At 44.2% G+C, this 72,089-nt stretch overlaps 1 protein-coding gene across 1 annotated transcript; it reads right to left on the bottom strand.

Moving 5' to 3' along the window:
* Window positions 1-42,029: 42,029 nt before the first annotated feature.
* On the bottom strand, window positions 42,030-71,788 carry pigt (phosphatidylinositol glycan anchor biosynthesis, class T). The gene is made up of 12 exons (XM_080205152.1): window positions 71,521-71,788; window positions 69,830-70,007; window positions 66,592-66,719; window positions 65,889-65,989; window positions 64,855-64,941; window positions 59,683-59,770; window positions 57,961-58,058; window positions 55,288-55,456; window positions 52,472-52,672; window positions 48,123-48,288; window positions 44,741-44,824; window positions 42,030-43,890 (listed from the first exon to the last, which is right to left on the bottom strand). Exons 1-12 carry the CDS (start codon window positions 71,753-71,755, stop codon window positions 43,641-43,643), a joined length of 1,785 nt encoding a protein of 594 aa, XP_080061278.1. The 5' UTR covers window positions 71,756-71,788; the 3' UTR covers window positions 42,030-43,640.
* Window positions 71,789-72,089: the final 301 nt, after the last annotated feature.

The following is a 72,089-nucleotide window of genomic DNA, read 5'->3' as shown; positions in this document are numbered from 1 at the left end:
TGAGGTGCACTAGCACATTCAAGAGCAATGGGAAATAGGTACTGGCCTTGCTAATGACACCCACATCCTGTGAAGGCCTTAAGATATATCCTATTAGCCAATAGTGAGCTTTGCACAGAGTGATTTATTACCTATGGTGTGCATGAACTCGTGCATCACCGCACTTCCTTTGCCCCACCACTAGTGGCCACAGTTTGACCAGAGACTCTGGAATCCTGTCCCAAACCTTGGCAGCTCCCTCCCCTGTTGTGAAGTCTCTCAGGACAGTGTTCTACATCAACAAGGTTAGACAAGCTAAGTTGTTGAAAGTCATCTTACCATTTTTGCACTGCTGACACTGTTCAGGTAGCTACGCAGCTTCAGCGTTTCAGCAAACAGGGTCTTACACACCTCTCGATATTTAGCTGCAGCTACTGAAGGATTCTGCAGTTGATCTTCGCACATCTGAAATCACAACAGGGGAAAGAGTTAACTCGAGGCAGAGAAGCTTCAAAGTCACCAATTCAATTTCTCACTGCCAAACTCCCGGAAGAGTTTAACACTTTAGATTAGAACCTGGTTACATACTATTGCAGAAAGAGCTTTGCCATCAGTTGCCCAAAAATAGGTGCCTTTGCTAACTACAAATTAAAACAGAATGTTGAGACTCACCACTTGGTGCCACAGAACACCCAACAGGTCCCCAAGACAGCCATTAGGTGAAAGATTTAGAGTCCTACCTATTCTGCAACACAGTAAAAAGTCTGACAACACCAGGTTTTAGTCCAACCGATTTATTTGATAATAGACTCACTAGCTTTCGGGGTTAGTCCCTTCGTCAGGTGAATGGAGAGTTCTGGCCTCAGACAGAGCATATAAAGCACAGACAGTTTAGAGATTACTGATTAGAATGCGAATCCTTACACCTAACCTGCTGTTCAAGTCCTAAAGTGGCCGACAATGTGAGTGGAAGGAGCACTGATCACAGGTTACAGAGATGTGTATTGTCTCCAGACAGTACAGTGAGTGAGGTTTTGCAAACCCAGGCAAGTCACAGGGGTTACAGATAGTGCAACATGAACCCAAGATCCCTGTTGAGACTGTCCTCACGTGTGCGGAACTTGGCTATCAGTCTCTGCGCAGCCATGTGTCATGAAGGCTGCCTTGGAGAATGCTTACCCGAAGGTCAGAGGCTGAATGCCCGTGATCACTGAAGTGTTCGCCAACAGGAAGGGAACAGTCTTGCCTGGTGATCGTCGAGCGATGTTCATTCATCCATTGTCGTAGCATCTGAATGAACGGATGAATGAACATCGCTCGACAGTCACCAGGCAAGACTGTTCCCTTCCTGTTGGCGAACACTTCAGTGGTCACAGGCATTCCGCCTCTGACCTTCGGGTAAGCATTCTCCAAGGTGGCCTTCATGACACACGACAGCGCAGAGTCGCTGAACAGAGACTGATAGCCAAGTTCCGCACACGAGGACGGTCTCAACAGGGATTTTGGGTTCATGTCGCACTATCTGTAACCCCTGTGACTTGCCTGGGTTTGCAAAACCTCACTTACTGTACTGTCTGGAGACAATACACATCTCTTTAACCTGTGATCAGTGCTCCTTCCACTCACATTGTCAGCTACTTCAGGTCTTGAACAGCAGGTTAGGTGTAAGGATTCGCATTCTAATCAGTAATCTCTAAACTGTCTGTGCTTTATATGCTCTGAGGCCAGAACTCTCCATTCACCTGATGAAGGGACTAACCCCGAAAGTTTGAGAGCCTATTATCAAATAAATCGGTTGGACTAAAACCTGGTGTTGTCAGACTTTTTACTGTGTTTACGCCAGTCCAATGCTGGCATTCCCACATCATATTCTGCAACATCCATGGGTATGGGGGAAGCAGGCAGGAGGGCCCCCTTTGTGGGGTCTTGTACAAGTGCACTTTAGGCTCTCCAATCAGCAGGTTAAAAACACTAGCCAGTGCTCTAAACCACAGGCCAACAGGTATCAGGTTTGATCTTTACCCAGGGATAGACCATTCATTCCTCAAACTGTTTCACCATACACAACCAGGAACAGGAGTAGACCATTTGGCACCTCGGGCCTGCTCTGCTATTCAAGATCATGGCTGACTGGTTTGTATTGGAATGCCAGAGTTAGATCAAAGCTCATCTGAATCTTAACCATTTACCATCTTAGTTCTTTAACCCTCAACCCCCTTGCCTAATGTAAAACTGATCAAAAGGGTTTTGAAAGCGTCAACTCAACTAGGTTGTTCATCCATCAACGAGGACCTTGACAACATTAGTCATTGAGGCTGGTTACGATGTGTCCGAAGATGGCTGATCAAGCCAATTTGGGCACAGAATATCTTGGCACATATTGGACAGACTTGTGTAGACACTAACTGTTGCGCTGGTGGCTCTGGACTTGCACAGCTCACACTTAAGTTGTGCTTCAGAAATGCACCTTGCTTCATAAGCTTGGCAGCCCTTGTGGGCGAGGCAGCAGCAGGCAGGGCGGTTTTGTGCCAGTGTTTCCCAGGCAGTCGTGTCTATGTCAAGCGACTTCAGGGAGGCCTCAAGTGTGTCTGAAACGTTTCTTCTGCCCTCCATTGGAAGGTCTTCCAGCAGACAGTTCCCCAAAAAGGAGCTGCTTGGGTATGCGCTCATCTGACATACGGATGACATGACCTACCCACCGGGTCTGCCCTCTCATCAATGTGTGGACTGATGGTAGACTTGGTCTAGAGAGAACTTCAGTGTCTGGTACTTTGTCTGGCCATCGGATGCGTAATATTCTGAGAAGACAAGTCATGTGGAAATGATTGTCTTGCATGCCTTCGATACACAGTCCACGTTTCACAGGCATACAGGAGGGTAGTGAGTACCACGGTGCTGTAGACCTTCAGTTTTGTTGCTGGGCTGATACCTCGATGCTCCCATACAGTGGAGAGAAGTCTACCAAAAGTAGAACTTGCTTTTGCTATTCTGCAGTTAACTTCTGCATCAATAGGCACTGCTTGGGAGAGCATGCTGCTAAGTGAACTAGTCCACTGCCTGTAGTTTCTGCCCTTTGTTTGTGATTATGGGTTCTGTGTACGGTGCATGAGGAGCAGGACTTCGGTCTTTTTAATGTTTATGGTGAGTCCAAAGTTGTCACAAGCCGTGGAAAATTTGTCCATACTGACTTGCATCTCTGGCTCTGAGCCAGTAAGAAGTCTCAAATCCAGATTAAAGTCCAACAGGTTTATTTGATAGTAAACACACAAGCTTTTGGAACATTGTTCCTTTGTCAGGAAAGTGGAAAGTTCTGTTCAGAGCATATAAAAGGCGCACACAGTTTACAGAATACTGATTAGAATGCGAGTCTTTACAGCTAATCTGCTATTCAGGTCTTAAAAGGTGCAGCCAATGTGAGTGGAGATAGTATCGAGCATAAGTTAGAGATGTGGATTATCTCCAGACAGGACAGTTAGTGAGATGTTACAAGTTCAGGCAAGTCATGGAGTTTACAGATAGCGTGACATGAACCCAAGATCCTGGTTGAGGCCGTCCTCATGTGCAGAACTTGGCTATCAGTCTCTGCTCAGCGACTCTGCGCTGTCATGTGATGGGCATTGGGCCTCTGATCTTTGGGTAAGCATTCTCCAACGTGGCCTTTACGACCACCTTGAAAAGGGGTGGGGGGGAGGTGGGGCAGCCGAACTTTGACATTATCCTCCATAGGCCTCGTCAGCTTAGGTGTCAAAGGCTTTTGCGAGGTCAAAAAGGTTGTGTAGAGCTCACGATTCTCCTCCTGAAGTTGGCATGCAGCAAAAATCATGTCAATAGTCCCGCAACCTTTGCAAAAGCTACATTGTGGCTCTGGAAGCAGGCCCAGCTCCAGATGAGTGACCAGACAATTTAGCAGGACTCATGCGAGGGTTCTTCCTGTGATGGAGAGTAGCAAGATTCCTCAGTGGTTGTCAATTGCCCTTCCTCTTATAGAGGTGTATGATGGAAGCATCTTTAAGTTCCTGAAGAATGGATCCTTTCTTCCAAAAAGGACTAGAACAACTCGGTGAGCTTCTTGATAAGTGCGGGACCAGCAGCTTTGTAGATCTCTGCGGGTATGGCATCTGTCCCTGGGGTTTTGCCACTGGATAGCTGGCTGACAGCTTTTGTGACTTTGACTACCACCAGTGGGTCATCCATGGCACTGTTGATATCGACCTGAAAAATCCTGTCTATTGCCTCGTTATTAATAGATGACAGCCAGCTGAGGACGGCTTCAAAGTGTTCAGCCCATCTCTGCAGGATCTGAGCCCTCTCTGTAATGAGGGTTGTACCATCTGTACTCAGGAGGGGGATCTCCCAAGAGATTGAGATCCATAGATAGAGTGTGTTGAGGGCTTCATAGAACCATTTCAAGTCGTTTCTGTCAGCATATCCCTGTATTTTATCTGCCTTGGTGCTCAGCCAGGCATCCTGCATTTTACGCAGTTTATCCTGGGCTGCCCTGCGAGCACTGGTAAAAGCATTTTCCTTGGCCGCTGATGGATCATTCTGACAGGCCCAATGAAGATGGTGCTTTTAAACAAGTAGAGTCTGTATCTCCTCATCAAACCAATCATGCTGCTTGCAGGTAGAGGGCCCTGAAGCGTTCCCAGTTGTCCTCAGCGCTGCCTGCGAGGTGTAGGTCAGTAAGCACAATTTCTAAGTCTTCGGCCAGTGCTGAAGCTATGCTGGGGTTCTTTAGCTTGACCGCATTGATTCTTTTCATAATCTTGCTTCCTTGTGGTCGCCTCTTGGGTCTGATGCGGAGCCTCATTTTGGACACAGTGAGCCTGTGATCTGTCCAGCAGTCAGCACCACACATGGCTGTAGTTATTCTGACATTCTGCCTGTCTTTTCTCCTGACAATGACAGTCGATAAGATGCCAATGCTTAGAGCAGAGGTGCATCCAGGAGGTCTTGTTACGGGTAGGCAGACGGAAGGTTGTGTTGGTGATGAGGGCGTCGTGTGCTGCGCAGGTCTTCGGTAAGAGTAGGACATTACTGTTACACTTGCTCAATCCATGCCTCCCAATGACTCCCTGCCAGATTGCAGAGTCACACCCTACTCTTGCATTGAAATCACCAAGCAAGATCCGTCATCAAGGAAGAAATAGCGAGGCATCTTGAGAGGAATTGCTTGATAGAGCAGACGCAGCACAGTTTCGTTAAGGGGAAGTCATGTCTGACGAATTTATTGGAGTTCTATGAGGATGTGTCTAGGGCGGTGAATAGAGGAGAGCCGGTGGATGTGGTGTTTCTTGATTTTCAGAAGGTGTTTGACAAGGTACCTCATAGGAGGTTATTGCAGAAGGTCAGGGGACATGGAGTTGGGGGTAGGGTGTTAGCATGAATAGAGGATTGGTTGTCAAATAGGAGGCAGAGAGTGGGGGTCAATGGGTGCTATTCGGATTGGCGGATGGTGACTAGTGGAGTGCCCCAGGGGTCGGTGCTGGGGCCTCAGCTATTTACCATTTATATAGATGATCTGGAGGAGGGAACCGAATGTAGGGTGTCAAAATTTGCTGATGACACCAAGATTGGTGGAACGGCAAATTGTGCGGAGGGTGTGGAGAGTCTACAGAAGGATCTAGATAGGCTGGGTGAATGGGCCAGGAAATGGCAAATGGAATTTAATGTTGGCAAGTGCGAGGTGGTCCACTTTGATAGGAATAATGGTAGCAAGGATTATTACTTACGTGGCGAAAAACTGCAGCAGGCGACGGTGCAGAGGGACCTTGGGGTCCTTGTGCATGAGTCGCAAAAACCCAGCTTGCAGGTGCAGCAGGTGGTCAGAAAGGCGAATGGGATGCTGGCCTTCATCGCGAGGGGGATTGAATATAAAAGTAGGGAGGTCTTGCTGCAGCTGTATAGGGCATTGGTGAGGCCGCAGCTGGAGTACTGTGTGCAGTTTTGGTCGCCGCACTTACGCAAGGATATTTTGGCCTTGGAGGGAGTGCAGAGGAGGTTTACTAGGCTGATGCTGGAGTTGAGGGGGTTGAGCTACGAGAGGCTGAATAAACTAGGCTTGTACTCGTTAGAGTTTAGAAGAATGAGGGGAGATCTCATTGAGACATATAAGATGATGAATGGGATGGATAGGATAGAGGTGGAGAGACTCTTCCCACTCAAAGGACAGTAGGACTAGGGGGCACAGCCTCAAGATAAAGGGGGGGCGGTTTAGAACGGAGTTGAGGAGGAACTTCTTCACTCAAAGGGTGGTGAATCTCTGGAATTCTCTGCCCGTTGAAGTGGTAGAGGCTGCCTCGCTAAATATTTTTAAGACGCGGGTTGATGGATTTTTGATAAGAGAGGGGATTAAGGGTTATGGGGAGAGGGTGGGAATGTGGAACTGAGCCACGACAGATCAGCCATGATCTTATTGAATGGGTTCTCATGTTCTGGTTGGTACTGCTCACTGCTGATAGGGCATCTAGTTCTTCATAGAACTTGTTTTTCATCTCGCTTGGGTTGTTCATTGTGGGGGCATAGGCTCTGATCAGGGTGACTTGACTTATGTTCTGTAGCCGGTTGTTCACACCCTTAAGTAGATTATCAAGTTTCCGAACAAGGTGATTCCTGATGGTGAATCCAACTCCAGCATCACGACACTCATCGCTGCCGCGACCGCTCCAGAAAAAAGTGTATCCACCTCCAGTTTCAGTCAACTGACTTATGTTGGCAAGACAAGTTTCACTCAAGGCTGCAATGTCAATGTTGCAAGCTCTCTGGCAACTAAGGCTGTTCTTCTCTCTGGTCTGTCTGCTGTAAGGTTGTCCAAAATCATGTGCATGTTCCAAGTGCCAATGGTGAGCGATGTCACCTTGTGTTTTATTTTGTTTGTTCGACCGCAAGATGGGATTCCACCAGCTGCAGTAATTTGGCCAAGGTGTAGTGCAGCAGGCAATGTTTAGGGCACCTTTTCTAGCTCCTTCATTTTATGGAGATGAGTAGTGCATTCCTGAAGAGGACTGCTCAGTCACCCAGGTAGACACTGAGTTTCACTGCCACTGCGGTCAGTGGAAAACAACCATTAGACCTGAGCCACCTGTGTGCAAGTCCATGACTACAGCTCACGGTGTATCCACACTTGCTGCTTCGCTGCTCGCCCATCACCACAGGACATCAAAAGTTGAACAGGACACTGATGGTGTCAAGACTAGCGCTGATTTGGATTAAAGTGAGGGAGAGTTGAGCCTCTCTTCCCGATTCCCATTTAGATCTAGGGGCAAGAGTCAGGAAAGCCAGAGATGGGACTAGGTGCAGTGGATGACCAGGACATCTCTATCTTGTCCTGCTCTTTACATTCCACGATGCTTACAGAGACCACCTTTTTGACCATTGGACCTTCAATTGGTCTCTTCCAAATCAATCAATCTGCTAGAGTCTGTCTTCACATGCTGGGATAGACATCTATCTCACTGAGGGTTGAGATCCATTGGCTACCCTCACCTGGTTTAGCTGACTTGAAGCCATTGCCCAGGGTGTGGCCGCTGTCACATGCAAACAGCTACAGGGAGTCACAGGTGAGGACAAACCGCCCTGGAAGGACATGACATGTTACCCCAGAGGTACTACCCCTCCCTGACACCCCATACATGCCATCAACTCAATTAGCCTCAATTCATACAGGGTGAGGGGTTGGTGAAAGTATTCTGGTTACATCCCATGAGAGGCACATACCACCACCCATTGACCAGTAACATTGTGACCCAAGGCTGTGGTTGGTAGAAACCCACTTAGATTAGCCAATCTCCAAGACACTGGCTGGGCACAATGCACTTGATCTCACTTACAGTTCCAGGTCAATCTCTTGAGCCTTCCTGCAAAGGAGCAGGAGAGACAGAGACACACTGGGCAAAAGCAGGACTGGCTTCAGCCCTGACACTTCCAAGTATCAAATAGAAAGGGACTGGAGACAAGGACAGGGGCAATGCCATTAATTTATTTTCAAAAGCAAAATACTGCCAATGGTGGAAATGCTCCCAACCTGCTAACAGAGAAACTGAACTAACTTTTCAAAGTTAGAAAGGGAATAGATTTTGAGTGGGGGTGGGGGGGGAACTAGTGAGAAATGTAACAAAAGCAGGTGGTCAATAATAGGGTAAAAGGCAAGTAACAAAAGAGATGGAGGTGAAAGGCCAAAGAGAAAGCAACAAGTTTTTAAAAAAACAAGGACACTTAACAGCTGGGTCAAGGGTAGAGGAGGCAATGGCCTAGTAGTATTATTGCAAGATTATTAATCCAGAAACTCAGCCAATGTTCTGGCAACCCAGGTTTGAATCCTGCCACAGCAGATGGAATTTGTATTCAATAAAAAAAATCTAGAATTCAGAATATCTGCTTCACTAACACCCTTTAGGGAAGGAAATCTGCTTATATGTGACTCCAGAGTCACAGCAATGCTATTGACTCTCCAAAACGGCCTAGAAAACCATTTAGTTCAAAGACAACTAGGGATAGGCAATAAATCCTGAGCAGCCAGCAATGCTCATGTCCCATGAGTGATTTTTTAAAAAGCTGACAATTGTTCTGATGACAATTTACATTTCAGGTCAGTGACATTCATCCAATCCAGCTGATGACCAAGACAGATCCAATCTCGTTCACCCCGCGCCCCACTGCCAGTGAGATTGGAGAATTGGGAGCTCAGCCAAAATTCCATCCACTCCAGAGGCACTGGAGAACCCCAGCTGCAGGTGAGGTCAGAGGTTTCCAGCAAGAATTGTTTTTTTTTTAAACCTGAGAATGTATTGATTTGTTCAGTTTCGCTGCTCTCACCCCACATGACCCATTGTCCCCAGCAATGCCTTATTTATATATGTGCACTATATAATTGATAAGTCATGACAGGTGACCTCTTTTCCCCATAAGGCACCTGACCGGCAGAGTATTTCCAGCATTTGCAACAAACTTATTGATTTTGGACCCAATGATTAGATCAACGAGATTGGCATTCACTAAAAATATATTCCATCCTTTGCACAGATGAAGGTTGATAATATCATTATGAATCTCAGTATGGATATTTCCCTGTCTCTGGGCTGAAAGCTTGACCAACTTTTTCAGTGAAGCCAATAGCTTAGTTACAACCCCCACTTGACACAGCAAGTTACCATAATTATTTCACGAATAGTGCCTGGAGGTTGATCATCTCTTCTCAGCACCATGTGCTGTATCAGCTCTTCCAAAGGCAGGCTGAGAACTCGTTCTTCATCCTCACTTAGACTCCAATCCAGGGCCTTGTAAATTAGCACTCCGAGAGAGTCAACAACCTGAAGCAAACCACAGCAGTTAAGTATTAAACAAGGCCCATCCCAGAAGTTAACGTTTTAAAAGAAAGATACGACCATCAGGGAATCATTGCGGGAATAGCCAGATCAAGGGACTCCTCAGAACTTAATTAACAAATCTCAGTTATTACAGCACAGGAGGCCATTCAGCCCATCATGCCTGCACCAGCTCTGAATGAGCATTTCACTTAGTGCCATTCATCTGCCTTCTCCCATATCCCTGCACATACTTCCTTTTTCAGAGAAGACTAATTTCCTTTTGAAACATCAGTTGAATCCACCTTCCTATTCAGTCAATTCCCATTAGGTGAATGTTGGTTCATAGAATCCCTACAGTGCAGGAGGCTGCCATTCAGCCCATTAAGCTTGCATTGACCACAATCCCACCCAGCTCCTATTCTGTAACCCCACCTATCTTGTCAATTCCCTGACAATTTAGGGGCAATTTAGCCTGGCCAATTGACCTAACCAGCACATTTTGGACTGTGGGAGGAAACTCAGGCAGACATGGGGAGAACATGCAAACTCCACACAGACAGTAACCCAAGGCTGGAACTGAACTAGGGTCCATGGCACTAAGGCAGCAGTACTACTGGTTTTTAAATGGGATCAGTGCATAGAAGCATTTAATGTAATAACTGAGAATCATGAAAATACTTCAAAATTTCTGCAAGTTTCTCAACTCCTTGCGAGAGCAGGCCATTAGATCTTATAACGGCAGTGGTTAGACATTACCAGCCAAGAAAAAAAAATAGCTGGCGACCAAATGAAAATTTTTAAATTGGAATTTTTAAATTCCAATTCAGTATTGGTTGAGGAGAAGCCTCAAGAGAGTGTGTTTACTGGGCCCTCTAACATTGGACCCAACTGTGGTTGTGAATATAGGATATGTAGGCACTCAGCCAAGAATATCAATATTTTAGTGAAATTGTCCAAAAATTACTTGTTAGTCCAACTTAGCAGCACAAACTGTTTGAGCATGCACTGTTTCAGAATTACTAACCAGTGGAAAATCTCCTTGGCCATATTTTCACATTTTACCTCAGAGGAAATGAGAAAGAGCTAATAAAAAGGCTCAACATTTCAGGCCAGTTTAGTGTTTGCTTCAATCCCAAGACCTTTTGCATAACGATGGGATAATTTTAATTATTGTGCAGTGCGTACACACTTAGATTTGTAGGTGTGTGCATTCTGTATGGTGTCAAGCTAGCTTTTTATTTGACTTATTGTCACATATTGGCATAGGTGAAAAGTATTGTTTCTTGCACACGATACAGACTAAACATACTGTTCATAGAGTATATAAGGGAGAAGGAAAGGAGGGGTTGCAGAATGTAGTGTTACAGTCCCCTTTTTACATGATGGGTGTAGCGAAAGAGCAACTAAATACAAAGTAGGTCCTTTCAAAACTCTGGTAGCAGCAGGGAAGAAGCTGTTGAGTCATTGGTATGCAACCTCAAACTTTTGAATCTTTTTCCTGACGGAAGGTGATAGAAGAATGCCCATGTTGCATGGGGTCCTTGATTATGCTGGCTGCCTTTCCAAGGCAGTGGGAAGTGTAGACAGTGTCAATGGATGGGAGGCTGGTTTGAGTGATGCACTGGTCTGTGTTCATAATCCTTTGTAGTTTCTTGTGGTCTTAAATCAGGAATCATACCAAGCTGAGATACATCCGGAAAGGATGCATCACAACTTCCTATGGTGCCACAGCAAAAGTTGGAGAGAGTCGTAGCAGACATGCTGAATTTCTTTAGCCTCTTGAGACAGTAGAGGCATTGGTGTGGAGGGACCAGGATAGGCTGTTGGTGACCTGGACACCTAGAAACTTGAAGCTCTCAACCATTTCCACTTCATCCCCATTGACTAATGCAACCTGACTCTGGAGTCAGGCATGAATATTTTGGAAGGGGACTGCAGAGTGTGTTGCAAGCATTGTGTAAATGATTTATAATCAGACAGCATTGCAACATCTCTCAATTGATCAGTATGGGGAAAAGCCTCAAGTTACAAATTTGTTGATGAGATAACAGAAGGTTGGTCAAGGTAGTGATGTAGGTATTGTTTTTCTGTATGAAGAGAGATTAAATAGACTGGGTCTGTACTCAGTTTAGAAGGATGAGGGGGATCTTATAGAGACGTATAAGATAATGAAAGGGATGGACAGGGTAGAGGTAGAGATTCTTCCCGATCAGAAAGGATAGCAGGACTAGAGGGCACAGCCTCAAGTGGGGGGGAGGGGGGGGGGGCAGTTTAAAACTGAGTTGGAGAAACTTCTTCACTCAAAGGGTGGTGAATCTCTGGAATTCTCTGCCCGTTGAAGCGGTGGAGGCTACCTCGCTAAGTATATTTAAGTCACGGGTAGATAGGTTTTTGATAGACAAGGGAATTAAGGGTTATGGGGAGAAAGCAGGAAAGTAGAACTGAGCCACTTCAGATCAGCCATGATCTTATTGAATGGCGGGGCAGGCTCGAAGGGCTAGATGGCGTACTCCTGCTCCTATTTCTTATGTTCTGCTTTTTCAGAAGGTGCTTGGCAAAGTGGCACACAGGAGGCTGAAGCTGGAAAAGCATGGAATTAAAAGAGGAATGGGCAGTTTGAACAGAAAATGATCTCTGACAGGAGTAGATGGTGATAGTTGGATGTTCCTCAGACTAGCAGATGGTTTGCAGTGGGGCTCTCCAAGGGTCAATTCTGCCTTCCAATTTTTATAAATGGCTTCAGCTGGGGTGTAAGGAGGAGTGTCATTTGCTGCAAAACTTGACTAAGTAGTGATGAGTAGTTGTAGGCTTCAGCAGCAGGGTAGGCTGGGTAGAAATACAGCCTACGGTGTTTAACACAGGGAAGCAAGCATGAGGTGATACACTTTGGTAGAGCTAACATGGAAAGATAGTTTCCTATAAATAGGATGGGAAGTGCAGATGAAATCAAGAGACCTTGGTGCTCATATACAAAAAAGTCCTTAAAAAAGGGAGAAAGTAAGCTGATGAAATGAATGCAAAAACCTCCTAAACCACAGGCTAGGCCTCAGATGGAGCACCAAGCTCAATTCTGGGCACCATACTTCAAGGCTGACAGAATAGGTGGATATAAAACAATGAAAGTTAAGATAAAGAAATGCAAAGTGATAGGAGAACAAGAGATGCAAAATTAGGGGAGGGCATAATAATATAGTTACTGGACTAGTAAATCAGAGGACCACAGTAAAGTTCTGGGGACATATGCTTGGTGGGATTCAAACCTATGGTATAATTTGAATGCATACTCAATCAACTGGTGCACAGTTAATCAGCACATCTGTGGGAGGAAACCTGAGCACCTGAAGAAATGGCAAAACAGAATCCTTACAGAGTAGAAAAGGGCCATTCAGCCCATGGAGCATCAACAACAATCCCATCTAGGCCTTATTCCCATTAGCCCACATAATTACCCTGCCAATCCTCCTGACATTAAGGGGCAATTTAGGATGGTGAATGCACCCAGAAGAAACCCACAGACACAGGGAGAATGAGAAAACTCTACACAGACTGTCATCAAGGCCAGAATTGAACCTGGGTCCCTGGAGCTGAGGCAGCAATGCTACCAGCTGTGCCACCGTGACATCCACAGGAACCAGGTCCTCAAAAACCACTATGGAAACAATTGATATCATTCTGGCATTAACACTCTCCAAGGTACAGCTGCACAGTCATGCATTAAAATTGTTTTGAAAGTTTTATACCAATTGGCATCAAAGTTTGTGAAAGCGGAAAAATGTTGTCCTACATGTTAAGCAAAATGACTTGGCTAATTGTGCAAAAGTGGTAAGCTAATGAGAGGAGAATTGACAACAATCTGGAGAGATACATTAAGTGGTGATTGCAGACAGTGTCTGAGTGTATAACCTGACCGCACATTTGGAGTTTCCCACATTTCCAAAAGTGAGCGCCCTTAAAATAGCACAAATACGTCAAGCAAGTTTTAGTCCAGCAGAACGATCCAACAGCTCAACACCCATCATTCTCCAGCTCTGGGATCTGGGTACATGGCCAGACAAACACAATGACTGTCACAATCACTAGCAACTGCTAAAGAGTTGCAAGGATGGAGATGATCATTCCCAATTCAGTTCTTAGTGACTGCAAGCCCCCAGCAGAAAATGGGCCCCACTTCAGCAAATCGGAGAAGGCTGGAAGAGCTATACTAAATTAAAGGTACATGGATCAGATATAGCCAACCTTCTGACTTATGTCAGGAAAAGTCCTTCCGTTCTACACCAATCTAGCTAATTGGAGTGTTCAGGAGAGACCGTGGTGTCATTTGTGTGATGATTCTTCTGAATTTCACCAGGATGCTGCCTGGGATGGAGCATTTAAATTAGAGGTCGGATAAGGCTCAAGTTGTTTTCATTGGAGCAGAGAAGGCTGAGGGGGTGACCTGATTGAGGTGTACAAGATTGAGAGATATGGACAGAGTGGAGAAGGAGCAGCTGTTCACTTTAGTTGAAGGGTCAGTCACAAGGAGACATACATTCAAGGTGAGGGGCAGGAGGTTAAGGGGAGGATGGGGGGGTGGGGAATGTGAGGAAAAATCTTTTTTTAAACCCAGGGGGTAGTGATGGTTGGAATGTGCTGCCTGGAGGCTGACAGAGAAAGGTTGCCTCACATCCTTTAAAAAAAGTACCTGGGTGAGCACTTGGCATATTACAATGTTCAGGGCTTTGGGCCAAGTGCTGGTACATGGAATTAGATGGGAGTTCAGGTTTTTCTAATGTGTCGGTGCAGACTTGATGGGCTGAAAAGCCACTTCAGGGCTATGTGATTTTATGGAAATGTTGCCACATGCTAGGTTACTTAACCAATTAGTGAAGTTTTATTCAAAAGGTGTTGCTTGCTTACTCACAGTCCAGGATGGAAGAGGAAAAAACCCACAAACTTTTGATTGTATGAGGAAAAAATACCACCAGAGTTAACTGTGTGGTCAAGGTCATCACCTTTCACTAGGAAAATCAGGCAGAGGTTAGTCTCCAAAACATTATTAAATCCAGAGTTCCCACCCAAGAGAATGCGGCTTATTCAGTAATATGGAGAGTTCACAGATACATTCCTGTTCTCACCATTGGTCAGTACACTCGCTACAGTTAAGACAATGGCTCATTCCAGCTTCCCCTGGAACTAAAAGGATTTAAGAGGCAGTTTCATTACCTGCTCTTCTGTGCATGTCTTCACCAGGTTACCTGAAAATTAAAAGACATCTTTAGCAGCAAGAGAGAGGCATTGTTTAAATTTCAGAATAACGTGCAGGTTAAGGACCCCACTTCACCATTCACCCCCTAACCACCTCCACACACTTTACCCCTCACTTGGGTAAATAATGCCAGTGTCTGCCTTGTTCTTGTACCCTTCAACCCCATTCCCCTCATCCACCCATCCAATTTCAACCACCTTTTCCCTCAACTTGCAAGAAAGGATCAGGGCAGTACAGTGGCACAGTGGTTAGCACTGCTGCCTCACAGCACCAGGGACCTGGGTTTGATTCCTGGCTTGATTGCTGTCTGTATGGAGTCTGCACATTCTCCCCATGTCTGCCTGGATTTCCTCCAGGTGCTCTAGTTCCCTGCTACAGGCTGAAAGACAAGTCGGTGAGGTGCATTGGCTAAGTTCTCCCTCTGTGTACCTGAACAGGCACCAGAGTGTGGCAACTTGGGGATTTTCACAATATCTTCATTGCTGTGTTAATACAAGTCTACATGTAACACTAATAAATAAACTTTAAACAAACTCTCAGCATCCACTAGCCCTTGAGAATCATGTTACACTCTTTTCATTCTAAGTTCCTAGCTGCAGGAAAGGCTAATTTTACAGATTCAATTCACTTTATCATGGTAACTTCGTACCTGAAAACACAAAATAGCAGGGAGGTAGAATATTCTATGCAGTCTTGGGCAACTGATTATAGGGAGCGTATAAAGGAGTGGTATAGATTCACTAGGGAGTTTTCATGAAAAGTTTTTTTTTAAAAATGCATTCAAGGACGTGAATGTTGCTGGCTGGGCCAGCATTTATTGCTCATCCCCAATTACTTTTCAACTGAAGGGCTTGCTAGGCCATTTTAGAGGGCAGCTAAGTCAACCACATTGCTGTTGATCTGGAGTCACATGTAGACCAAACCAGGCAAGGACAGCAGATTTCCTCCCCTAAAGGACATTAGTCAACCAAATGGGTTTTCAGACAATCAATGTTCTATGATCAATATTAGACTTTTATATCCAGGTTCTTATTGGATTTAAATTCCATTTTATCAAAGAATGCAGCACAGGAACAGACTCTTTGGCCCACTAAGTCTGTGCCGACACAGATACCTCTAAATCTAATATTTTCTTGCCCCTACCTGGTCCATATTTCTCTATTCACACATCATTTAGATGCCTCTTGAACGTTGTTATAGAATCTGCTTCCATCATCGCTTCTGGCAGCGTGTTCCAGGTATTCACCACTCTGGGGGAAAAAATTCACCCCTCATTTTCACCCTATTCCCCAGGTAATTGGCCCTTTGACCCTGGGATAAAAGCTAACAATCCATCCTATCCAAGTTGGTCATAATCTTGTAAACCTCTATCTGGCACCCCCTCATTCTCCAACACTCCAATGAAAACAATCCAAATTTGTTCAACCTTTCTTTATATAGTTCATATCCTCCAAACCAGGCAACATCCTGATAAATCTCTTTTGCACCCTTTCCAATGTATCCATATCCTTCCAGTAGTGTGGCAGCCAGTATTGTACACAATACTCCAAATGCAGCCACCCAAGCCATACAGCTGCAACATGAGTTTCCAATTACTACATTCAACATCACAAGCAATGAAGGCCAGCATGCCTGGGGTGGGGTTGGGGGATAGGAATGCAATCTAAAAAGTAAATTAATCAAAATTACAAGCAGTTAGAAAATAAATTGCCTAGTTTTGAGGATAAAATAAACCCCAGAAATATGATCAAATGCCCAATTTGTCAAGCACAGTGCTAGATCGATGTGAAGAGATGTTCTCCAGGTCATGTAACATGGACCCCATTCAGAGTTACATACAATCCACAGCACAAAACAGGCCATTGTGACACTGTCAATGTCTAACCTCAATCTTTCTTCAGTCACAAACACCCTGATTTTCCAAAAGAAGCTTTCACATGTCACATTATAGTTAAAATATTGGAGAGAATCTCCTTAATTCCTGTTCGACCTCCAAGCAGCTGTACCAGATCCCTTTAGGTCCCTAAAGGTCATGAGGAACATAAAATTATGAACTAATGTTAACATTTTGTTAGGTGGCAGAATTAGTCATGCAGATGGGAGCAGGGAGGATCATGGTGTAGTGGACTATAAATCCCAGAGGCCAGGCTAATGTTCTGGGGACCTGGGTTCAAATCCCACCAACCGTTATGGTGGAATTGAAATTTATAGAATCCCTACAGTGCAGAAGGAGGCCATTCAGCCCATTGAGTCTTCACCAATTTTCCAAAAGAGCATCTTACCTAGGCTCTATCCACATAACCCCATGTATTTACCCAGCTAATCCACTACCCTAAACATCTTGAGACACTAAGGGGTACTTTAGCATGGCCAATCCACCTAACTTGCACATCTTTGGAGTATGGAGGAAACCAGAGCACCTGAAGGAAACCCATGCAGACACAAGGAGAATGTGCAAACTCCAAACAACAGTAACCCGAGGCCAGAATTGAACCCAGGTCCCTGGTGCTGTGAGGCAGCAGTGCTAACTACTACATCACTGCATTCAATGATTACTTCTGGAATTTGACTTATTGTCACATGTACTAGTATACAGGTAATTTCTTATCTGTCTCTCTGCTCCTTCACTCGTCTGCTCCAGCAAACAATGGAAGGCTTCACCGTGTGAGCACCTGATAATTAAAGCCTGCTGACCCACAACTCTTTCTTACATGGCGAAAAACTGCAGCAGGCGACAGTGCAGAGGGACCTCGGGGGTCCTTGTGCATGAGTCGCAAAAACCCAGCTTGCAGGTGCAGCAGGTGGTCAGGAAGGCGAATGGGATGCTGGCCTTCATAGCGAGGGGGATTGAATATAAAAGTAGGGAGGTCTTGCTGCAGCTGTATAGGGCATTGGTGAGGCCGCAGCTGGAGTACTGTGTGCAGTTTTGGGCACCGCACTTATGCAAGGATATTTTGGTCTTGGAGGGAGTGCAGAGGAGGTTTACTAGGCTGATACCGGAGTTGAGGGGGTTGAGCTATGAGGAGAGGCTGAATAAACTAGGCTTGTACTCGTTAGAGTTTAGAAGAATGAGGGGAGATCTCATTGAGACGTATAAGATGATGAATGGGATGGATAGGATAGAGGTGGAGAGACTCTTCCCACTCAAAGGACAGTAGGACTAGGGGGCATAGCCTCAAGATAAAGGGGGGGGGAGGTTTAGAACAGGGTTGAGGAGGAACTTCTTCACGCAAAGGGTGGTGAATCTCTGGAATTCTCTGCCCGTTGAGGTGGTGGAGGCTGCCTCGCTAAATATTTTTAGGACGCGGGTTGATGGGTTTTTGATAGGAGAGGGGATTAAGGGTTATGGGGAGAGGGCAGGAATGTGGAACTGAGCCACGACAGATCAGCCATGATCTTATTGAATGGCGGGGCAGGCTCGAAGGGCTAGATGGCCTACTCCTGCTCCTATTTCTTATGTTCTTATGTTCTTATACAGTGAAAAGTATTGTTTCTTGTGTCCTATGCAGCAAACAATACCATATATAGAGAAGGAAAGGCGTGTGCAGAATATAGTGTTACATTCATAGCTAGGGTGCAGAGAAAGATCAACTGAATGCAAGGTAGATCCATTCAGAAGTTTGCTGGCAGCAGGGAAGAAGCTGTTTGAGTCGGTCAGTATGTGTCCTCAGACTTTGCATCTTTTTCCCGACTAGTGGTAGGGAGTTGGTCTCTAATAGAAGGCTAGTCTCAGTAATGGTGACCATGACAAACATCAATTGCTGTAAGAATCCATGGTATCCTTAGGAAATATCTGTCTTTACTTGTTCTTATATATGACTCCAGATTCTTAGCTGCCCTCACAAGCCATATTCAGTTCAAGGGCAATTAGGGATGGGCAACAAACGCTGGCCTTGCCAGTGACACCCCCTATCCCCACACACCCAATTTGCTGGATTATGTGGGTAAGATACAGAGAAGGTATTGATTGTAGGGAAACTTGGGGACATCCTGATCTATAAGTGTCCAATGGGAGAAATGAGGAACTGCAGATGAACAGATATTAAGGGGGACAAGCATTGAAATCACTGAAGTTAGTGGACTGATACGAGGAGGTCAGTGTCTTAAGATGGCTAGAATATGTGTTACAGCTGGACAGAACCCATCTGGGATTCCACTTTCAGTTCTGGGCACAGAACCGCAGGTAGAATTTTCACTATGATAAGCTGCTGCAGAGAATTATTAAAGTACCAAGACCAAAGAAGATTGAATTATAAGGACATGTTTCATAATTAAAGTCTGTAACCCCTTGAATATGGAAGATTAAAGATAATTTACTTAAAGTATTAAAGGATTTGACAGGGCAGAAGGAAACCATTTCCTTAAGTCAGAGAAAGAACCAGAGGGCAGAGTGGACAGTGTTTTTACGGAGTGTGTGGCATTGGATAAAGTACCACGTAATATAATTGCTAACAAATTTATAACCCACAAGGATTGAAGATCAGTGAAAGCACAAGCACAAAATTGCCCAAGAGACAAAAGAGAGGGAGATATACAGTTTTGTTCCTCGTGGGTCAGTATGAGGAAGTCTTTTTTTAATAATTGGGCTTAGATATATAATTTCAAATTGGTAAGAGATACAAAACTGGGAAATATACAAACTGAGAATGACAGGACTGCAGGAGAACATACAGATTGGAGAAAGTAAAGACTTACAGTTGATGAAGTTTACAGAATTGAGAATAATTGAATCCCTACATACAGGAGGCTATTTGGCCCATCAAGTCTGCGCAGTCTATTACACAGGTTTACCCATAGCCACACTAACCTAAGGGGCAATTTATCATGGTCAATCCATCTAACCTGCACACCTTTGGACTTGGGAGGAAACAAAACCCACTCAGACATGGGGAGAATGTGCAAACGCCACACAAAGTCACCCAAGACCAAAGTTGAACCCAGGGCCCTGGTGCTGAGAGGCAGCAGTGTTACTGTGCCACACTGTTTATATCTTGTCTGTCTCCACTTTTCTGCCAACATGTATCACAAAGTATCATTTTGAAAAAATGTTCAGGGGTAGTGGCATAGGAGCGTATGAACACAGATCATTGAATGTGAAAGAACAAGTCAAGGAAGCTGTCAAAAGTAGTACATTGGATCCTTGTTTTATTGATAAGAGACACAGCAACAAAAAAAAAGGCAAGGAAGTTGTGTGGCTAGACTTCAGATAGAGCATTGCATTTGATTCTTCACTCCACTTTGGGAACCATGCCAAGGTAATGGAGAGGGGACAAAATAGATTTTAGTGGTACCAGGATGAGGAATTTTAGTTATGTGGAGGGTGGTGAAGTTGAGCTTAGAGAAAAATTTATAGAGAGTTCAAAATCAGGAAGGATTTTGATAAAGTAAATAAGAGGAGAATGATCCCAGGGGAAGAAGGGTTAGTAACTAGAGATTTAAGGCAACTGACAACAAGAACCAGAGTTGACACGAGTAAACTTAAAAATATAAAAATGGCAAATTGCAATCTGGAATGCAACACCTGAAAACAGAAGGAATGCAGATACCATAGGAAATTACAAAAAGGGATTGGGTAAATACGTAAAGAGGAAAAAATATTGCAGGACAACGTGCAAAGAGGAGGGGAGTGAATATAGTTAAATGGTCCCTCAGAAATCCCAAAGGCACAATGTGCTGAATGACTTCCTTCTGTGATAGCAGATAACTATATTCTAGAATCAGGGTTTAAAAGGAGGCAATGGCCTAGTGGTATTATTGCTAGACTATTAATCCAGAAACTCAGCTAATGTTCTGGGGACCAGAATTCAAATCCTGCTGCGACAGATGGAATTTGAATTCAATAAAAAAATAACTGGAATTAAGAATTTACTGATGAACATGAAACCATTGTCAGAAAAACTCATCATCTGATTCACTTTAGGGAAAGAAATCAGTTGTCCTTACCTGGTCTGGCCTACATGTGACCCGAATCACAGATATGCAGTTGACTCTAAACTACCCCTCGGGCAACTAAGGATGGACAATAAATGCTGGCTAGCCAGCAACACTAATGTCCCACAAATGTGGAATAAAAATGCCAGAACCATTCAAGGGAGATATGACAAAGCAATTTTTCCCTGCAAGGGGTAATGGAAATCAGAAACTTACCCTTCCAAATAGTAGTGACAGTCTAGATCAATGAAAACTTTCAAAACGGAGGTCAATAGATTTTTTTTGGCGCAGTGTTAAGATTATGGAATTAAGGCTGGTAAATAGAGTAACAATAAAGATCGGCCATGATTCAATTGAATGCAGAATAAACTCGAGGGGCTGAATAGCCTCAAGACCTTCACATACACCTGCACCAGAATCTGGGAACCCTGTGGTGAGTAACTCACCTCCTGACTCCCCAGAGCTTGACCACCATCTTCAAGGACACAAGTCAGGAGCATGATGAAATACTCTCCACTTGCTTGGATTGATGCACTTCCAACACCCAAGAAACTCAACACCATCCAGAAAAAAAGCAACCCACATGATTGCTATCCTTTCCACAAGGAATGTTCAGTAGCAGCAGTGTGTACTATGTACAAGACACACTGCAGAAAGGATCCTTAGGTTACACCTTCCAAACACACAACCACTTCTATCTCAAAGGACAAGGATAGCAGAAACCTGGGAATACCACCACCTGCAAGTTCCCCTTCAAGTCACTCACCTTCCCTACTTGGAAACATATCACTGGGGTCAAAAATCCCTCCCTAACAGCACTATGGTTCTTCCTACACCACCTGGACTGCAAAACTTCAGGAAAGCAGCCCACCACCACCTTCTCAAATGGCAGTTAGGATTAGGCAATGCCGGCTTTGACAGAAAAGTCCACATCCCAGAAACAATAATATCTCTAGTTCAGTTTGGGATTGGGGGCATGTCAAATAACCCTCTTCCCACCTGCCAGGAATGGGAATTGTGGTGGGCAGGGCATTTAATTTGGCAGGGGCAAAAATCCTAGTCCCAGAATGCAGGATAGGCAAATTTTCTTCCCCCAACTTTCAAAGTCAATCAACTTTCCTGATAAACAATGTCAGGAACCACATTACATGACTTAGGCTAAAGGCCATTCACCAGAATTAAAATTCCCAGTGGCAAGAATGGAGAGAGTTCAGTTTTATGACTGACGTGATGTGTTAGGTGTACACATCATGTCAGTGATGTGCATATGGTGAGATTCACTGACTGACAGTTGTAGAGGTGGTGTTGCTTTTGCCTTCTTTTGGGCCTTACATAGCACCCAATGTGAAGTTGACATCAGAAATTTCACCAAGACAGGACAGGGGAGGAAGCCTAAGCTAAGAAAGAATTAGTTCCAGTGTAGTGCATCTGGCATTGGAGGGGGAGTTGGGGGAAACAACTTTTTCCTGGGGGTTAGGGGGTAATGACACATGGTGTCATGGGGTGGGGGAGGTGGGTTTAAGAGAGACAGTGCCCAGGAAAAGGCAGGGGGAGGGGGGTTGAGGATGAGGGGGAAGAGACATGAACGATGTCCTTGGTTAGGGGTGGCATGGGGGGGAACTCAGGGTACTATAGGAGGAAACAGTCAGAATCAGAGGTGGGGGTGAGGTGCAGTAGGATGGCAGGCACAGGGTAAGGGTTTGATAGGTGAAGGTCTCGGTGTCTGGGGGAGGGTCAATCATGGTGGGGACTAGGCAGGCAGCTACGACAACAGCAGGGGGGCAGCATCACCATGGACATGGGAACAATAGTAGGTGACAACTTGAAGGGAGGGAAGCCATGTGGAGGTGGATTGTAATAAGGTCAAACTGAGGAGTTCAAGGTTATGAAGGAAGGGGAATCATGATTTTTGGATGGGGAAAGTTGGCCATGGGTCACAGATACAGGATAGAAGATGGAGAGAGTCTGGAACATACCACCATTTTACCAATCTGACCTTCACCATGCAGTCAGTCTGAGATCCCCTGAAATGAATGTAAAGTTTTATCAGGAGGATGGAGTTCAAAGTCAACACAAGGAGGCCCAAACTAAAAGGACAGCCTAATAATTCAGGCAACTGGATGCCAACCACGTGCAGCTGTGTTCTCCCCTTGGAGGTGAAGCCCACAAGGCAGCCGATTTGATCCTGACAGATTGCTTCGCAAAGTGTGGAGTTAACATTCACTCTGTATCATTTATCATCTGCTGCAGCCTGAGGCAGAGCTGACGGGAGGGAGGGGGGGATCCTCCAAGGGGCACAGCCAACTCCATCTTCCTGGGTGAATGGTCCTAGCTGACAAGGGATCATGTATTTATTCTTTCTAGGCTGCCAAGGCATTGATCTAGAATCCCAAGACAGTTGAGCAGAGCAGAATAGGGAGGTTTCTTGCAGTCACCATCCAGGTCAAAGAGCACTGTCCCCACATGCAGTCATTAACAGGAGGATCAGCCATCTCTGATCCTCCAGGATGTCCTTCACTTGGAAGGATTGGATTGAAATGCCACATCTAGACAAAGTCCAGCGAAAGGATTAACACAAACCTGCTGGCATTGAGATGAAGGGACATCAATAAAGGATATGCTGAATTAATACATTTATAAAATGGTCCACAAACCAGACGGCATGAAAATGCTACCAGCGTGAGGGAGATCACCCCCCAGGAGAGATGCAAATACAGGGAAACTACTTGTGCCTGCAATAGGAGGGGACACATCAAGTACAAAAGGAAGACTAAAGAAAGCTTTCTGGGGCAAATTTTAAAAATCCAACTCCAGTAAAACATTGAAACTAATTCTGAGAACAATTCCACTGTATACAGATTCATCACAGAATCCCTACAGCACAAGAGGTAGCCATTCACCCCATCAAGTCTGCACCAACCATAATCCCAACCAGGCCCTATTCCTGTAGCCACACACATTCACCCTGCTAACTCCCCTGACACCAAGGGGCAATTTAGCATAGCAAATCAACCTAATCTTTGGACTGTAGGACAAAGCCAGAGCACCCAGAGGAAACCCACGCAGGCAATGGGAGAACATGCAAACACCACACAGTGACCAAGGCTGGAATTGAACCTGGGTCCTTGGTGCTGTGAGGTTGGATAGTATTAAGGTGGATAAGATTACCCCAGTTACGACCGTGTTGATTTTAAATGGTCAGCTACTCAAGAGAGGTGCATGAGTGACTCTATTATAGCTGTATGAGGAAAAAAATGATTTAGAGGGGGATTCAGTCCCTAATATTACAATGGCCAAGCTAACAACATGGCTGGCACAGTGGCTAGCACTGCTGCCTCACAGCACCATGTTTCCTGTGTAGAGGATCAGTTTTTCTTAGAAGCTCCCCATTTCAACTGTTATTCATATAACATTTGGTCAGCTCTCTGGACCTTGGCATCCAGATTTGTAACTTTTTCATTTGCTTCTCTCTCAAGGTTTTCAACGGCTTGAACCAAAACTTCATTCTGATCACTAAGATCATTTCACACAGGACTGAAGAATTCTTAACTTCAGGGTGCTTTTACTTTCATCGTTATTTTCTAGCTGTCTCAATTTTTCCACGTACAAGCCTCAAAGTGTTTCATGTTTTGTCTGACTAATGTTGGTGCTGGAAACGCTGGTTCCTTTCCTCCCACTTCCAGCAGCTCCAAGTCCCGCTACCACTACCGACTTCCCCAAGACGGATGGTTCGAGGTGGCAGACAGCAATCTTACTCATTCCCAGTCAGGACAACGGGTCCCATTCTCTAATATCCATTGATTCAATTCCATCACACACCAGGCCTTTGTGGCTCGGCATCCTGACAATAATTTGGTCATCCAGCTGCCCCCTATATTTTTTTTTAAAATTGCCCCTTGTCAGAAGGATTAGCATGGGTTATAGGGCCTGTGAGGTTGTCGTCAGTGCAGGCTCGATGGGCCGAATGGCCTCCTTCTGCACTGTAGGCTTTCTATGAAGCATATTGGGGAAGCATTAAGAATCTGAGGAACACCACCACCTATAAACTATTGACATGGCTCAGCTCAACTGCCTGTAATAGTAATAGAGAGCCAAGTTTGATGTGTGGAGATTGGCTTCACCAAATTAAATTAAATTGGCTAGAAAGCTTCAAGATCAATAATGGAATCGTCCATGATGTTTAATATCAAGAGGTGTTCCAGGATAAGTTAGGCAAGATACAGGTCTTAAGGCAAAAATTTACATTGATCCTGAGGCAACAGCCAAGTTTTACGGAGCCTGGCCCGTACCCGATGTCTTACATGAGAAGGTTGTGGCTGGAAGAGTTATGCAACATAAAGCCTGCACAGTTTTCAGAGTAGGTGGATCCCATCATACCAGAGACACCACAGGAAATTGCTCTTGCCTTAAACTTTCTCAATGTACTGTCTATGGCAGCACACTAGGTTTTGGATCTAGAAGACTCCATATAATCTAGAAGTTAAGCATATGGTTCTCAGTGGCCAACATGACGATGACAGGTCTGAGCAGTTCAGGCCCTTCCAGATAAGATGTGTCACGTTGTGAGAACAGTGCATTATTATGGGGCACGAAAGTGGTCATTCCCACTCCCACTAGAAAATTATTGCAAGAGTTAAATTACACCCACCCTGGGATGATAAAGATGAAGATGCTCGCTCACTCTTATTTGGGATAGATATCAACATTGATAATTTAGTCAATGCAATTAATACCAAATTCCAGCAAAAATTGTCACCCGCAGCCCTAATGCAGCCTTAGGAGTGGCCAGTTCAATCATGGGTGTGATTACATGTTGAGTTTGTAGATCCATTCATGGGCTCCATATTGTTTTTGTAATTGTATAGGGTGTTGGTGAGACCACATCTGGAATATAGTATCCACTTTTGGTCTCCTTATTGAGGAGGATGTGGTGGCATTGGAGACAGTTCAGATCTGGTCCACCAGATTGGTTCCAGGGATGAAAGGGTTGACTTATGAGGAGATTTTAAACTTAGGCTTATACTCACTGGAGTTTAGAAGGATGAGAGGGGATCTGATTGGAGTATACAAAATATTAAAAGGGATTGGTAAAGTAAACGTAGATCAAATATTTCCCCTTGTGGAGCAATCTAGAACAAGAGGTCATAGATACAGGTTGAGGTGGTAGATTTAAAACAGAGATGTGGAAGAATTACTTCTCGCAGAGGATGGTGAATTTGTGAATTCAACAGAACCAGCTGCAGCCAGTGACTCAAAGCCCCGACTCCCCCAAAGCCACTCCACCACCTCAAAGGCACAAGCCAGTAATATGATGAACACTCACCATTTGCTCAGGTAAATACAACAGCAGTAAACTCAGACTCCAAACCATACAAAACAAAGCAATATTTCCTCAGCTAACAACCTAAATGTCCCCGTATTCTCTATAGCCACACAAGGAGGCTTCTTCTGAAAACCTCCCAAACCCACTACTTCTAGCACCTAGAGGAGCAAACACAGCCAGGCAATGGCAACAGCACTACTTAAAAGCTCCCCTCTGTCGTATAAGGCTCTAACTTGACATACATCACTGCTCTCTCTGCCAAGGATCAGATGGGATAAACCTGCATCTCACCACCACCTTCTCAGTACCAAATAACAGGGAACAAATCAGAATCCCTACTGTACAGAAGAGGCCATTCAGTCCATCGAGCCTGTAGACAACAATCTCATCCAGGCCCTATCCTGTAATCCCACATATTTACCCTGCTAGTCCCCCTGACACTAAGGGGCATGGCCGATCCACCTAACTGGCAGACTAAGGAATAAATTACCAGCTTACCTAACTCATACATCTTTGGAATGCAAGGAAACCAGAGCACCCAGAGGAAACAGACACAGGGAGAACGTGCAGACACCACACAGATCAGTGACCTGAGACCAGAATTGAACAAGGGTCACTGGCGCTGTGAAACAGCAATGTTAATTACTGTGCCATGATAGCCATACCTGCACCTACCCATCCTGAATGTGGACTAGCAGCATACTAACCCAGAACATTCCATTACACTGCACAACCTTTTCTCTTAACACAAAAGAAAAAAGGGAGTTAAGCAAGCTGAAAGATAAGGGCTGTGTTATACTAATTGGGCAGGCAATTTTCAATCCCTCCTCCTAAGTTACCATTGTTGGGTGAAACACACACAACTGTCCCATCTTCGTACAGGCTCAGGTCAACCACAGTTCGAAACGGAGGTTGTTTCCAGTTGATTAACCAGCTGTTCCAGTTACTGGCCAGGATTCGCTGCTGCTCAATGTTCCGGCAGGCCTGGTAACACAGAGCCCACGCCTGTTCCTCACTCACAGGCTGCCCATGCTCCGCCAGCAGCTCCCGGAGGGATATCTGCAAGGGAGCAGCCACTGCCATTTGTAATCCAAAGCCTTGAGGGGAACCCTTCCAAACTAGGCTATATGCTAGCCAACTCTCTTTTATAGAAAACCAGCGGTGAGCAGCTGTGAGAACTTTGCACAAAACAAGCACAAATGAGCTGAGGTCAGAGAATCAACCTGAGCTAATTAATGAGCAATCATTTAACACATTACTACTTAAAGAACTCCCTGCTCACTCCAGTATTGCTGCTGTTTGTGCATTCAGTATTGGCAATGAACCTTCCACTTCTATCAGCCACCTTTACCTCTCTCTGTTTGTCTCTTTCTCACACTCTTGTTCTCTCTGTTTCACTCATTCTTGTTATCTCTCTCTCCCTGTCTTTCTCTTTCTTTCACTCTTGTTATCTCTTTCTCTCCCACTTGCTCTCTTTCATTCTTGTTATCTCCTTCTCTCCCACTTGCTCTCTCTTTCATTCTTGTTGTCTCTTTCTCTCTCCCACTCTCATTTTTTCCCTCTCTCACTCTTGTTCTCTCTGTCTCTCACACTCTTGTTCTCTCTCATTCATTCTTGTTACATCTCTCTCTCTTGTTTTTTCTCTCTCTCACTCATTCTCGCTATCTCCTTCCCTCCCACACTCTCTCTCAAACTCTTGTTATCTCCCTCTCTCTCATTCACTCTATTCATCATCCTGATAACCTCCCTTCATCACTCACCTAATGAAGGAACAGTGCCCTGGAAACTTGTGATACCAAATAAACATGTTGGATTTTAATTTGTTATTTGTGAGATTTCTTACTGTGATAACCTCCCAGCAAAAAGGGAAGAGTGGTGTCAGCCACAGTATTTGAAACAGATAATGCTGATTTAACTCAGGCAGCAACTGTGGAGAGAGAAACTGAGTTAACATTCTGATCAGTATTACACATGCTTGAGAATTGGAGGCTAAGGATATTCAATGTACAAGTAAATGTGAAAATGAAATAATTAATTTGAGAATCAATGCTATCTTAGTACTAAATACACAAGAACCTAAGGGTTGGTCAGTATAAGAACACCCTTTCTCTTTTTCAAATAATGCCAGGGGGTCTTCTATGTCCATGCAGGGGAAGTGATGGCATAGTGGTATTATCGTTATCTATTAAACTCAGCTAATGTTCTGGGGACCTGGGTTCGAATCCTGCCATGGCAGATGGTGGAATTTGAATTCAATAAAAAAATCTGGAATTAAGAATTTACTGATGACCTTGAAAACCATTGTCGATTGTCAGGGAGAAACCCATCAGATTCACTAATGTCCTTTAGGGAAGCAAATCTGCTGTCCTTACTTGCTCTGGCCTACATGTGACTCCCAGAACCACAGCAATGTGATTGATTCTCAACTGCCCTCTGAAATGGCTTAGAAAGCCACTCAGTTCAAGGGCAACTAGGGATGGGCGCTAAATGCTAGCCATCTCCCACAAATGAGTAAAAAAAGGGTAAGACCATGCTTTGGAGGACACATGAACAGGATTCAGGCACTCCTTGTCTGCATTTGGCAGCACAGCAACACCTGGTACATTGTGAATTGAATTTATATAGCTTATTTCATGCCCTCAGGACACCCACAGCACTTCATTGCATTAAATTGTGAATCATAGAAAACTCACAGTACAGAAGGAGGCCATTTGCCCATCAAGTCCATACCAAAAACAATACCACCCAGGCCAAATCGTTGTAACCCCAAGTACTTACCCCACTAATCCCCCTAACCTACGCATCCCAGGATACTAAGGGGCAATTTATCATGGCCAATCCAACTAACCTGCACATCTTTGGAAACTGGAGTACCTGGAGGAAACCCACACAGACATAGGGAAAACTCCACACAGACAGTGACCCGAGGGTCAGGATTGAACTGTGCACTGTGCTTCCTACACATGTGCAGCTGCCATTGCAATGGTGCAGGAGATGCAGTGTTAGAGCAGCTGCATACTTCACCCTGAAAGTATCAAAATGAGCAGCAGGATAGCTAACCCCATGACAGATAAAGTGGGGAAGATGCCAGTGAGGAAGCAGTGGCAGCAACAATAACTGTTCCCATTGCCTTCCAATGAATGTGACAGCTCCAACATTACATAATGGAATAAACCAAAGAACCATGCGACATCTGATGTGAATATTTCTCGCTCAGTTAATTTACCACCTTCTTAAGTAAGATTAAATAAAATAATCTTTAGCCAGTATGTGGCTGGAGATGATAACACTGGATTAAGAGTCTCATTCCCCACTAACTGAGCTCATTGGGCTGTGGGGGAACTTTGTCCAATTCTCATTATCTGAAACTTTCCAATCTTCGCCCCCTACCCACCCAATCTGTGCAAGAAAGCTTTGGGCCAGATCGCTTGGGAAGAGTTCTTTATGTTTTGTTCCATTGTGAAATGTTGCATTTGGCACATTCATTGTTATAATTGTTGATGGTTGGAAAAACCCATCTGATTCACTAAATTCCCTTTAGGGAAGGAAATCTGCCATCCTTACTTGGTCTGGCCTACATGTGACTTCTGAGCAATATGGTAGACTTTCAAATGCCCTCTGAAATGGAAGGTAGCCAGGGAAAGACAGTGAATGCTGGCCCAGCCAACAATGCTCACACCCCATACATGAATAAAATAAAAAATAATGCTGCCACTCTACTACTTTCTTACTGACACTTCCTCCTTTTACACTGTTATTGACTGACTATCCTGGTCCGCAATTTGAGGTATTGATAATGATGTTTGTCCTTCGAGTTTGGAAAAGGTGATGGATGAGTCATCCGACTCATCAACACAGAGATGGACACCGAGCCACAGCCTGGATGCAGTGCTGGAAAGAGTTGAGTGTTTTCTTTCATTCATTCGTGGGACATGGGCATCGCTGGCTGGCCAGTATTTATTGCCCATCCCTGGTTGCCCGAGGGCAATTGAGAGTCAACCACATTGCTGTGGCTCTGGAGTCACATGTAGGCCAGACGGGGTAAGGACGGCAGATTTCCTTCCTAAAGGCGAATAGAGAACCAGGTGGGTTTTTCCAACAATTGACAACAGTTTTGTGGTCATCAGCAGATTTGTAATTCCAGATATAATTGGAAATGGTACACTGTGATATGGACACAGTTGCTGCTCCATGACTTGGTTCATGGGCAGCAAAAGACATTGACAACAATCCTTTTTGAAAGTGACTCAGGACTCTCCAGTGACTTCCTTCTCTTGCTGATTCTTCCAGCTCATGCATCTTGATGCCCCACCACTTCCAATTTCCTACAGCCATGTGCATCCGACCTTGGTTTCTTTTGCCAGGCTCTTGCTGTCCATGCAGCTGCTGTCTCAGACTGTGATGGTCCTCCATTCTAATTCCATACCCTGCACAGGACAGTTGGGCTTTCAGGAGGGTTTGGTCTAAGATTTTGACGTTTGTAATCCAGTCTCGCCAATGGATGACAAGGATGGAGAAAAGAGTGCACATGTGAAATAGTTCTGCATACTTTATGTGTTTGCCAGTCCAGGTGTCTTTCTTTTATTGTCACTGGACTAGTAATTCAGAGCAAGAACTGACTACGTGGGTTCAAATCCCGCGATGGGAGATGGTGAGATTTGAATTCAATTTAAAAAATCTGGAATTAAATGTCTAACGGTTATTATGTAACTATTGTCAATTGTTGTAAAAACCCATCTGGTTCACTAATGTACTTTAGAGTAGGAAATCTGCCATCCTTACCTGGTCTGGCCTACATGTAACTCCAGATCTACAGCAATGTGGTTGACTCTCAACTGCCCACTCAAATGGAGGGCAGTTAGGAACAGCCAATAAAGGCTGGCCCCACCTGCAATGTAGAATCCCGTAAAATGATTTTTTTAAAAATTCATGGAATGTGGGTGTTGCAGGCTGGATGTTACAGCATTTATTGTCCACCCCTATTTACCCTTGAGAAGGTGGTGGTGAGTTGTTGAACATCTGTATGGTGTAGGTACACTTGCAATGCTGTTAGTGAGGGAGTTCTAGGTTTTTGACCCAATGACAATGAAGGAACAGTAATCTATTTCCGAGTCAGGGTGGTGATTGACTTGGAGAGGAACTTTCAGGTTGTAATATTCCCATCTGAGTGTTACCCTTGTCCTTCCAGGTTGTAGAGGTTGTGGGTTTGGAAGGCACTGCCTAAGAAAAGTTGGTGAGTTGCTGCAGTGCGTCTTGTAGATGGTACACACAGCGGTCACTGTGTTTCAGTATTGGAGCGAGTGGACGTTTGTGGTTGGGGTGCCCATCAAGAGGAGCTGCTTTGTCCTGAATGATGTTGAGCTCTTGAGAGTTGTTAGAGTTGCAGCCATACAGGCAAGTGGGGAGTATTCCATCACATTCATGACCTTATAGATGTGGACATGGTTTGTGGAGGGTCAGGAGTTGAGTTACCGCGGGATTCCCAGCCTCTGATCTGCTTTGGTACCACAGTATTTATATGGCTGGGTCCAGTTCAGTTTTCTGGTAACCCCAGGAATCTCAAGGGATGATGGTTAGATCCTCTCTTGTGTAGATGATCATTGCCTGGTACTTGTGTGGGATGGGAGGGGAAACGTCCCATGCAAACGTTTTTGGCAAGTGCGGCTGGAAAACCACATCCAATGTGTCAGCTTAGATTTTGTGTTCATGTGGAGCAGGACTTGAACCAATTAGAATGTGAGAAAGCAAGTGTCGGCCATAACATCCCTTGAGTCTGCTCTAGTATTCAGTAACATCATGACTGACCCTCAATCTCATCTTCATTTCTGCCTTTGATTTTCCCCCATTTGCTCCCCTCATACCCCAACCTTCCACCCTCCCCCCACTCTCCACCACACTTCCAAAAACTCAGCCATCTGAACCATGAATCTATTCAATCCACTGAACATTTACAGTCCTCTGGGGTAGATTGGGGCTTCACAATCCCCTGAGCCCTAAATGATCAAACCCTTTTCTTGATATTACGTCCATGCCCTCGGAGACAATCTCCCAGAGACTACCCTGCCAAACCCTCTCAGAACCTTAATTATTTCAATGAGAAGTCTCATCCTTCTAAACTCCAGAGCATAAAGGTCCATTCAACTCAACCCCCATGATCTGATTTGACTTGATTTATTATTGTCACATGTATTAACATACAGTGAAAAGTATTGTTTCTTGCATGGTCCACAGAGAAGGAAATGAGAGAGTGCAGAATATAGTGTTACAGTCAAAACTAGGGTTTAAAGAACGATCAATTTAGTGCGAGGTAGGTCCATTCAAAACTCTGATGGCAGCAGGGAAGAAGCTGTTCTTGAATCGGCTGGTATGTGACCTCAGATTTTTGTATCTTTTTCCTGATGGAAGAAGGTGGAAGAGAGAATGTCCATTGATCATGGGGTCCTTAATTATGCTGGCTACTTGGCCGAGGCAATGACAAGTGTAGACAAAGTCAACGGACAGGAGGCTTGTTTGCGTGATGGATTGGGCTAAATTCAAATTTTTGTAGTTTCTTGTGGTCTTGGGCAGAGCAGGAGCCATACCAAGCTGTGATACAACCAAAGAGAATGCTTTCTATGGTGCATCTGTAAAAGTTCGTGAGAGTCCTAGCAGACATGCCAAATTTCCTTAATCTTCTGAGAAAGTATAGGCATTGGTGGGCTTTCTTAATTATAGTGTCATCATAGAGTCATAGTGTCATAGAGGTTTATAGCATGGAAACAGGCCCTCTGGCCCCATCTGTCCTTGCCACCGCCCTTTTTTTTTAAACCGCCAAGCTATTCCCAATTGCCCGCATTTGGCCAATATCCCTCTAGACCCATCTTACCCATGTAACTGTCTCAACGCTTTTTAAAAGACAAAATTGTACCCACCTCTACTACTACCTCTGGCAGCTTGTCCAGACACTCATCACCCTCTGTGTGAAAGAAGTGCCCCTCTGACACTTCTGTATCTTTAAACCTGTGCCCTCTAATTTTAGATTCCTCTACCTTTGGGAAAAGATATTGACCTGTGGCCCTCATTATTTTATAGACCTCCGTAAGATCACCTTTCAGTCTTCTACACTCCAGAGAAAGAAGTCCCAGTCTATCCAGCTCTCCTTATAACACAAGCCATCAGGTCCCAATAGTATCCTTAGCAAACATTTTCTGCACTCTTTCTAGTTTAATAATATCCTTTCTGTAATAGGGTGACCAGAACTGTACACAGTATTCCAAGTGTGGCCTTACCAATGTCTTACACAACTTCAACAAGATGTCCCAACTCCTGTATTCAATGTTCTGACCAATGAAACCAAGCATGTCGAACACTTTCTTCACCACTCTGTCCATTTGTGACTCCATTTTCAAGGAGCTATGAACCCTGACCTCTAGATATCTTTGTTCTGTAACACTCCCCAGTGCCCTATCATTCAATCTATCAAAATGCATCCCCTCGCCTTTATCTAAATTAAACTCCATCTGCCATTCATCAGCCTACTGGCCCAATTGATCAAGATCCCGTTGCAATCCAAGATAACTTTCTTCACTGTCCACTATGCCACCAATCTTGGTGTCATCTGCAAACTTACTAACCATGCCTCCTATATTCTCATCCAAGTCATTCATATAAATGTCAAATAACAGTGGACCCAGCACTAATCCCTGAGGCACACCACTGGTCACAAGCCTCCAGTTTGAGAGACAACCATCTATAACCACCCTCTGGCTTCTGTCATTAAAACAATTTTGTATCCATTTAGCTGCCTCACCCTGGATCCCTCTGAGATTTAACCTTATGCAACAACTTACCATGTGGTACCTTGTCAAAGGTACGGAGGAACCAGGACAGGTTGTCAGTGACCTAAAACCTGAAGCTCTCAACTTTGTCCCCTTTGAAGTAGACGTGGCATGTTCTGCCACGTGCATGTTCAGGGACACTTCCTGAAGTCAATGACAATCTCCTCCGTCTTGTTGAGGGAGAAATTATTGTTGTCACACCGGTTCCTCTATTTCAGCTCTTATAGGACAACCATTCTTACTCAGCTATTACTGAGCCATGACTGATACCTATTGCAAACAGGCCTGGATATCATTCCATCATGTGCATTGCATGGAATCATAGAAAACCTCCTGTGCAGAAGGAGGCTATTCAGCCCATCAAGTCTGCACCAACAACAATCCCACCTAGACCCTATCCCTTAACTATTCCAACTTAAAATCTATCTCCTTTTCCAAGCTTATGGTTATCTGCCCAAATCTCTTCTCCTGTGACTCAGTGTCAAATACAACATGGTGACACAGTGGTTAGTACTGTTGCTTTGCAGTGCCAGAGACCCAGGTTCAATTCCTGGCTTAGGTCACTGTCCGTGCGGAGTTTGCACGTTCTCCCTGTGTCTGCGTGGGTGTTTCTTCCGGATACTCCTGTTTCCTCCCACAATCTGAAAGATGTGGTGGTTAGGTGCATTAGCCATGTAAATTCTCCCTCAAAGTACCTGAACGGGCACTAGAGTGTGGCAACTAGGGGATTTTCACAGTAATTTTATTGCAGTGTTAATGTAAGGTAACTTGTGACACTAATAAATAAACTTTAAATTTTGTTTGCTAATGTTCCTGTGAAACGTCTTGGATGTCTCACCATATAACAGATGATGCATAAATGGAAGTTGTTTTGTGGATTAAAATAAAATTATGAATACTTTATTGTTATTTATTTGAACATCAAGTATTGGTTTGAACCTCAAACCTGAATTTAGCAGGATTGTGTATGTCCCAGATAAAGCAAAATACTCGGATTCTGGAATGTGAAACATTTTCTGCGTTTTGTGTTGGTATGTCCAACTTAGTCTGCAAATCTTGGCTCTCGCCTTTGCATCTGAGATTTATTGGTCCAAGCCTTACTCCAGCTTTCTCATTCCAACGTAAGAACTTCCAATCATCCACTGGGAACCAGAAGAAGCTAAAGGGCTGGATCTTGTTGAAGCTTCAGGGATCTTGACTGCTGGCTGGAGAGCTGGCAGAGGCCAGGCCTGCCTCTTTTCTGGAGGTCCCCTGGACCACAAGTCAATCAGGCTGTGGTGAAGCCAGACATGGGCCTTCCCCTGGACTCAGGCCCTCAGGAGCTGAGGTCCAGCTGAGCAAGAGCTGCCAGCCAATTAGAGACTGGCAGCTCTTGCACTCAGCACCATCATGGAGAAGGCTGTGGTCTTAAGAATACATCCCGGGCTCTCAGAGTAATGGAGCAATGGTTGGGGGAGGTGGGGTGGAGGGGAGGGGGTGGTTGGGGTAGTGGGGGGGGCAGTTTCACTGGGAGCTGGCTGCAGAGGGGTTCCAAAGCAAGAGCAGGAGTTGGCTCTCAGCCACTACCCACTTCCTCATATGCAGTCCCTCAGTCAGGCATTGAATGTTTTTGATTGAGGGACCCATAACCCCCCCAGCGATAATGACAAAGTCTGTGGTGACAGCTCAGAGAGGTTTGCTGGAAGCTCAGAGTGGCTGCCTTGGCTCCAGGGCTCTATCAGAGAAAGCATCACTGGGGACTTCAGGAATCTAGCAGGCCTGGGCTCTGGTTTCAGACAGCCGTGGGAGTGTTGAATCTAAACCCAACCAAGAATGGCACTGGCCTCATAGGGGTGAGCTCTCTCAGGGTGACTGTACATCCGTCCTCTGTAAGAAGTCTCACAACATCAGGTTAAAGTCCAACAAGTTTATTTGATAGTAAACCCACAAGCTTTCAGGATGATGTTCCTTCGTCAGGTGAGCATTCTGAAAGCTTGTGGGTTTACCATCAAATTAACTTGTTGGACTTTAACTTGGTGTTGTGAGACTTCTTACTGTGTTCACCCCAGTCCAACACCGGCATCTCCACATCAGCTGTTGTCTGGCCAGCCTGGTTGGTGTCTGCAGAGAGCTCACTTTAAGACCCAGCAGTCAGTAGTCAGGTCACCACTACAGCCATCTCATGTCCCCAATATGAAAACTCAGGGACTTTCTATCTCCCAGGTTGGGAAAGCACCTCGGAGAAAGATGTGCAAGGTTATGTTGATCGGCAATGCTAAATTGATCTTAGTGTCAGGTGGATTAGCAGGGTAAATACAGGTTACAGGGATAAGGCCCTGGTGAGATTGTGATCGATACAAACTCAATGGACCAAATAGCCTCCTTCTGTACTGTAGGAATTCTTTGATTCTATGAAATGGAACAGGTAATCAAACAAAACAGGAACATGATTTTCCCTCAAAGGTAATTAACAGTCATGTGAAATCAAGATTGAAATCTGAGCAAGAATTTTAGTGATGTAGCAGAGGTAATGTGAATCTTTAGGGGGCCTGGATATGATGTAAGGTCTGAGTTAAATGGAACGAGTGAGTGTTGATGCTCTGACTGTGAGAGATTGATCAAAATAATTGCTTCCGCCAGCTCTGGGAGCTGGCTGTACTTCTACACTGTGCCTTCTTCTTCATCACCAAGCTCATTCCCTTCACCACCTCCACTCCATTTCCTCCCGGCGCATCCTCACGAGGCTGTGGAGCACAGCGAAAACAAAATCCAATTTCAACTCAATCTGGGTTGTATTGAAGGACCCCTTCTGAGGTTTCCAGAGAGTCCTGGTACTCACATCTGAATCAAAAGCCTGCATTTCCAAGTCCCATTCCACAATCCTGGGGGAATTTGTATTAAAATTTTTAAAATCTGGAATTAAGAATCTATTGATGAACATGAAATTATTGTCAGTCGTCGGAAAAATCCATCTGGTTCGCTAATGGTCTTTAGGGAAGGAAATCTGCCTTCCTTACCCAGTCTGACCAATATGTGGTTGACTCTCAACTGCCCTTTGAACAAGGACAACTAGGGGTGGGCAATAAATGCTGGCCAGCCAGTGACACCCATGTCCCACAAATGAATAATAAAAACAATGAATCTATGTAAAAGAAGAGTGGGTCAGTTTTCTCACGTGTCCTGATCAATATTTATCCCTCAATCCTTAAGAAAAATCCCTCAAACAATTTACCTAAAAGGAGAGTTTATCTGCTCATTATCTCATTGTTTGTAGAAGCTTGCTGTGCATAAATTGACTGCCACATTTCCTGTAACAGTAACCGCAGTACACAAGCAGTTGATTGACTGTGAAGTGCTTTAGGATTCTCTATGACAGTGAAAGGCGCTCTATAAATGCAAACCTTTCTTTGTTTAATCAAGCCAGGAGGTAGCTTTTGAAACACATAGTACATAATAGAGCAGCATGATGGCACAGTGGTTAGAAGATCACAACAGAAGGGTGGTGACCACTGATGCAAGGCCACAGATAGTAATCATAGAATCCCTACAGTGCAGAAGAGGCCATTCAGCCCATTGAATCTGCATTGACTATCCAGGCCTTATCCTCATAAGCCCTTGCACTACCCTAGCTAGTCCCCCTGACACTAAGGGACAATTTAGCATGGCCAATCCACCTAACCCACACGTTGTTGGACAATGGGAGGAAACCAGAGCACCAGGGGGAAACCCACGCAGACATTGGGAGAGTGTCCCAGCGCCATACGGACAGTGACCCAAGGTCAGAATTGAACGCGGGTCCTTGACGCTGAGAGGCAGCAGCTAACCACTGTGCCACCGTCATGCCCCTTTATATTCATGTATTAATGCATCACAGTTTAACTCTACATGACAATTGTGCAAAAGGCAGCTTTGCTTCTGGGAAATGGATTGAATAATAACTAGTCACTGCCATGCCATTAAATGAATCAAGTCCTATTCGTATGAGAGACAGACAAAAGTATTTCACTGTCTGTGAAACTGTCTTGAGATTGTGAAAGGGATTATTTAATACAAGTCTTTTTCTCCTTAATATTGAAGGATAAATAAGGCTGCATTGATGTCCCATAACCAATGTATGTTTCTACTTTTTAAATGGATTTGCTCTTCCTGTGTGGAAATAATGCAACTGCTTGGCTTAATTAAATCTTGAAAACTTTATTGTTGAAGAAGTGTTCAGTGTGTTGAAGGAAACAAATGTGAAAATAAAAACAAATGTGAAAATAAAGTAACTGTAAACAATGATTTTTTTTTCCACCAGGAAAGCAGCAAGAGGAGGAAAGGCATGTATATAACACATTTCCCAGACCTCAGAACGCTCCTAAGTGTTTCGCAACCATTAAATACTTTTGAGGTACAATCACTGTTACAATATAGGAACCATAGCTGTCAATTTACACCCAGCAAGTTTCCATAACCAGCAATGAGCAGATAATGTTTCAAAGATAATGACAATGATAATGACACGATGGTGAGTGGAAAAGCAAATTGCATGGAGGGTGTGGAAAGTCTGCAGAGAGATCTGGATAGGCTGAGTGGGCAAGGACCTGGCAGATGGAGTATAATGTTGGTTTATGTGAGGTTATCCACTTTGGTAGAAATAATAGTAGGTGGGATTATTATTTAAAGGGCGAAAAGCTGCAGCATGCTACGGTGCAGAGGGACCTGGGGGTCCTTGTGCACGAATCGCAAAAACCCAGTCTGCAGGTGCAGCAGGTGATCAAGAAGGCGAATGGAATGTTGGCCTTTATAGCGAGGGGGAGAGAATATAAAAGCAGGGAGGTCTTGCTGCAACTGTACAGGGCACTGGTGAGGCCGCAGCTGGAGTACTGTGTGCAGTTTTGGTCCCCTTATTTGCGAAAGGATATATTGGCCTTGGAGGGCATACAGAGAAGGTTCACCAGGCTGATACCAGAGATGAGGGGGTTAGCTTATGAAGACAGATTGAATAGACTGGGCCTGTACTCATTAGAGTTTAGAAGGCTGAGGGGGGAATCTTATAGAGACGTACAAGATAATGAAGGGGCTAGATGGGGTAGAGGTAGAGAGATTCTTCCCACTTAGAAAGGAAAACAGAACTAGAGGGCACAGCCTCAAAATAAGGGGGGTGCAGTTTAGAAAGGAGTTGAGGAGGAACTTCTTCAGTCAAATGGTGGTGAATCTCTGGAATTCTCTGCCCATTGAAGTGGTGGAGGCTACCTCGTTGAATATGTTTAAGTCACGGGTAGATAGATTTCTGATAGGTAAGGGAATTAAGGGTTATGAGGAGCAGGCGGGAAAGTGGAACTGATCCACTTCAGATCAGCCATGGTCTTACTGAATGGCGGGGCAGGCTCAAAGGGCTAGATGGCCTACTCCTGCTCCTATTTCTTATATTCTAATATTTTAATGACAGTGTTTGAGAGAGAAATTTTTCTCAGCACATTAGTGAGAATGCCCCTTCTCTTTTCTAACAGAATGGTTGTGCACCTTTCAAACCGGCAATCTCCACCAACTAGGACGGGACAGCAGATTTGCAGGAATGTCGCAACCTGCAAGTTCTTCTTTAGCTCATATAGCATGCTGACCTGGAATTATTTTGCCATCCCATCACTGTTGCTGGCTCAAAATCCTAGAATTCCCTTCAAAGAACAAAGAACTGGAACAGGACCTTCGGCCCACCAAGCCTATGCTGATCACACTGTCCTATCTAGACCGAATGCCTACATCCCCCACCTGTTTATGTGTCTATCCAGGTAAGAATGTCACTAACGTGTCTGCATCAACCACCTCACTCAGAAGTACATTCCAGGCCCCACATCATTCTGTGTAAAAGAACTTCCTCCCACACATCCCTACTGAACCTTCCCCCCTTACCCTGAACTTATGCCCCCTTGTAATTGATATTTCTGCCCTGGGAAAAGGCTTCCGAACTATTCGCCTTACCCATGCACCTCATAATTTTATAAACTTATATCAGGTCAGCCCTCAGCCTCCGTCTTTTCAAGGAGAACGATCCCAGTTTATTCAATCTCTCCTCATAGCTAATAACCTCCATATCAGGCAACATCTTGGTAAATCTTTTCTAACAGCAGTGTGTGAGTAGTTGCAGTGATTCAAGAAGGCAGCTCACCACCCTCTCAATTAGGATGGTTAAATAAATGCTAGTCTAGCCAGTGACACCCACAGCCCATGAAAGAATGTTTTTGAAAAGGTCATACTTCTGCACCAGATGCACAATTCAAGAGTTGCATTGCTGCAGCATCAGGGAAATGAAGAATCATTGAGCGTTACAACATTTTTTCCTGGGATTCATTTTTTTGGGGATTATTACCAGGTAGCAACCCTTGTAGCTCAGCCCATTGTCTTAGTTCACCACCTGGGGCTTAACACCCAACTTTCAAATAAAATTACACAGCAATTACAGCACAGAAGCAGGCCGTTCGGCTCAACAGGTGTCTGCAGTTGTAATGGAACCTGTCATCAAAATTTTTTTTAAGACAGAGAAAAAGTAATTTATTTATTAGTCAGAAGTAAGGCTTATGTTAACACACTGCAATGAAGTTACTGTGAAATTCCCCTAGTCACCACAGTCCTGCGCCTCTTCAGCACATCTTTCAGACTGTGGGAGGAAACTGGAGCACATGGAAGAAACTCACGCAGACACGGGGAGAACATGCAAACTCCACACAGACAGTGATCCAAGTGGGAATCGAACCCGGGACCCGCTGTGAAGCAGCAGTACTAACCACTGTGTTACCGTGCTGCCCCAGCCCTAATTCAAAAGGGAAACTGAAAATTAGAAACCAAAACGTCTAAGGAGATTGAACCTAGCTAAAATCACCTCACTCGGCAGTGCATTCCAGGCCCCACATCCCTCTGTGGCCATCAGAGCTCAGTAGAAATTGATGAGTCCAGTGATGTAGTTGATGCAGGCTGCAGATGATGGAGACTAGATTCAGAACCTGAGAATAGGCAAATGCAGAATTACTGTATTTGTACAGTTGCAGCTGCTTCTGTTACTGGGAGATAACACCAATGGATCTACACCACTTAGACTCAGTTGAGTAGATTCTGTAGACGTCCACCATTTGTGTTAAAGGCTGTGCCCATGGAACTTGGGTTGGTTGGGTGTTGCTATTGGCTAGGGGTCAGGCTAAAACCTAGAAGAGCAGCTAGAATTCTTCATCAGGAAGAAAGAGTTTTGAAGGACTTTGTGACCAAGTTTGATTACAGATATGCTAGTTTGTAATATATATCCTAGATCTATATGCAATTTAATGTGCAACTTATAATCAAGCACAATTTGCCTATTAATTCATGTTTAACATGTTGATTTTAGAGTTCAGGGCATGAAAGATAGTATTTGGTGTTCTCTTTGTTTGACTCTGGGAATAATAAAAATGCTTGTTTTAAATTGTGGAATCTTGTAGCTTCATTCTTTCGATAACTGGGGATTCAGATTTCTTATACTTTTTAAAAAGTTCCTGGTCTCTAACCAACATTGTGATACAGTACTTATATCCCACACTAACCTCCTCCTAACCTATTTCCTCAGGATGTCCCCAAGTGCTTTACAGATAATAAAGTACTTTTGAAGGGTAGAGACAGTTCTGATGTTGGAAAGGGAGCAGCCAATTTGAACACAGTAGGGTCCCACAAACACCAATGTGATAGCACCAGATAAACTGTCTTAATGACACGCATTGAGGATAAATGCTGGTCACCTCATCAGGGTGCGATCCCTACTCTTCTTTGAAATCATACCATGAGGTATTTTACACCCACCAGCGAGAGCAGATGAACTCTGAACTTAACATTTAGTTCAAAAGATGACACCTCCAACAGTGCTCCAAGAAGCTTCAGCCTAGATTTTACACTCATCGCTGTTTGATCCCATAAGTTCTGACGTGGAAATGACTGCTACGCACTGAGTCAAGGCTCAGTCAAAGACTTCAGCAATGTTGGTCATATCCTCAAGAACCGCCTTCCTAAACCCCTCTGATTTAATTCAGCTTTTCCGTCATTCAAAAGCAGATTTGACTGTGCTTTTGGTCTTCTACCCCATTCACCACACTTTGCAAACCCTGCCCCACACAACATCCATGTTTTCTCTGTGATGCATCTTGAACAATTCCTACATGAAAACACCACATAAAATACAAGCTGCTGTTGTCGTATATTAGATTCCAGGAAGGCCTGCCTTTCTAAACCATATTATACTTTAAAAAAATCAATCCTGAGATTCTGCTTAGTTTTCACAATGCTCATTTAGGAAGTGAATCACTTTGAACTTAATCCCAGAGGGCTGTAATTATCCATTTGGCTCCCCTCAATTTGTGTATCACACAATTTTCACAGGCAGTTTACTAATGATACTTGTAGTTCTTAATAAAAGCAACTCACAGATTGAAATAGAGACACTACCAGGAAGAGAAAGTGGGCAGACAAATTTTATTTGATGCATAAACTCATCATTGCTGCATTTTCAGGGGAGTAACGCATGACTCTTCATGACATTCACCACAATTTAGATCCCATTACCCTTCATAGAACAAAAGATAGATGACATTAACCTCAATTTAGATGTTGTTACTCACCACAGAAGACATGAAATGATAGAACTGTCTGAATATTATAACTTCAGTGAAAGTCTTCATCATTGTTATAATCTTCAATGAAGAACTGTAATCTATGTCATACCATACTGAGCACTGTTTTAAATATAAAATTTCACTTTGTTCCACAATTTACTCCACTGTTGATTAAACATAGGAGCACAAGATTAGAAGTGAGGAGATGGAGTTCCTTGATATGAGAGAGAAGGCCAGAGACTGGATCTGGAGAACGCACTCCTCATCTGTGGCTGGATATTGAGGCAGATTTAGGTAAAGGCAGAGGAGTGTTAAAATGAAGGTCTTGAACCCCTCACAGGCTGTAGGAAGTAATTGGAAGTGCACAGTTCAGAGCTGAAGACTGGGGTTATGGACTGGACTGGAATGGGAACCCACCCACCTCCAGCAATGCTCCAGATGGGGATCAGATAGTGAAATGAAGGAACATAAATGGGCCCAGTAAATGCTACTTTAAAATGTGAACTAGAAACTTAAAAATAATGACACCTAAACCTGAGCACAGTTTTTTTTCAGGGGATTGACACCTGTGAAAGAATCCAATCCAATTTGAAATTTTGTCACTATCGTGGTCATTCCTGAAAAAGTGTAGTTTATTTATTAGTATTACAAGTAGGCTTACAGCAACACTTCGATGAAGTTACTGTGAAAAGGGATTAATCAGAGACAAATTTACAACAATTGGTTTGAGTTGAATGTCTGTTGCAAGCTCCTCTGTAATTACACAGCAGCCTCCATTTGCATTGTGGCTGACCAATGGGCTCAGTGGTGGTCACATTGTCCAATCCTGAATTCAAATATTCAAATCAGAGAAGCTGATGTTGGGGGGAGGGGGGGCCGCCGCAGAGGAATAAGACTTTGCAAAGCAAGTCATGAACAGTGTGTCCCTAAATGTACTCCAAACCTGAACTGATCCCCTGGTATCACTCATTTCTAAAACTGACCCTCAAAATAAATAAGTGGAACTAAGGCGGCTGGTATTTACAGGGGTTTAAAACATTTAATACGACACCAAAAGAATATAACTCTCTGCAATGCAAGTGCACCTTATACTCAGTTTATCACAGTGCAGTGGCCTTTGCCTCTCTCACTGTTCACAGACAAATAAGCAATTCCGTCCATGTCACTCACATACTAATCTTTCAAGCAGCATCACACACACTTCATAATACACAGGTTTACAGTGTCTGACCTGGTCAATGCAGTACGTTACAGAGTATGTGGAAGATTTCCAGTTACTATTCTGCCAGTTCAGGTGTTAAATTAACTTGGGTTGGGAAGGAGCATCTTAATTTGTCCCAGCTGAGAAGCCTTGTGAACCCAACCCACCATTCAAATGCAGTTAACCCAGCTCAGGAGCAGCTGCTGGTTTTGTGCTCTCCCTGAGCCCCATCTGCACCAAGAGTGGCAATTTCAGATGGGCGGGACCCCACGCAGTCTGCGGATTACATTGGCAATCCTCTTTGCCACCCCACCGCTGGGCTCAACTACCTGGAAGGTCCTCGTGAGAAGATTGTAGAAGGAGCCATAGCCCACAGCTACCACGGTGCAGGTCAGGCAGATAACATTGTAGGGCATGCTGAAATCAGGAGTTGGCAAATTCACCAGCAAGGCCTCAGTGTAGAGTCTGACAAAGTAAATGGAGGAATCGACAGTTGGAAACCTGCAACAAAAGACACATCTCACTGGTCAAAAAACAAATGGCACTTCCAAAACAAATCTTCTCACTCCAAATGTATTGTTTTCCTGATGTAAAAGTGTCATTAAAAGAAAAAAGGGTCAGGCATTTCCAATCTATAGGGAGCACCCTCCAAGCTGAAAAGCAGCTTCTAATTGACAACGTGAGCATCACACCTGGCAGCCTTTAGGGGAGCTCGAGAGGATAAGCACAGCTGCAATTCAGGAGCTAAATTCTATATCGTGTTCTGTGTGACATACTTTATTTGTCTATATAAAATGGTGTATTCTCTAATCGACCATGAGCAGTCTCTCAGATTGGCTGGTGTTTCTATATGGCTGCCCATCTAAGACAGAGATGAGGAGGAATATCTTCTCTCAGCAGGTAGTGATTCTGTGGAATTTATCAGAGAGCTGTAGAGACTGGCTCGTTAAGTGTGTTCAAGGCTGAGATAGACAGATTTTTTAATCAGTAAGGAAATCAAGGGTTATGGGGGTAAAGCAGAAAAGCGGAGTTGAGGATTATCATTTTAGATCAGTCATGATCCTACTGAATGGCAGAGGAGACTCAATGGGCCGAATGGCCTATTTCTGCTTGTACGTCTTATGGTCTAACAGTAAGCCAGCTCTATAGCATGCTGTTAGGCTCACCAAACTCCAACCACCATTTCCCCCAATGCTTCCTACTTGGAACCAGCTAACCTGCAATTTCTTTTAACCCTTAGTTTTGCTTTGGGTTTTTCCTTTTTGAAACAAAAGGCCTGCACACAAGATCTCCTTATTTGAATTCGAAAGAAACAAGAATCAGAAAATAAATTCACATCAATTATACTTACAGTCTGGTGAAGAGAGGTGTGAGCTCAGTGCTATTCATTTCCACGTTTACACTACTTGGCACCAGCGCGCTCAGTACAGATGAGCTGTGAAGAAAAGGAAGTGATGAGGAAGATACCAAACATAGCACTGACATCTCAGAAATCCCATGGCATCGCTCATCATGATGGCAGAGCTTGCAGCCTGATTCTCCTGTCTTAATTCCTAGCTTGACCTGCCTCTTGAAGACCGCTGCTCAACGATTCCACACAAAAATCCAAGTAACGTGAACTGCGGTTACACTACTGGCGTTGATTAGTTGCAAATTTCATTCTTTAGCTCAAAACCAGTCAAGACAAAATGCCCATCCATTTCTTCTTTTGAGCATTTTATCAGCAGCACAGAGTGACATTTAGAGAGCAGTGGGTACACACTAGACACTATGCTTCTAATTGTTCCACAAGGAACAGTGACATTGCTCACCATCAGTTGGAGGATAGGACGTTGTTGCTGCATTCTCTTGTCACGCTCCCGACTCAGTGACTGAAAAGTCAAATTCTATTTTTATTCTTGTTTAGACCAGGATTTTTCTCACATTTGGAAAACTAAGATTAGAAAACTATTGGATTAGAAATAAGGGAGAGACTGCATAATTCAATGAAAATTGTGCCTTTTATTACATGTGAATTTATTTACCATAAATATATCTAAATTTTAAATTCTACTATTTCTAAATCAGATAGGTATAGATACTCATTAGCAACACTGGAAAGCTGGGATCGAGTTTAGCTTAACCAGGGACAGTTTGGGGCTTTGGCACTACTGGGAAGATGTTCCTAGGGTGTGGTAGCACAGAGATGGCGAACATAGGGTTAAGAAACACGTGGATGGGAGTGGAAGATGATCCAGGGGATTAGCAGAACTGGAAGAGTGAACTGAAGCTCGTCGAGGCTCCTCCAACATCACCTTCCAAACTCGCAAACTCTACCACCAGGAAGGACAAGGGCTACAGACACATGGGAACACATCACCTGCAAGTTCCCCTCCAAGTTGCTCACCATCCTGTTTGCAACTATATCTGTTCCTACGCTGTCACTGGGTCAAAATCTTGGAGCTCATTCTCTAACAGCACTGTACTTACACTACATGGACTGCAGCAGTTCAAGGCAGCAGCTCACCTCCAGCTTCTCAAAGGGCAATTAGGGATAGACAATAAATGCTGGTCTAGCCAAAGATACCCACATCCCATGAACAAATATAAAAAAAATGTGGGATCTGACACACTTTGGGCTGGATTCTGTATGAAACAAAGAGGGTGGACATTAGCCTGAAACAAGCGAAGATCCTGGCAGTGCTGGCTGCTAGAGATCTCTGCAAACTTTGAATGCAGCAATGTGTGACTGGTTCCAAAATCAGTCTATACTGCAGCCAGTCTGTCTGTCTCACTTTGTCTCTCACAAACAGATATCACTAATTGGAAGGCTTGTGTTTTTGAATTATCTCCAAAATGCAGGTGATGATAAACAAAGTCTGTTTGCTTGAGAAATTGGCAAGATTTAGTTCACTTTCTTTTTGTGAAAAAAAATGAACTTGAATAAGAATGCAGGAAGATTCCATCTTACTGTCTCAATTACACTCTTCAAAGAATGAAAGAAAGAAATCCACCACCATCGAAATGGAGGTAGGCAGAATGCAAATTTGTACTTTCTTCAGATTGACCTGATCGCAGCACTGATCTGAGCAGGGCCCATGTTGCCCATGAGCTGAGCACATGGCAAGGGACACACTAATAGCAAAAGGGAAAAGGAGACAGCTTCAGGTTCATGGATGCACTGCTGGAGGCCTTAGTGTTGGAAGTGGGCAAAAGCTGACAACTAAGTCCAGAATACTGGAAAGTGAGGAGAAACATTTCAGCAGTCAGGTTAACTAAATGCGACTGAAGCACCCCGCAAACTTGTGCATACTGCACAGGCTCATACCATATGATCTGGAATCAACAGTGCATCAAAATATCAAACTTAGTGTAGGGCTTTAAGAGGTGTGAAGACCTTCAAAGGAAAACAATTGCAATCAAAGACTCAAAAAGCAACTGAATGCATTTGCACCGACTGTACAGTTTTAGTCCTGCTTTGGAAGCTGTTCAGGAAAGGGTTGAGACCTAGAACGAGGGTTTGTTTTATGAAGAAAGACTGTGATCACACCGAGTCAGTGATCTCCCTAACCAGGATCACACCGAGTCAGTGATCTCCCTAACCAGGATCACACCGAGTCAGTGATCTCCCTAACCAGGATCACACCGAGTCAGTGATCTCCCTAACCAGGATCACACCGAGTCAGTGATCTCCCTAACCAGGATCACACCGAGTCAGTGATCTCCCTAACCAGGATCACACCGAGTCAGTGATCTCCCTAACCAGGATCACACCGAGTCAGTGATCTCCCTAACCAGGATCACACCGAGTCAGTGATCTCCCTAACCAGGATCACACCGAGTCAGTGATCTCCCTAACCAGGATCACACCGAGTCATCCATTGACTCTGTGTACACTTCCCACTACCTCGGCAAAGCAGCCAGCATAATTAAGAACCTGACGCACCGCGGACTTTCTCTCTTCCATCTTCTTCCTTCGGGAAAAAGATATAAAAGTCTGAGGTCACTCACCAACTGACTCAAAAACTTCTTCCCTGCTGCCGTCAGATTTTTGAATGGACCTACCTTGCATTAAGTTGATCTTTCTCTACACCCTAGCTATGATTGTAACACTATACTCTGCACTCTCTCCTTTCCTTCTCTGTGAACGGTATGTTTTGTCTATGTAGTGCACAAGAAACAATATTTTTCACTGTATGTTAATAGATGTGGCAATAATAAATCAAATCTCACCTCTCACCATAAAGACAATATTCTGATTTATATTCTTAAAGCAGGTAGCCTTCATTGATAGCATAACTTTAGGATCTGCACTATTTTCTCCCTCATTTCTTTCCCTTTTTTTGTTCCAGAATACAACTTAATGACACATCCTACATGCAACCTAAGCTCAACGATATAGAATCATAGAATCTCTATAGTGCAGGAGGCCATTTGGCCCATCAAGTCTGCACCAACCACAATCCCACTAAGCCTCTATCCCCTTAACCCCATCTATTTACCCTGTTAGTCCTCTTGACACAAAGGGGCAATCAGCGACAATCAACTTAACCTGCACATCTTTGGAATGTGGGAGGAAACCCGAGCACCCGGAGGAAACTCACACAGACGTGGGGAGAATGGGCAAACTCCATACAGTCACTCAAGGACGGAATCAAACCCTGGTCCCTGGCACTGTGAGGCAGCAGTGCTGACCACTATGCCATTGTGCTGCCAGATTAGTATCTGGTTCCACTACATTTCCACCTTCTTACCCAACGTAGAAGCCATGGTTAGGATCAGGAGGGTACTCAGTCCACTTCAACAAGGCCCTCTCAAACTCAATGCCGATCTTGGTGATAGATTTAGCAGGCAGCTGGATCAGCATCTCCAGCAGATGGGGGCACTCTCGGTCTTTGGCCGGCTGATAATGGATAAAACCTATCATCAAAAAGATACGGTACAAAGAATTGTCAGATTTTGCCAAACGCCGGCAGCAGTGTTTATTGTGAAAACAATGATGCTGGAATGTAAATCATCGTCTGACATTGTAATACACAAACAATAATGAAAACATTCATTATTAATCATTTATTAATGAATAATAAAAACAATATTGAAAACATTCTTGAGAGTCCAATTCATTTGAAAACCCAGCAACTTAAAGGATAGAGCAGTCAGTGAGACAGAGGCATTGGCAGGTTAAAGGGAATGGTACTAATAGATCCCAGGGTTAGATCGTACTTATCTTAAAAGCAAAGGAAAGTTAAGAAAAAAAACTATGAAACACTTGGGAATCCTTTAGGATTCACAGAGGATCCAATCCTGGGACTCATTAGTCACCAGAAACTTAACCGAGTCAGCCATATAAATACTATGGCTGTAGGAACAGACGGAATATTTAATGACTCATCTCCCGACTTCCCCAAAGTCTGTCCATAAGATATAAGAGCAGAATTAGGCCATTCCGCCCATCGGGTTTGCTTCACCATTTAATCATGGCTGATAAGTTTCTCAACCCCATTATCCAGCTTTTTCCCCCGTAACACTTGATCCCCTTACCAATCAAGAACCTATTTATCTCTGCCTTCAATGCACTCAATGACCTGGCCTCCACAGCCTTCTGTGGTAATGAATTCTGTAGATTCGCCACCCTCTGGCTGAAGAAATTCCTCCTCATCTCAGTTCTAAAGGGTTGTCCCGTTACCCTGATGCTTTGTCCTCACGTCCTAGTCTCTTCTATTGATAGGAGCATCTTCCCCACCTTCACTCTATCCAGGAGTGTCCATCATCCACAAGGCACAAGTCAGGAGTGTGTGTGAACATTCTCCAATTGTGTGGATGAACGCAGCTCCAATAACACTCAAGAAGCTTGACACCATGCAGGACAAAGCAGCCCTGCTTGATTGACACCCTATCCACCACCTCAACATCTAATCCGTCCACCACTAACGCATAGTGACTGCAGAGTGTACCATTTACAAGACTTAGTACTGCAACTCTTCTACAGCACTTCCTAAGGCCAGGAATTTTACCACCTAGAAGGATACATGGGTGGCACAGTGGTTAGCACTACTGCCTCACAGCACCAGGGACCTGGGTTTGATTCCCAGGTCATCATCTGTGCGGAGTCTGCACTTTCTCCCTCAATCTGCATGGGTTTCCTCCGGGTGCTCCAGTTTCTTCCCAAAGAAGTGCGACTGATGTTAATAGGTCGTGCTAAATTGACCCTAGTGTCAGGGGATCAGCAGAGTAAATCTGCGTGGTTATGGAAGTGGGCCTGGATGGAATTGCGGTCAGTGCAGATGGACCGAATGGCCTGCTTCTGCACTGTAGGGAATCTATGAAACAGGAACACGACTGCCTTCAAATTCCCCTCCAAACTGTGCACCATCCTCACTTGGAACTATTTTGCTGTTCCTTCACTGTCGTGGAGTCTAAATCCTGGAACTTCCTATCTAACATTACTATGTGTACCTAACCCAGATGGAGTGCAGCAGTTCAAGAGGCTCAGCTTCTCAAAGACAATTAGGAATGGGCGTAAATATCAACCTCATCAGCAAAATCCAACATCAAAGGAGGATTCTGCTTTTAATTACTGAAACTAGGGTTTGCGAAGGTGGGGAGTTTCACCTGCAGCACATTGGATAACTTTAAAACAGGTGACCAATGTTAGCCTCATGCAATTCAGAGACAAAACTCCTATGAGTTCTATAATGAGGAGTGAACTGCTTCGCTCACTGTAGCCCGGGCAGTAAAGGCAAGAAATATTCAGCAGCTGCCTAGTGCACAGGGATGGAAGTATTAAATGGTACAGCTAAAGTAAGTCAATATCATTTCTTCAAAGTAACTCAAGAAAGTAGGGCCTGAGGATATAAATGCAAGTCATTCAAAAATCATTTTCCTTATGAATTAATCTAGTTACTAGAATAGACTAATAGGCATGAGAACACAGGTAGAACTTTGAGTGTCAAATAAGCCTATAGTGCAGAAGGAGGCCATTCTGCCCACTGAGTCTGCAATGACCACAATTCCACCTAGGCCTTATCCCCATACATTTACCCTACCTAGTCCCCCGACACTAAGGGGCAATTTAAGATTGCCAATCCACCTCACCCACACATCTTTGGAGTGTGGGAGGAAAGGAACACCCGGAGGAAACCCACGCAGGGAGAGGGGGACGTGCAAACTCCACACACACACACACACACACACACACACACACACACACACACACACACACACACACACACAGTGATCCAAGACTGGAATTGAACCCGGGTCCCTGGCACTGTGAGCCAGCAGTGCTAACCACTGTGCCATCATGCCACCCAAATCAATCAAAAGCAAATTAGATGCCATAACAGAAGCATTAATATACTTTGAGAGTTGATTTTGATGGACTGAATACTTTTTTCCCCCCATCCCTTGCAATAGCTGAGCTGCTGTCCCACTTAGTGGCTGCTGCTGGAGTCACAAGAGCTACGACCTCTCCCGGCTCTCCAGCACCACCTGCAGGAGGTACAAATAACACAACTCTGAACACAGGAGGGAAGGAATAAGCAGATATTCACCCCATCCAGCTCTGACAACAGGTCAACCTCCTTAGTACATGAGACTGAGCCTGCACATTCCCCTTGGGTCTTTGTGGGTTTCCGCCAGGTGCTCCAGTTTCCTCTCAGTCCAAAGATGTGCAGGTTAGGTGGGCTGGCCATGGTAAATTGCCTCTTAGTCTTCAAAGTTGTGCAGGTTGGTTGGATTAGCCATGGTAAATGTGTGGGGTTACAGGGATAAGGTGGGGGAGAGGGCCTGGGTAAGACTCTCTGGCAGTTCTGATGGACCAAATAGCCTCCTTCTGCACTGTAGGGATTCTGTGATACAGACTCCAAGTGAATAAACAGAATCCCTGTTTCTCTTTCAGCATTTCAACTGGAGCAGATTCCACTTGTAAGGGATTCTTATCCTCCATTATGGAAAGGAAATCCTCCAGAAAACAGCTCCACAAGGATTCAAGATTTGTGAAGTGAATAATCTTGTGTAACATCTGAACAGCTAAGCTACTAAAAAAAATTGCATGTGTTAGGAATTTTAAATTAAAGTTCAATGCATGGCAGACCTGTCAACATCCTAAAAAGATTAGTTTTGCAGAAATGTACCAGTTGTGCACTTTACTTTGGATTTGTGACAGGAATATTTTTATCTTTCTTTCCATTTATTACATCCTGGAGTAGACCAGCAGAGACTTCACAGATAGAGGCTGCATCAACTTCTATCATTGCAAAACTTGGGACAGCACGGTGGCAGTGGTTTAGCACTGCTGCCTCACAGCGTCAGGGACCTGGGTTCAATTCCCAGCTTGGGTCACTGCCTATGTGCAGTTTGCACGTTCTCCCCATATCTGTGAGGTTTCCTCTGACTGCCCTGCTTTTCTCCCACAGTCCAAAGATCCGTGGGTTAGGTGCATTGATCATATTAAATTCTCCCTCAGTATACCCGAACAGGTGCCGGACTATGGAGACTAGGGTATTTTCACAATAACTTCACTACAGTGTTAATGGAAGCCTACTTGTGACACAAATAAATAAACTTAGATATGATCAATATCATCCCTAATCTTCCTTACCCGAATGTGAACAGATCTAGCCATTGTAACCTTCTGTCCCAGCCCAGTTATCCTTCCTTTGATCAGGTTCCACTCTGGGTCGCTTCCCCTCCTCATTGCCTGCCTCTTCATCCCAGTCTCCACATCCAAGGCAGCAGACACTGTCTTGTTCCATCCATCACTGCCAGTACCCCAGACTTGGCAGCATGTCAACTTAAACATCAATAACAGTAGCATTACTAATGATGCTGTTCTAATCCCATATTTCATTTAGGTATCTTCAGCTGAATAAGAAGTCACACTTTTTTTGAACAAGTGTTTTGGTGTGACAGAATGTACTGTATCACAAGTTATGTGATGAAATACATGGATCCACATTACCTCACCATGTCAGCCCGCATCAAGTCAGAGACAGAGCACTGTTGTGGTTGAAAAGGGAGCAGAGAGGCATCAGAGGAAAGCTCGCAGGATAGAGAAAAGAGAGGGGAGGGGAGAGAAGGAGAGGGGAGGCGGGCAGCTTACTTGGTTTGTTCTCTTTGCCCTTGGTGGTGATGGTGAGTGTGTGGACATAGAGCCGAAGGTACCATGGCACAATTTCCATCAGCAGCACTGGGAATGCCCGGTATGGGTGATTATTATAGATCAAGGTGTTGATTTTGCCTGTCTGGAGGCCAAAACCACTCACGTATCTTTCTGCGTAGAAGACAGGCACTTCAGGTGTCGCTGCAGAGTAATCAGAAATGACAGTCAATAGATGCTTGTTTAATCATTGGACAGTTCTTGTAAATGTTTAGAACGTCCTAAAATATCAAAGCCCTTGTACTTTGTTCTGTTTTATCATTTAAATTGATCACAATTTCTGAATAGTGCAACTGCAAGCCAAAACATCACCTTTTTGTGATTAATTTAAATGATAAAATAGAACATAGAACATAGAACATAGAACATAGAACATTACAGCGCAGAACAGGCCCTTCGGCCCACGATGTTGCGCCGACCAGTTACAGAAACAATGGCCCACTAGCCTATACCAATCCCACAAAGAACAAGGGCTTCTGCCAGGATCATTTCAGATGTCGTCCTTTCAGATAGAATGCAGCCTGTGACAATTAGTCTGACAGTTAGTGCACAAATCCCGGTCCGGTGTCCCCCACTGTTCTCTTTCCAAGTAGAAAGAGATCTCATCACTAGCTCACCACAACAACCAGGGAAAAATTGAGAAATAAACAGAACAGGGTTAAGTTTGCTGCCCACCACTCTGGGTCATCTCTTGCTGGTGGTAATGTCACTATAATGTCAGAAAGTCACCTATCCACACCCTACAAAACCCCTCTTAGATAAACAGCTTCCTTCTCAGGTCCATCCTTTCGCCCATTTCTCATTTTGAAATTGATTTCTTTGCTACAGCATGCTTCATCTATGTTGCCATGTCTTGCGTAAGGTAGACAGTGAATACTGGCAGATTATTTGACCAGATGGAATTCGCAGTGAAGTCCAACATGTCCTCATCAGAATATTCACATAGGACAACTTTCAGCACAAAGTTGACAGAGCTCAAGAGTGCTCATTTATCTGGCATGAAGAAATTTGTCTAGGAACATTCTGTATACAAAACGTAGGACGATTACTACCACATCAGTCTATTCTCGGACATCATGAAACTGATGGAAGGGATCAATCGAGGTTATTGCTATCAAGCGGCACTTGCTTAGCAATAATCTACTCATTGAAACTCAGTTTGGGTTCTGCCAGGATCACTCAGCTCCTGACTTCATTACAGGCTTGGTTCACAGACAAATTAGTTGAATTTCATAGGTGAGGTGAGAGTAACTGCCTTGGCATCATGGCAGCATTTGACTAAGCTTGACATCAAGGAGATCTAGTAAAACTGGAGTCAATGGGAATCAGGGGGAAAACTCTCCGGTAGTTAGAGTTATACCCGGCACAAAAAAAGACAGGTGCAGTTATTGGATGTCAGTCTCAGTTCTAGGACATTTCTGCAGGAGTCCCTCAGGGTACTGTCCTAAACCCAACCATCTTCAGTTGCTTCATCAATGGCTTTCCTTCCATCATAAGGTTAGAAGTGAGGGTGTTTTCACAATGTTCAGCACCATTTATGACTGTTCAAATACTGTCCAAATGCAGCAAGACAATATCCAGGCTTGGGCTGACAAGTGGCAAGTAACATTCATGCCACATATGTGTAAGGCAATTACCATCTCCAACAAGAGAGAATCTAATTAACTCAATTCACGTTCAATGGCATTACCATCGTCGAATCCTCCACCATCAATATCCTGGGGCTTACCTTGACCAGAAGTTGAACTGGACTAGCCATATAAATACTGTGGCTGCAAGAGCAGGGAATCCTGCATAGAGTGACTCATCTCATGGCTTCCCAAATCTGCAGGATACAAGTCAAAGTGTGCTGTAATAGCCTTCACTTGCGTGGATAAGTGCAGCTCCAACATAACTCAAGTTGCTTGACATCGCTCACAACAAAGCAGTCCACTTGATCGGCACCTCATCCGCAAACATTCATTCCCTCCATCACTAACAAAACAGTAGCAGCCATGTGTACAAGGTGCACTGCAGGAACTCACCAAGGCTCCCTGGGCAGCATTTTCCAAACCCACAACTTCCACCATCTAGAAGGACATGTGTAGTAAATACCTGGGAACACCACTACTGGGAGGTTCCCCTCCAAGTCACTCATCATCCTGACTGGGAAATATATCGTCGCTCCTTCACTGTCAATGGATTGAAATCCTGAAACTCCCTTCCGAGCAGCACTGTGGGCACACTGACATCACAGACTATAGCAGTTGAAAGCAGCTCACCGCCACCTTGTCAACTGGGACAATAAATCTTGGTATATCCAGTGATGCCAACATCGCATGAACGAACAAAAAGGAAAAAAATCTCTTCCCCGAAAGACAATTGATGCTGGAGCAATTGGAAATTATAAAATTGACACTGAGTGATTCTATTAGAAAGGTCTTCCTGGATATGAGACAAAGCCAAATACATGGAGTTAAGTTGCAGAACAGATGTGATCTTATTAACTGTCAGAATGGAGGGGGGGGTGCAGGGGGAGGGTGTTGGTGTTGTGACCTTATTAACTGTCAGAATGGGGAGGGGGTGGGGGGGGGCATTGGCCTCCATCTTTTCTGAGATTACTGCCCCTCTTTCATTAGATGGGCATCACAGAATAGATGGTTACTAAGATTCCAAACAGACATGGGCATTCAATCTGGGGACTCCTTGCCCAATAGTACATGGTGTGTCAGAGACTCCTGTACTGACTGTAAACAGTATATCATGATTCCTGTACTCACCAAACTGCTTGGATAGTTTCCACTTCAATGCTATGTTTAAGGAGTGTGATGATGTGCTGTATAGCTGAGGGTTCAGCAGGTTGTACACAGCATAGGATCTCCACTTCCCATGAACTGTCGTGTTAATCATCGTGGGTGCTGGTGGCATCAGCTCATAGGTGTTATTAATCTAGAAAATTGAAAAGCAGAATTATATATTTTTTTTTACAGCTTTGCTTCCTCTTCTTTAGAGTATAAATGCTTCCATATTTTGATCCCATTTTCGTGTTTAGTGGAAGGAGCAGACAGGACAGAATAAGGACGTGTAACTGGCCTGCCTCGGCAATCGATAATGTCTCAATAATATAGGTATCAAACCACAGTATCCTACAGTCATCAGTATCATGCAAGCAGAATCCACACTCCAGCTCACTGCTGCTCTGCGTCAACCATTTCCCACAACCAAGTTACATGTCATCCTGGAAGGGAGGTTGAGCTGAATTTGCAGAGGCTCATTTGACCGGTTAGGTGGGCTGGCCATGCTAACTTGCCCCTCAGTGTCGGGGGATTAGCGGGGTAAATATATGGGGTTACACTGATAGAGCCTGGGTGGGATTGTTACCGATGTAGGCTCAATGGGCCAAATGGCCTCCTTCTGCACTGTAGGGATTCTATGACTGATCTCTGCCACAAGAGTCATGGACACAGCTTCAGCTTGGAACGATGGGAAATATCAGTTCTGTATTTATGCTTCATGAAATTGGCAACTCTTAGTGTCCGTCGCTGATAAGATGCAACTTTCCAGAAGGGTGATAGAGATGAACCAGGAAATTACACACTGGTCCCACATCAGTGGTAGAGGAAACTATTGGAGATAATTACTCTCCACTTGGAAAGTCATGGATTAATTAGGGATTGGCTACCCAGATGTGTAGCAAATTGCTACCAAATAAACCTGTTGGGACTTTAACCTGGTGTTGACAGACTTCTTACTGTGTTTACCCCAGTCCAACACCAGCATCTCCACATCTTAATTAGAGATTGTCAGCATAGCTTTGTCAGAAGGAGGTCATGCCTGACAAATTTATTAGAACGTTTTGAAAAAGTGATCGAGTGTGTGAACGAGGGAAGTGCAGTTGTGTCGGTCACATGGATTTTAGCAAAGCTTTTGACAAGGTTCCACATAGGAGACTGATTAAGAAGGTTGAAGCAAATGGAATTCAGGGAAAGTTGGCAAGATGGATCTGAAATTGGCTGAGGAATAGGACACAAAGAGTAATGGTAGAAGGCTGTTTGAGTTACTGGAGACCAAAATGTTCAGTACTGAGTTCTTATTGTTTGTTATATGCATAAATGATATAAATGATAATTTGGGGGGGGGGGGGTGTGGAATGATAAGCAAGTTTGCAGTTGGCACCAAGATTGGTAGGGTGGTTAACAGTGAAGGTCATAGGTTACAGGAAGATATAGGTGAGTTGGTTGGATGGGCGGGGGAGTAACAGATGTACTTAACCCTGGTGAGTGCAAAGTGTTGCACTTTGGAAAAAAATAGCAAGACAAGGGAGTATTTAATCAATACAGGACACTAGGAAGTTCAGAGAAAAAGATGGATCTTGGGGTACTTACTCACAGATCCCTGAAGGTGGCAGAGCACGTGGATAGGATAGTTAAGAAGGAAACTTGTTTTTACCAGCCATGGCATAGAGTATAAGAGCAAGGAGTTTATGTTGGAGTTATATAGAACGTTGGTTAGGCCATAGTTGGAGTACTATATGCCATTCTGGTCACCTCACTATAGGAAGGACGTGATTGCACTCGATGGGGTACAGAGGAGATTCAGCAGGATGTTGCCTGGGATGGAGTATTTAAGCTATAAGGAGAGACTGGATAAGTTTTGATTGTTTTCTCCAGTGCAGAAAAACCTGAACGGGGACATGATTGAGGTGCATAAGTTTATGAGGGGTATGGACAGAGTGGATAGGAAGCAACTGTTCCCCTTGGTCGAGGGGTCAATCATAAAAAGACAGTTTTGGGGTAAGGGGCAAGAGATTCAAACTCCAGCATCCGTAACCAAGACAACAAACCCCTTCTGTCAGTGACCAGGAAACCAAACTCCGCTGTCGGTAACCAGGAAAATCAAACACACCGTCAACAATCAAGGAAACAAACCCCACCATCAGTAAAGGGAGATAGCAGCACAGTTATATTGTCACTGGACTAATAATCCAGATACGCAAAGTAAGATCTAGGGATACAGGTTCAAATCCAGTCAACGCAGATGATGAAATTTGAATTCAGTAAAAATCTGGAATTAAAAAAATCTAATGATGACCATGAAACTGTTGCCAATTGTCGTTAAAAAAACCATCTGGTTCACCAATGTCCTTCAGGGAAGGAAATCTGCCGCCATTATCTAGTTTGGCCTACATGTGACTCCAGAGCCACAGCCTGGAGTCACACGCAGCACAGGTCAACTCTCAAATGTCTTCTGAAATAGAGGGAAATTAGGGACGAGCAATAAATGTTGACCCAGCCAGCGACACCCACGTTCCGCACAATAAATAAAAATAAAACAGGGTAACAAACCCCAGCACCATTAACTAAGGAAACCAAACCCCAGTGTCAAACCCCACAAGGCAGTTGCTTGGATAGACTTTGTAAGAGGATTAAAACATGGATCTATCTATTCAGTACCTTATCTTTGTCTGTGATGTCCACATAAATTGTACTTTGTGACGCTAGAGGGCATACCTCTGTCAACGTCCGGGTAAACATCTTAAAGAGTGACCACTCTGTAAAATACCAACAATGCAGCAGGGTAAACAACAAGGTCCCAATAAGGTTTGCACGCAAGTATTCCATTTATTTGTGTGTGATCACTTGCATTTTTGAACTCATTGCCCTTATGCAACTGAGATTTGCTTATTCTTGGTCAGAACACTAAGTGAGGATCCTGACAAACTGCTGAGTTTCAATTTGGGTGACAAATAGAGAAGATTACAAACCAAGTTCATCCTGCGCACAGTATTATTCCTATCAACCAACAACCTACATCTGTGTGACATCTCGAGGCACTTTGCAGAAATATAATCAAAACTGGATATAGCCAAAGAATCATTTGGACGTAGGGTCAAAAGCTTGGTGAAAAAGATAGGTTTAAAGAGCAGCTGTAAAGGAGGAGAGGAAGATCGAAGAACAGAGAGATTTAGGAAGTGAAGTTCAGAACTCTATAGCCTAGGTGGCACAACTATCAGCTATATTTACATGCATCTTTAACATTTCACAGAAGCACCAGAATCTGATACCCAGTCACATCAAGATATTAAGACAAGTGACCCAAAGCTTAGCCAAAGGCAATGGTGTAAAAGAGTGTCTGAAAGGTAGAAACAGTGGCGAAATAGTAAGCCTTACAGACAGAGCTTAGGGCTTCTGCAGCTGTAGTCATAATAAATTAAAAGAAAATTGCTTTGCTTTTTACTCAATGGCTTTATTTATTAATCCTAAGGAACGAAGGTCAAGCAATTTATAAGCAAACATAAAACAAAATGCCAAATGCTGGAAATAGCCATCAACTTAGTCAATACAAAGGATGGTGACATTTCAGGCGTATAGCCTAAAAGGTTAGTCTTGGCTCAGTGCGAGCACCCTGGTCCCACATACCCCACCTCACTCTCAATCAGAATGTTGTGGGTTCAAGCTCCATGCCAGAGAATTGAACACAAGTCAGGTTTGACACTTCCAAGCCTGTGGATGGCACACTGGCACAGTGGTTAACACTGCTGCTTCACAGCACCAGGGACATGGATTCAATTCCCGGCTTGGGTGACTGCGGTGCAGAGTCTGTACATTCTCCCTGTGTCTGCGTGGATTCCCTCCAGGTGCTCTGGTTTCCTTCCATGCACCAAAGATGTGCAGGTTAGATGCACTGGCAATGCTAAATCCTCCCTCAATGCACCCAGTGCCACAGTGCGGCGACTAGGGGATTTTCACAGTAGCGTCATTGCAGTGATGTAAACCTACTTATAACACTAATAAATAAACTTTAAAACTTTTCAGCACTGAGGGAGATTTGCATGTCTTTCAAGTGTGACATTAACCCAAGCTCCCACCTGTCCTCTCAGGTATGTGTAAAAGAAATCATGGATATTTACAAAGGCAAACAGAGGAATTCTTCCCAGTGTCTTCAGCCAACATCAAACAAAGAAGAATATGTGGTCGTTATCTTGTTCCGACTTTACAACACTGACTACATTCCATAGTATTTGGCTGTAAGGCACTTTGGGAATCCTGAGATGGTGAAAGGTTCAGTATAAATGTAGGTTACTTATTTAAAATTCTTCAATGAAAGGTCTACATCTAAAACACTGCGCAAGGTGTCAGCATTTCTTTCTTTCATTTTACAACTAATATACCTACCTCGTCTCCCAGAACCGGAGGCGTACAGATCAAACACAACAGACAGGCTCTGTGTCAGCTCCCAGGAAGTACTGGTACAAAGCTCATTCTAGACAGTACAGCAAAAAAAAATACACAATGAAATGTGTTTAGAATTTTCTAGCTCAGTATACTTCTAGCACAATGAGAAAAAAGGTATTGCCACACTTGGTTTTTAAGAATGTGGGTGAAGTCAGTCAAGGGTCAGTAGGCAAACATTAGGGACAATAATTGCCGTATCAAAAGGCTTAGGCTGTCTATGGAAAAGGATAAGAGACAATCTCAAGTAAAAATACTTAACTGGGGGGAAAGCCAACCTCAATGGGGAAAGATTGAGTCAGTTCCAGATAAATTGGGATCAAAGACTGGCAAAGATAGTTCAAGTGCGATCAAGGTAAATTCCTTCAAGAGCCACCAAAGCCACAGCTCCCAGGATAACAAAACAGAGTGCAGGTAAAATAAAGCAGAAAAAGCAGGCATATGACAAATGTCAGGTTGATAACACAGGTGAGAATCAGGCTGAATATAGAAAATTCAGAGGGAAGATGAAACAGGAAATAAGAAGTAAAGATAAAGTATGAGAAAATACTGGCAGTTAGCATAAAAGGGAATTCAAAAGTCTTCTCTAGGCATATTGATAGTCACAGTGTAGAAAGTGGGGCTGATTAGGAACTAAAAAGCAATTGACCCATGGAAACAGAGGACATGGATGAGGCACTGTCTTTAACAAGGAAGAATATGCTGGCAAAGTCACAGCAAAATAGGAGGAAGTTGAAATAGTGGATGGTCCAAAAATTGATTAATTTTTAGAATGGCTGGCTGTACAGAAAGATTTACGTCAACAGACTGGGGATGGAAATTTTGGGGATGCTGGTCATAATCTTCCCATCATCCACAGACACGGGGTGGTGCCAGAGGACTGGAGAACTGCAAATGTTGCACCCCTGTTCAAAAGGGGTTGTAAGAATAAGCCCAGGGTGTATTTTTTTAATATTAATTCTCGGATTTATTGCCGATCCCAAGTTGCCCTTGGCTCAGCCATTTCAGAGGGCAGTTGGGAGTCAACCACATCACTGTGGCTCTGGAGTCACATGTAGGCCAGATCAGGTAAGGACGGCAGATTTCCTTCTCTAAAGGACATTCGCGAGCCAGATGGCTTTTTCTGACAATCGACGATGGTTTCGTGAACATCAGTAGATTCTTAATTCCAGATTTTTTTTTAATTGAATTCAAATTCCACCATCTGCTGTGGTGGGATTCGAACTCAGGTCCCCAAAACATCAGCTGAATTTCTGGATTAATAATCTAGTGACAATACCACTAGGCCATCACCTCCCTTAAATTACAGGCTGTTTAACCTCAATTAAGGGAAAACCTTTGGAAATCATAAATCAAGGCAAAATTAACAGTCACCTGGACAAATATGGGTTAATCAATGAAAGCTAGCATGGAGTTATTAAAGGCAAATCTCATTTAACTAACATGATTGAGTTTTTTGATGAGGGAACAGAGAAGAGTGATGAGGATAAGACAGTGGATGTGGTGCACATGGACTTACAAAATCTTTTTAAATTTGCCATGAATTTGACTTTCCAAAATTGTTGAAGCCCATGGGACAAAAAGGTCAGGGCCAACATGTATATGAAGTGATTGAGTGACAAGAAATAGAGGATAGTGGTGAATGGTTGCTTTTGATCCAGAGGCAGGTATATAGTGGCGTCCCCAGGAGTCAGCATGAGGACCACAACTCTTCCTGATATAACAATAGCATAAACAGACAATTTCAAACTTTTCAGATGACATGTTATGAAATGCAAGGAAAAGGGTGCAAAATGATACACTTTGGTAGTAAGAACAAGGAAATACCAATATAACATAAATAGTACCATTCTAAAGGGGTGCAGGAACCTGCAATTTTATGCATATGAACCATTACATGTGGTCAGGCAGGTCAAGAAAGTAGTCAATAAGGCATTCAGGCTTCCTGGATTTTGTACATACAGAAATGGAGCACAAAAGCAAGGAAAGTTACAGTGAACATTGGTTCAACCACAAATGGAAGAATGTGTCCAATTTTAGGCTCTGCACTTTCAGAAAGATGTGACGGCTTTAGAGATCAAGAAAGAATGGTTCCAGGAATTAGGGACTTCAGTTACAGGGGTACATTGACTGCTATCCTTAAGGGAGATTTTACAGATTTGTTCAAAAATGTGAAGGGTCTACACAGAGAAGATAGAGACAAACTGGAAGGGTCAAGAACCAGAGGACACAAATTTAAAACGATCAGCAAAAGAGCCAATAGAGACTTGAGGGAAAACTTCTACATGGCAAGTGATTAGAGTCTGGAATGCACTGCCTGAGGGATTGATGAATGAATGATTCCCAAGGAAATTTTGAGGAAAGCAGGTACTCTAAAAGGACTTTTACAAACGATCAGCAAGAGAGAATTACAATTGTTCAAGCACAAGGAATAAGAATGTCTGGAAGTAACAGGCAAAATTGAGGGCAGCTCAAATACACCAGCAGCTCATGCTTAACAGATACAAGGTTTGAAAACAACACCAAGAAGTTGGCTGGCATGAAAGACCATGGAAGTTGGAGAGTCAAGATTGCTGATGTCGTAAAACATGGTGGCACAGTGGTTAACACTGCTGCCTCATAGCACCAGAAGACCGGTTCAATTCTGGCTTGGGTAACTGTGTGTGTGGAGTTTGCACGGTCTCCCCATGTCTGCATGGGTTCTTCTGGTGCTCCAGTCCAAAGATGTGCAGGTTAGGTGGATTAGCCATGCTAAATTGCCCCTTGTACACCAAGATGTGCAGGTTAGAGGGATTAGCAGGGTAAATACGTGGGATTACTGGGATAGGACCTTGGTAAGATACTCTGTAAGAGAGTGGGTGTGCAAACTCGATGAGCCAAATGGTCCCCTTCTGCACTGTAGAATTTCTATGAAAGGTGAAGAAGGGGGAAGGAAGAATTGGTGCATGCAAATTCAATCATGACTTTTAAAAGGAGAATTCGGTAAGCGCCTCAAGAGGAAACATTTGTAGAGTTAAGGTGAAAGTGCAGGGGAATGCAGAATAACAAGGGAGAGGGTAGAGCCTCTTAAGGATCAACAAAGTTATCTATGTGCGGATCCACAAGAGATGGGTGAGATCCTAAATGAATATTTCTCATCAGTATTTACTGTTGAGAAAAGCATGGATGTTAGGGAACTTGGGGAAATAAACAGTGATGTCTTGAGGAGTGTACATTTTACAGAGGTGGTAGTGCTGAAAGTCTTAAACCACATCAAGGTAGATACAGCCCCAGGACCTGATGAAGTGTATCCCAGGACATTGTGGGAGGCTGGGGAGGAAATTACGGGTCCCCTAGCAGAGATATTTGAATCATCGATAATCACAGGTAAGGTGCCTGAAGATTAGAGGGTGGCAAATGTTGTGCCTTTGTTTAAAAAGAACTACAGGAAAAAGCCTGGGAACCACAGGCCAGTAAGCCTCACATCTGTGCTGGGTAAGTTGTTGAAAGGTATTTTGAGAGACAGGATCTACAGGCATTTAAAGATGCTAGGACTGGTTGGGGACAGTCAGCATGGCTTTGTGTGTGGAAAATCATGTCTCACAAATTTGAATGAGATTTTTGAATGGGTAACCAAGAAAGTAGATGAGGACAGTGCAGTTGATGTCTACATGGACTATAGCAAGGCCTTTGACAAGGCACTGCATGGTAGGTTGTTGCATAAGGTTAAATATCACAGGATGCAGGGTGAGGTATCTAAATGGACACAAAATTGGCTTGATGACATAAACCAGAGGGTGGTTGTAGAGAGTTTTCAAACTGGAGGCCTGTGAGCAATGGTGTGCCTCAGGGATCAGTGCTGGGTCCACTGTTATTTGTCATTTATATTAATGATTTGGATGAGAATATAGGAGGCATGGTTAGTAAGATTGCAGATGACACCATGCTTGGTGGCATAGCGGACAGTGAAGAAAGTGATCTCCAATTGCAACAGGATCTTGATCAATTGGGCCAGTGGGTTGACAAATGGCAAATGGAGTTTAATTTAGCTAAATGCGAGGTAATGCATTTTGATAGATTCAACCAGGGCAGGACTTACTCAGTTAATGGTAGCACACTGGGAGAGTTATAGAGTAAAAGAGATTCAGGGGTACATAGCCCCTTGAAAGTGGAGTCACAGATGGATGGGTTGGTGAAGAAGGCATTCAGCATGCTTGGTTTCATTGGTCAGAACATTGAATACAGGAGTTGGATGTCTTTGGTAAGGCCACACTTGGAATACCGTGTACAGTTCTGCTCACCCTATTATAGAAAAATGATTATTAAACTAGAAAGAATGCAGAAAAGATTTACTAGGATGCTACTGGGACTTGATGTTTTGAGTTATAAGGAGAGGTTGGATAGACTGGGACTCTTATCCTCTGGAGTGTAAAAGGCTGAGGGGTGATCTTATAAAGGTCTATAAAATAATGAGGGGCATAAATCAGCTAGATAGTCAATCTCTTTTCCCAAAGGTAGGGGAGTCTAAAACTAGAGGGTTTAGGACGACAGGAGAGATACTTAAGTGTCCAGACTGGCAATTTTTTTCACACGGAGGGTGGTAAGCGTCTAGAACAAACTACCAGAAGTAGTAGTAGAGACGAGTACAATTTTGTCTTTTAGAAAGCATTTAGACAGTTACATGGATAAGCTGAGCAGGGAGGGATATGGGCCAAATATGGCCAACTGGGACTAGCTTCGGGGTTTAAAAAAGGGTGGCATGGACAGGTTGGGCCAAAGGGCCTGTTTCCACGCTGTAAACCTCTATCAGTGGAACCGAGTTTACTCATGCAGAGAGCCAGAACAGACATGTTGGGCTGAGTGCTGCAACCATTCTTCGATTTTACACTCCTTTGAAGACTTAGCAGAAATACATTGGACCATGTGGCTTTCTGTGCTGTAAATCTCTATGGCTTTATAACATTTCCTCACTATGACATACAAAGTATTCTATTGTGGTGCTTGAAGAAGCACCACAATAGAATACTTTGGATGACAGCAACATGAACCACTTTGAAAGATTGGATGTTTGCAAAAGCATTGTGTTTAAATATCATAAACAAAGGCTCCGGGTGCAATCCAGTGATCAACACTCACCCTGCAAACAGGTCTGACATGGACAGCTTGTGAGTGGTAACTGGTGTGAAACAATCGTTCAGCTTTCAGCAATACTGCCAACCCTGCCTACAACACAGAATGCTTCATTACAAAGAGCAGGCATAAGAAATAAAAGAGTGGAAAATAGAACTGTAAAAGCTAAATACATCCTTACATAAAATCTTAACATCTAATACACATTGCTAAAGCTAAATATACTATGCAGCTAACACTCATCTCAACATTAGGTATCACACTTTGCATTTATCACAACTCCTATCGTTCCCAATACAAAGCATTCTGTAGACCCTATTTACTCAACATATAAAATCATTGAGTGTCTTGAGTTTTTGAATTAGCTTTGAGTCATTTTACCATTTTTTGTCAGTAAGTATCTACTAATTATGTTCCACACAATACAATCAGATTTCATTTGCAAGGCTGCAGACCAACGAGGTGGAATATTTGACAATGCTCTGATCAATGGGATGAAGCTCTGAATAAACAGAAGCTGTTGAAGGTGACATTTGTTAACTTTCATATATTAAGATAACTGCAACAGTCCCATGGGCCTCAATCTCCTGACAAACTCTTGAGACTCCCCCCAGTCTCCATCCCTCCCAAAATGCTCATCTCCACTCTCAACCTTGGTCAACAACCAATTCCACTCTCTCCAGAGCCTGAACACTACAGTTCCCCAATATCAAGTGTCAACAAGTCAAACACACATATTTCAATTTAGACCTGGCAACTTGCTTACTCCGTTCACCCTCTGGTTGCAACGGCACCACAATTCATGCAAGACCATATGGTCACCAGTATACACTGTGTACTGGTATTTAATGCAACTCCTACAAATGATTCTAATTCTTTCCTTTGCTTTAGCATATTAAATAAAATCACTTCAAAATTTTCTTTATTACTTTTACCACAGTATACTAAAACACATTGTTTATTCAATTTATTTCTAATATTTGTTAGTCCTGGATCTTATATTTAATGGTATTTATCACTTTCTCTCTTGTGCATTTTACCTTCGATCCACAAGGTAGGAGCTTTTTCCACGGGGTAAGATTTTCAGTGCAAACAATCTCTCTCGGCAGGGCTGCGTATCGGAGGAACTTATGGTCTGTTTCTATAGGAAAATATATAGATGGAATGAGATACCTTGTCACCAATGTATGGTATAAGAAATAAAGCAGATAGAATGACTACAGCAAGTGTCCTTTAGCTTACACATTTGTTTGAATGTTCAGTGCCTCCAGCTCTTCAACCAATTTACTTATCTGGATATTTTCAAAATCATGCATGAATAACCATGAAAGCTCAGAGGTATTATACTGCAAACTGGGAGGTGGAAACATCCTGATTCACTGCTGATAGCATCAGACTGTTTTACCAAAGTACAGCAGACACAACAATACCTCTATTGGTAACCACGAATTTTCATTCAATTAGTTCACTATTATGCTTGATAAAGTACTGCAGTAGCTTGCCTTTGTCTTCTGCAGAACGGTTGACCAGGAAACTCTCTCGCTCTTACTGCCTATTTAAAAGATTTACAGGTTGGGCCACATTACGAACACAGCATCTATGGCCAGCAAGCCTAAAGAGGACTTAAACCTGGAGCTTCTATCTCGAGGCAGGGACTCTGTCAAAAGGATCGCAAACATCCCACCCCAACCCCAAAAAATATTTTTACACAAACACACACCAACTTTATAACGTAGTGCTTACCATTAATGACGCCAAGAGGTTTGAAAGAAGCTGTTGGAGTAACAGTGTTTGTTGAGTCAATGAAGTTAAGAGATGCACAGAACAGACCAGAGAGAACATTAGTCAGCTCCTTCCAAGTGGTATCAACACTGTGAAGGAAAGATTTACCTGAGTTAAAGTCATATAGTCAATGCTCAGTGTACATGAAGTGACATGGCAATCAAAGCTAAACAGATGAGAGACGAAAATCAGCAGTTTCACTTTACCTCGTATCTAATTACAAGGCAGTGATGAAACACAGCGAAAAACTGCCTCATTAACAGTAACACACCACTTCATAAACCACATTCATTATATAGCCAAATCCACCATGTTGGAGCAGGAATCAAAACACAGCCGGCTTTGTGATACAGGCTCATAATTGAGTTTGTATCACATTCCTACAACCACCAGAGGGTGCCAACCCCCATTCCATCAGTCCAAACTAAATTCAAAAACCACTACCCAGAGGTGAAAGCTTCTGTGTGACCCAGTGATTCATCTGGTGCTCTGAAATATTCACTTTGATATGAACAACAGAGATTAACAATATAGAAACTGGTTAGAACTAAAACACCATAACTGTATCTAATAGCAGACCGATCTTGACCTTGAATACATTCGCAGATTAAGTATCCATAGAACTCTTAAAGTGGAGTATAATCTTCCTGAGTTACGAAACCAAAGCTGTACACAGTAATCCAGGTGTGGTCCTGCCAAAACTCTGGATAACTGCAGCAACACTTTCTTACTCTCACACTCCAACTTCCTCCCATAAAATCTAATGTCATTTGTTTTCCAAGTTACTTGCTGCGACTGCACACTAGCTTTGTATTGCTTATACCCAAAATAAACACCAACATTTGAAAAATGGTCAGTTTTACTATTCCCCCACCTCATATTTCCCCACATTTTACTTCACCTGTCAGATTTTCACCCACTCATGTAATGTTTATATTCCTTTGCACTCTCCTTATGCCCACCTCACAGCTTACTTTCCCAGCTAGCATCATATCAGAAAACCTAAATATACTGAGTGTAACATACCAAAGTTGTCAACAGATTGTAAATAGCTGAGGCTCCAGCACTGATTTTTGCAATACTCCATGAGTAACAACCTCCCAGTCACAAAGTTACCTGTTTATCCCCACTGCTTTCTATTCTTTAACCAATCCTCTGAGCTCTGATCTTGCAAAGTAACCTTTCATGTCACACTTTATCAATGTTTTTGAAAAATCCAGATACCACACGTCAACCCAGAATATAAAACGATGCCATTCTTACAGCATTCCGAAATCAAACTCCATTTTCAGCCACAACCCATGATATTTACATTAGTAATCAGTCTCAATTTTTCAACCCAAGGAAGATGGTAACATCTTGCTGATGTTTCTGGCCTAGTAATCCAGAGGCCCGGGCTCATGCTCTGGGGACATGGGTTCAAATCTCATCAAAGCAGCTGGTGGAATTTTCATATAATTAATAAATCTGGATTCAAAAGCTAGACCCAGTAATGGTGACCATGAAACTATCACTGATTCTTGTAAAAACCCATCTGGTTCACTAATGTCCCTTAGGGAAGGAAATCTGCCATCCTTACCTGGTCTGGTCTACATGTGACTCCAAAACCACAGCAATGTGATCGACTCTTAAGTGCCCCTCTGAAGTGCTCAAACTAGCCACTTAGTCAATTGGCAGTTAGGGATGGGTAACAAATGCTGACCTTGCCAGCACTGCCCACATCCCATGGAAGAATAAAAGGAAAACAATGAATGTTTTACCTTATATCTGGGTGCAAAGAATCTAGCAGAAGATAAAGGTTGTACTATGAAGTTGCACAGAAATTTAAAACATGCCATACAGAGCAAACCTCATGTGGCTAATGATAAAGTTGGCAATGACTCACAATCACCTTCATGCTCAGCATTTAAGCCGACTTCTGCTTTTGGAGAGATTTTTCAAGGATTCTAAGGTTGACTCGGATGCTGACATCTATGTTATACACATCTACAGAGTGCATATATACACAGAGTACAGGAATGAGATAGAAAATCTGGTGAACTGGTGTGACAACAATAATCTCTCCCTCAATGTCAACAAAACGAAGGATATTGTCATTGACTTCAAGAAGTATAAAGGAGAGCATGCCCCTGTCTACATCAATGGGGATGAAGTAGAAAGGGTTGAGATCTTCAAGATTTTAGGTGTCCAGATCACCAATGGCTTGTCTTGGATTCCCCATGCTGACACTATAGTTAAGAAAGTACACCAACGTCTTACTTTCTCAGAAGATTAAGGAAATGTGGCATGTCAGCTATGACTCTCACCAACTTTTACAGATGCACCACAGAAAGCATTCTTTCTGGTTGTACTACAACTTGGTATGGCTCCTGCTCTGCCCAAGATCGCAAGGAACTACAAAAGATCATGAATGTAGCCCAATCCATCACACAAACCAGACTCCCATCCATTGACTCTGTCTACACTTCCCGCTGCCTTGGCAAAGCAGCTAGCATAATTAAAGGCCGCACGCACCCGAACATTCTCTCTTCCACCTTCTTCCGTCAAGAAAAAGGTACAAAAGTCTGAGGTCACGTACCAACTGACTCAAGAACAGCTTCTTCCCTGCTGCTGTCAGACTTTTGAATGGACTTACCTTGCATTAAGTTGATCATTCTCCACACCCTAGCTATGACTGTAACACTACATTCTGCCCTCTCTCGTTTCCTTCTCTACGAACAGTATGCTTTGTTTGTATAGCTTGCAAAAAACAATACTTTTCACTGTATGTTAATACATGACAATAATAAATCAAATCAAATTACTGGTTCCACTTTATCTGTCCTGCTAATTACACTCCAAAAACTTTAGCAATAACAAATCAAGTTGACAATGCCTAAATATATTATGATTTCTTAAGTGTCCTGTTACAACTTCCTCAATAAGATTCCAGCATTTACCCAACATTTGATTTCAGGCTACGTTGCCTGTAGTTTCCCCATTTTGTCTCTCCCACCTGCAAATGTAACACCAATTCAAAAAAGAGGGAGGGAAGGAGGGTGTAATTAAAGCATGATAAGTTTACATGGGCAGCTCCAATCAAAAATATGGACATAGGAACTTATAATGGGACAACCTATCAGCAGCTGTGTCCAGACCAATGAGGTTTAATATGTTATCACGGAAACGTCTGAGAAGGAGGAAGTAGTGAAAGACTCACTCTGACACTGACGGGTGGAACCATACCCAGAGCTCGGCTCCTGGTGGGGCCTGGAGGAAAGGCTGGCCCCACCCTCCCCTCCTCCAGAAACCATGAGTGAAGGAGAGGTGTAGCTCGCGAACAGAGAACTTGGAGATTACTTGTCCCAGTGACTTTGGAAAGAGCCTGTAGTGAGAGACTGTAGAAAAAATTGGACATTAACATCATTTACACAAATTCCCACTCCACAACAATGCAGTCTGGCACCTCGAACACTGATCATCAGAGCGCCACAGGGAGGGTGAAAAATTACTTGATCACGCTGATGGATGAATATCCTCCTTGTGTACAAACACTCAGTAGCAGCAACAATTATAACCAAAAGTACAACATGCTGTTATCTGGCTGAAGAATGCTCGAACTTAGAGCAATAAAATTTATAATTCCTTTTTCAAAGCCTTCTCTTTATATCACTGGAGCCTCCACCATCTTCCAAGATATCAGCGCACGTCTAATTCTGGCCACTTTGACATCTCTGATTTTAAATGTTCCACTACTGGCCATCAGTCGCCAAGGTCCCAGGATCCGAGGTCCCCTCCCTACACGTCTCCAACTCACTTTCCAGCTTTATGGCAAAATCTACTTATTTAATCATCTCTACTTGTCTACTCTAACGAAACTTAAAATTGTCATTTTAAGAACTAGTCACCCACAACAGGGTGAATCCACCAACTCCCCCCCCCCCCCCCGACCCGGTGCACCCGTCACCCCTGCCCCCCCCCCGGACCCGGTGCACCCGTCACCCCTCCCCCCCTCCCGACCTGGTGCACCCGTCACCCCCGCCCCCCCAACCGACCCGGTGCACCCGTCACCCCCGCCCCCCCAACCGACCCGGTGCACCCGTCACCCCCGCCCCCCCTCCCGACCCGGTGCACCCGTCACCCCTCCCGACCCGGTGCACCCGTCACCCCCCCCCCCCAACCGACCCGGTGCACCCGTCACCCCCCCCCCCCAACCGACCCGGTGCACCCGTCACCCCCCACCCCGCCAACCGACCCGGTGCACCCGTCACCCCCGCCCCCCCCAACCGACCCGGTGCACCCGTCACCCCCGCCCCCCCAACCGACCCGGTGCACCCGTCACCCCTCCCCCCCTCCCGACCCGGTGCATTCGTCACCCCCCACCCCGCCAACCGATCCGGTGCACCCGTCACCCCCGCCCCCCACCCCCCACAACCGACCCAGTGCACCCGTCACCCCCGCCCCCCCCCCCCCCCCCCCCAACCGACCCGGTGCACCCGTCACCCCCGCCCCCCCCCCCCCCCAAACAACCGACCCGGTGCACCCGTCACCCCCCACCCCGCCAACCGACCTGGTGCATTCGTCACCCCCCCCCCCCCCGACCTAGTGCACCAGTCACCCACCCTCACCCCTCCCCAACCTCCCATAGACCCGGTACACCCATCACCCCCCCCTCCCCCCACCAAGCCAGTGGGCCCGTCACCCCTCCCCCTCGACCCGGTGCACCCGTCACCATTCCCCACCCCCAACCAGTCAACCCCCCCCACCTGGCAGGACTTGTCTCCCCACCTTTGCACAACTCCTCTGCCTGCAGACCTCCGTCCCGAGAGCCCCAGGGCCAGTCCCGCAACCCTTCTACCCCCACCCCCTGCCCGTCACCTCCCCGCCCTTCCTCCCCCGCCCCGTCCTCACCCCGGTTGCGGCTCCTCCCCTCCCGGCCCAACTCTACATCCCAGCGGGTGCGGAACTGGAAATCTGCCGCCAGGTCCCCGGAGCTGAGCGGCTTCAGCACCAGCTCCTCCTGGAAGCGGTCCCGCTGTGGACACTGCAGAGACTCCGCCGCCCGCACCGGGCCGGCCAAGAGCGCCCCAGCGGCGGCCAGTAGCAGGAGGCTCGGAACCGGAGCGGGGACTGGGCCAGGCCTCATCTCTATGGAAACGGCCGGAGCCCGACCGGAAACAGTTCCTACTTCCGGGTCAAAGAGCACTCCCAACAAACAACGCGGCACTGAAACCCATATCACAGTAAGACCCATATCACACATTGAGATCTATATCACACACTGACAGATAGTGGGACCAATATCAGACATTGAGGGACCGATATCAGATACTGAGGGACTGAAAGTTGTCATTAAGGACTCAATATCAGACACTGAGGAGCTAATTTGAGAATCAAGGAGTTGAAGTCAGTATGTGTCTGTGTGTGGAACCTATAACCTGAGACACAATTTCTGTATAAAGGATGTCCCATTTAAGATG

This window comes from Carcharhinus amblyrhynchos, chromosome 16 (assembly GCF_965287045.1).
Source record: "Carcharhinus amblyrhynchos chromosome 16, sCarAmb.v2.hapA, whole genome shotgun sequence".
NCBI lineage: Eukaryota > Metazoa > Chordata > Chondrichthyes > Carcharhiniformes > Carcharhinidae > Carcharhinus > Carcharhinus amblyrhynchos.
Note: the sequence above shows the minus strand (reverse complement) of the source record. Positions and strands in the feature narration are given on the sequence as shown.

Excerpts from the sequence above, each read along its gene's own strand:
- pigt (XM_080205152.1), bottom strand. The coding sequence starts at position 71,755 with ATGAGGCCTGGCCCAGTCCCCGCTCCGGTTCCGAGCCTCCTGCTACTG. Across the intron at positions 66,720-69,829 it reads TTCCACCCGTCAGTGTCAGA|TGTTGATACCACTTGGAAGG; the intron begins GTGAGTCTTTCA and ends TTTCCTTCACAG. Across the intron at positions 64,942-65,888 it reads TCCTACCTTGTGGATCGAAG|GCAGGGTTGGCAGTATTGCT; the intron begins GTAAAATGCACA and ends TCTGTGTTGTAG.